The 60948-nt window shown below is 40.4% G+C and overlaps 1 long non-coding RNA gene across 1 annotated transcript; it reads left to right on the top strand.

Annotated features, from left to right (window-relative positions):
- The first annotated feature begins 994 nt into the window (after positions 1-994).
- On the top strand, positions 995-41467 carry LOC103880295. The gene is made up of 4 exons (XR_641252.4): positions 995-1325; positions 20857-20966; positions 24486-24623; positions 35939-41467. It is a non-coding gene; the product is annotated as an uncharacterized LOC103880295 (long non-coding RNA).
- Positions 41468-60948: the final 19481 nt, after the last annotated feature.

Here is a 60948-nt window from a genome sequence, read left to right as displayed (position 1 = left end):
TAGTGTTGTCATTATTATCATTATTTTGTAACCAAAGGATGCACAGGTTGCTACAAGGGTCATTGAGAGATTAACTCTGCTGTGATTGAGGCAGACATAGAAGGAAATATTGAAACCTAATTCATAGAAGGGATGATATTTGAGCTTCATTGTCTACTAGTGTGAATCACTCAACAAGGCGACAGAGGGTGACTCAGGCAGAGCCTGTGCTTGGCTAAAGCACTATGATTTGAAGGAGTCAGGTTTGTTTGGGGAACTGGGGAACCACAAGTAATGAGTCTATAGGGTTGTGTAAAACCAGGGTCCTGGTGTCTCGCAACCACAGTGGATGTTTGGAAGCATCTTGTAGATTTCAGTGATCCATCATATTCATTTACAGGAGGAAGTGAGATCAAATTTTCCTATCAAAAAATAAATCCAGCTGCTGTGGGGGATTGAATTAAGGTAGAAAGAGACTGAAGGCAGAGAGATCAATTAGAAGGAGGTCTTGCGCAAGATGACTGATTTGTTTTATGCGACCACCAGAGCAGGAGCCAGAGAAAAGGCAAGAAGGAAAGGTAAAAAGAAACTTTATTAACTAGCCAATATGGAGGAAGAAAAGGCGAGGTTCACCGGCCTCCGGTGGCGGGGGCCGGGGAAGTCGCCCCGGCGTTCTCGTGGGAGGTTCCTAGGTCCGCATATGAGGAGGGGCCGAGGGGCCGGGCGCGGTGGCTCACGCCTGTAATCCCAGCTCTTTGGGAGGCCGAGGCGGGCGGATCACAAGGTCAGGAGACCGAGACCACGGTGAAACCCCATCTCTAAAAAAAATACAAAAAATTAGCCGGGCGCGGTGGCGGGCGCCTGTAGTCCCAGCTACTCGGGAGGCTGAGGCAGGAGAATGGTATAAACCCGGGAGGCGGAGCTTGCAGTGAGCCGAGATCGCGCCACTGCACTCCAGCCTGGGCGACAGAGCAAGACTCCCTCTCAAAAAAAAAAAAAAAAAAAAGGAGGGGCCAAGGAAGTTCGCGCCCTGCGACGGCCCGGAGTGGCTTTTGTGTCTAGGGCCTGGGAGTGGGCGGGCAGTAGGCGGGACATGGGCGGGTCGGGGGCGTGCGGTAGGCGCGGCCAGGTAGGTTTCTGTTTCCTCGGTCGGACGTCATGTTGCGCCTGCGCAGTTGACCTGTGCTTTTTCCCGGGCGCGGGAAAGTTGGTGATGAAGAACCCGGAAATATGCCATCTTAGTCATCTTTGTTCTTTGTTCCGCCCCGCCTCCGTCCAGACAATGACAAGACATTTAATAAGGTCAGCAGCCATGGTGATGGGGAAGGCGTTTATTTGAGAGGCAGGTAAGAGGAAAAATTGACAGAGATTTTACAGAAAGAGAAGTTGAGACTTTATACTCAAAAGCTAGATTTAGGTCAATAAAAACAACAATGGTGATAATATTGATTCATACATTTATCATGCTTTTCAGTTTATCTGAAGGAGTGTTTATCTCCTTCAACCTTCCCGGTAACCCAATGGGTACATCAAAGATTAAAATTGTTAATGTGTATGATGTGCTTAGTCCTGGCTGTGTATGCTACTGAGTACTCAGTCAGTGACGGTCATAGTTGAGGTTATTGTTGACCTTAATCAAGATTCTCGTTGTTGACAATGTTCTTTTGTTAAGAAAAGTGGATTTTATCCACTTGAAGAGGTTCAGTCCAGAGAGAAGCCTCGAGAGACCTTAGCACAAAAGAAAAGAATGAGGTACTAGAAAACCCTCAGAGACAGCCTCTCGTCTCCGGGGTGAGATACTAATAGAAACAACGGCTATCGGGTGCTTCCCAGGGCTCCCCCACCTGACAGAGACTCTGGTGTCCATTCATGAAAAATCTCTGATTATGAAACTGATCATCCGCTTTGCCCCGTGTGTGCTTTCTTTCCAGGTTGTTGACTGTGTCTTTACTTGGACTTATCCTTCATGTACACAGTGTAGTGAAAGGAACTCTGGCTACAGATTAAGCAGCAGTGGACTTGCATATTATTTCAAGTACTTCTTTTTTATTGGTACAAATTTCAGGGGTACAGTGCAGTTTTGTTACATGGATGTGTTGTGTAGTGGTAAACTCTGGGTATTTATTTATTTTATTATTATTATTATTATTGAGACAGTCTTACTCTATTGCCCAGGCTGGAGTACAGTGGTGCAATCTCAGTTCACTGCAACCTCTGCCTTCTGGGTTCAAGTGATTCTTCTGCCTCAGCCTCCCAAGTAACTGGGACTATAGGCATGCACCACCATGCTTGGGTAATTTTTGTATTCTTAGTAGAGTTGGGGTTTTACCATGTTGCCCAGGCTGGTCTTGAACTCCTGACCTCAAGTGATCCTCCCACCTCGACTTCCCAAAGTGTTGGGATTACAGGTGTGAGCCACCGTGCCTGGCCAACTCTGGGCTTTTAGTGTAACCATCACCCAAATAGTGTACATTGTACTCATTAAGTCATTCCTCACCTCATTTCTTTTTTTAAAAAAAAAAAAATGTTTTTGGCTTACTGTTTAATTCAGAAAGTGGGTAAAAAGTAACAAAACTTTCTGGTTTCTCCTTGTTTCTCACCTGTCAAAATCAGGATAGTATCTACCTCATAGCATTTGTTTCATGCTGGTGGTATCCTCAAATATTTTCTATGCAGGGGGGAGTTGAAAGATGTAGATTTATCTTTTTTCTGCCTTTTTTTTCTAGTATTTCTGTGGCTTGTGTGACCTTAAGACTTTGACCAGTAAATCTGAGAGGAATCTGGAGAATTCCAAATGGCAATAATCAAATTTAAACCAGCTTTCAGGGCAGCTTGCCTTAAAATCTTATTAGCCAGGGATGGCTAAAAAGAGGCTTGACAAACACTTCTAGCCTCAGAGCTGAAATGTGTTTCTCAGGATCAGTCCGTGGGTGCTGACTCTTTGCACCCATTTCTCTAGGATGGGCAACGCTGACTCCTGTTTCCTCTGATGTTGTTCACTGTTCTGGACCAGAATAAATTCAACCATCACACCAGCACTGGCAAATATGCTGTAGTGGGCAGTTGGTGCCAATGTTGGTAATTTTTTTTTTTTTTTTCCAGATTTCAGAAGCTTTAGATTTAAAGGTGACGAGGTCTCAATAGCAGGAAGGGGCTTGCAACACAGTCTTAAAATCTTTGGTTTCTCTTGGGACAGGTTTCTCTCCTTTCTCACCATGATAGCACCTAGCCATATATCATCTCTTCTGTTCTGATAACTCATTTATCAGGCAACATAAGAATGTGAATTGCTGTATGACAATTTAATTTCTAAATAACTTAAGTTTGAGCTCTTTATATACTCAAGTGATTTGTTCTTACTTTACCTTTTATTTTTCACAGAAGCATTTTAAATAAACATCTCACTTTCCCTTCTGCTCTCTAAAGAAAAATTTATCCAACACAATATACCTTTTCTCTGAGGATTCAAGGTCAAATGTCAAACAGGTTCTTTGGGTGAGGGTAACATAAAAAGAGGATGCTCTGGGGTTGACTCAGGTGGGAAGGCAGGTTTGTCTTAGCACTAAATGCCCCCAGAAATCCTCAGCTTTTGAAACTACTCTGTCTGCTTTTTGTGTGATTTTTAAGACTTGCTCTTTTTCCTCACTGTAAGTCTGGCATCCGATTTTACTTCTAATTATCATCAACTTCCAGAAAACTCCTTTTCTTCTCGCAATTTGTGGCTTTTAATCTGCTTCCCTCTGTGAAGCTAGATTATGAAAGTTTATTATACTGGTTACCCAGGCAAAAGAAAACAGGCTTGGAGAAAAAGTACTGGGGGGCAATCCCCTAGGTCAAAGTGCTTGAATTCGAGAGGCTCTATTTTGTGAAATATTCTCCAGCCACCCAGAAACCTGACTGCGTCTTGTTCATTGTTGCTCTGGTTTCAGTGATGGTTCCTCTTTCAAATTCATGTTGAAACATATTCACTAATGCAGTAGTATTATGAGATGTTGCTTGTGGGAGGTGTTAAGTCATGTGAGTTCTGCCCTCATAAATAAGATGAGCACTCTTATAAAAGGGCTCAAGACTGAGAGGAGCAGACTCTTGCCCTTCTGCCTTTCACCATGTGAGAACACAGAAGCAAGGCAGTATCTTGGAAGCAGAGAGCAGCTCTCCACAGACACCAATGCCAATGCCTTGATCTTGGACTTCCCAGTTCCCAGCACTGTAAGAAATTAATTTTTGTTCTTTATAAGTTACCCAGTCCAAGATATTTTGTTATAGCAGCACACACAGAACAGGCCAGTTGTGAAGACTGATAACTGGTGATTCATTGTTGAGAGTGGCCAAAAATGGGCAGATAAAAAAGCATCACCAGCATTTTGATATGTGTAGCATTTGTTTGCTTTGTTTTGTTTATTTATATTTATTCTGATATCAAGACTCTGACTCATAAAGCATAAGAGAGGTAGGAGAGGAAATTCTATCTCAGTGGAGAAATATACATGAAGGCATATGATACAGAGACTGTGTTATCTACTGGAAGAATAAAATTAGTTAAGGTAGGATTTCGTAGATAGTGCAAAAGCCATCTTCACACTGTTTTGAAAGGCATTGGAATGGGCTTCCTGCCAATAATCTCCCTGATACCCAGGTAAAAATGGATCTGAAATCTCATTAAAGATGTATCTTCTCCCAAGGGCTCTTACCAGGAGGGTAAACTCTTCAAACTCACATTGGGACTCTTGCTTTACCTTTTTTTCTATTTTATAAGGATTCAGAATCATCAGAGTCATCATAATTTCTTCTATCATTCTTTATTGAAGTGAGTACTACTAATGCACATGGAGGAGTCAATGGTGGTCATAACTACTTTTTAACAGCAAGAAGCAATAGTTGAGTGGTTAGGCAAATATCAGAAGAAGTGGGAAAGGTCTAGAAAAAATAAACCAAGGAGAATAAAAAACAATTGTGCTATTTTTTGCAATTTTGGACAAAAGTAGACTCACAGAAGTCGTTTTACAAACATCTTCTTTGCCATTTCCTAGAATACTGGCCAGATTTAGGACCCCATGGAGGGAAAGTTACTGTGTCAAACCCTGTGTAAATCAACAAAAAAGGATTTACCTGTGGCTTGTCTAGGTTGCCTCTTGAATGAAGCCCTTGAAATTAACGTAGAAAAAGCTACTGCGTCCCATAATCACTATCTTTTCCTAGTTAATAAGTATTATTACCCTATCACTTATCCTTATAGAGCTATTCCACAAAACCTCCTCCAGGAAAGAAACCTTATCTTCATTGTTTTCTGAATACTTTGCTGAAGATCTCCTGCTCTTTTCCCAAATTGTCGTCCAAAACTCCTGATTCACCTGGCTCTTGAGTCTGCAGATCTTGTCTTCATGAAATTTTTATTATATCCAACGTCTGCCCAATCTCAGGATTCTCAATAGATCATCTTTGCCTTTTTATTTATTTTTTTCATGTTTTGTTTTGTTTCTCCATTTCTTTTCTTTCTTTCTTTTAATTTCATAGGTTTTTGGAGGACAGGTGGTATTTGGTTACACAGTAAGTTCTTTAGTGGTGATATGTGAGATTTTGGTGCACCCATTATGTTGGATCATACGTAAGAGTAGGCCAAAAACTTTTGAAAATCTCAGTGCTAAAAGTTTGAAAATAAAGTTGCATGGAAGTTGATGTGATCTCAGTTGGGAAAGGATATAAGGGGTCGTGAGTTGTGTTGGGTTAGAAGTTGGGAAGTCCACTAATATGGCGCTATTTTCAAGTAGTCTTGGGCCTATGGTTTCCACTAAAGTGAAGGAATACTCTTACCGTTGATCATCTTGGAAAGCAATTATTCCTGGGACAGGGAATGAGAAGGATTAAGTGTAGGTGACAGTTTGGCATAAGTAAAATCTTTCCCCTCCATTTGGGACAGAATCAATGGTAAAGAGGCACCCAGTATGTTTCAGTGTAGAGAGTGGTAAGCTGCCGAATAAAGAAGTCTCAGAGGCACAGCTTTGTACAGCACCAAAGGAGGGTTTCTGTCATTGTAAGATTTATTTGCAATATATTTGCTGTCTTAATCCCCAGCCTTCCATATATTTTCAAAGCTGCAGCCCAGACTCAGGTGTGCTTGAGGAATTAGGCAAGGGCCCTGTCCTCACTTGGGAGGTGGCCCGGTGTGGTAGCAACAATGAACTCTGAGAGCAGAGCCACGTGCAGTGACAATCTCAGGAGGTCAGCAGCAGTGTTGGCAGCAGTGTGGTGGCAGAGCAAGGAGGCCAGAACAGAGGAAACGCAAGCACCTGTTCCTCAGCACACTTGAGCTTGCATTCTGCAAAAGCCTTAGGCAGCGGTGGAGCATGCATCAGGGCCAAATCCCAGCAGCCCCTGTGGATTGCTTTTCCTTCTTTTCTTCATCTTATTATCTCTTGCTTCATTTCTTCCTTTCTGTCTTTCTTCTTCCCCTTATTTCTTTTTGTTTTCCTTTCTTTCCATTTTTTTTCTTTGTTAGGGGTTAGAGTTCTCTTTCCTTACATTTTCCTTTCCTTCCTTGTTTTCTATCTACCTTCTTTCAACATTTCTTCCTTTCCTTTTATGACCTGACCATATTAGTCCTCTTTCCATTGCAAATGAAAACATCTAATAACGTAATACTGTATTGGCTTGTGGAAAAAAAAAATTGAGTTTAACCCAGCATTTGATTGGCTAACAAAACTGATGTCTGGAGGGCTCTACTGAGGCAGTGAGAGCTGCCATTCATTTCAACGATATCATCAGGGCTCCATTCCTCTCCACGTGTTTGCCTGCTTTCCTCTCTGCTGCCTGATCATAAGGCAGGACTTCTCCAGTAAGAGCATAGATGATGACCAGTAGCTACAAATTTATATTCTCCCGTTGCAAAGAGAGTGCATTATTCCTAGTGATGCAATGAGGAAAAAGATAGTTTTTGGCATTATTGCCAAAAGATGCAAAGCCTAAATTTAAAAACGGGGGGAATGGAGACTATTATTCTAAGTGAAGTAACCCAGGAATGGAAAACCAAACATCGTATGTTCTCACTCATAAGTGGGAGCTAAGCTACGAGGATGCAAAGGCATAAGAATGATACAATGGACTTTGATGACTCAAGGGGAAAGAGTGGGAAAGGGTTGAGGAATAAAAGACTACAAATTGGATTCAGTGTATACTGCTTAGGTGATGGGTGCACAAAAATCTCACAAACCACCGCTAAAGAACTTTCTCAGGTAACCAAATACCACCTGTTCCCCAAAAACCTATGGAAATAAAAAAATTTTTTAAATGAGGGGAAATCAGGCAAACCAACATTAAGGGACATTCCAGAGAACAACTTGCCTTCAGTTTTCACACAATTTCACTGCCATGAAAGACAAAGAAAGGCTGGGAAACTGTTTCCAATCATGAAACATGGCAGGTAGGCAATGTGTGACCTTGGCTTGGATCCTGGAATTTAAAATGTTGTAAGGGACATTGTTAACACACTTTACTAAATTTCAAAACATTAGATAATGATATTGTGTCCACATTAAAGTGCTTGAATTTGATTTTTTTGGTTTTTTGGTTTTTTTGGTTTTTTTGACAGAGTCTTACTCTGTCACCCAGGCTGGAGTGCAGTGGTGCAATCTTGACTCTGCAGCCTCCACTCCCAGGCTCAAGCAATCCTCCCACCTCAGCCCCCAAGTAGCTGGGACTACAGATGTGTTCTACCACACCCATTTAATTTTTGTGTTTTTATTACAGGCAGAGTTTTGCCATGTTGGACAGGCTGGTCTCAAACTCCTGACCTCAAGCGATTTACCTGCCTTGGCCACCCAAAGTGCTTGGATTACAAGCATGAGCCACCATGCGCCAGCCATGAATTTGATAATTATATTATGGTTACATAGGAGAATGTTCCTGTTCTTAGAATTTACCTGCTGAAATATTTTGTAATAAAGTATCATTGTAGCTGTGACTTGTTCTCAAGTGATGCAGAAAAAAAATATAGACTTTATACTCACAGATTCATATATATACGCACCCCCCCACACACTGAGAGAGTGAGAATGAGAAAGAGTCAGAACATATTGAAGTGTTAACGTATTTAAAAACTGTAAATCTATTTGAAGGATATCAAGATAATCGCATCTTTGCAATTTTCAACTTTTTAGAAAAGTTTTAAAGATGTTTTTAAATAGAAAGAAACAAAAGCAAAACAGTTTCTCTTTCACAGTGTTCACAGAAAGTATGAGAATTCAATGATTTTGGTTTGGCTATATTAATATCACAAGCTATAGCTGGACAACGGTTGTGGGTCCTCATGGATAGAGGAGCTCAGGTCATATGGGTGTTGGTTCAGTGCCACCTAAACAAAGAACGGGGGTAGGGGGAGCTCCCAAAGGAGAATTGAGGTCCTATCCCCAAATAAGGGGAAGCGGATGCTGATAGATAAAACAACAATTGTCTAGTTCACTCTTACCTCCCTTCACTGTAAGACAAAACTGCAAAATTCTGAAGCATTATCTTCAGTGTTTGCCTTAAACTACCATTAAAAGTTTGAGCAGCACTTAATGAGCTCAAAGCAACCTTCGCATCTGAGATTCTACAAAGCCATTCCAACTTCTTTTTCCTGTTTAGATGAAAGACAGTGAACTCATTGGCTGATCTTAACACACACATCAATTAATTTAATTGACTTAAAGGTTGTTCTTACATAAAATGCTACTCTTTGAATTGTTCTAAAAGACATCAATTTGTCATTAAAAAAATACCTAACGGAAGCTTTAATTTTTTCCTCCAATTCCTTTAATGTCTGTTTCGCTAAATGCTTAGCAACAAAAGGCTGGCTTGGGTTAGGGTTTCTTTGCCAAGATAAAAATAATCTAAAATTTAGATGTGTCTGCAGTGATCATGGCAGTGTAAATTAATTAGCCACGCTGAGCCTGAATCAGCAGTGTCTCTGAATTGATCTTGCTTTTATGCTGCTCTGTTTTCTAAAATGTGTTCACCCTTGAAAGTAGCCATTCTTGTGATTACTTCCCTTTCTCACTCAGAAACCACAGTTGGCAAAAAAGTTCTTTTTTTTTAGAGTCGAAGTTAATAATACATTAATAAATATTGGAATTTGAATTTTGTGCCAGCAGCCAAGCTAAAGGCTACATGCCAAGGATGAGGATATAAAAATAAATAAGAGATTATCCCTATCCTCGGGGAGTTTACATTCTTTTGGGGAGGTATTAAAATATGTATACCAAAAGTTAAATTATGCAATGTCAAACAACAAGCCATGTCATGAGGTAAGTTGGGTTTCGATGCCAAGAAATAACTGCAAATACAGTGATGTAGAGAAAGTAGTTTATGTTGGGTGACAGGACTAGTCCGAGAAGACTTTTTGAAAGAAGAGAGTTGGAATAACAGTGTTGAATGTGTCTAGATTCCATCCTAAAACTTTATATATCTTTTCAACAGCTTCAGTGAGGTGTTATTTATATAACTCAAAATTCGATTATTTTAAGTGTACAAGACAATGATTTTTAAGTGAATTTACAGAGTTGTGTAACCACCACCACGATACAATTTTATAACATTTCCATCACCCTAAAAAACTCTCTCAAGCCCATTTTCAGTCAATCATTGTTCCTATCTTCAGTCCCAGGGAGCCAGTAACTTGTTATACTTTGCCTTTTCTGGACTTAATGGGTAACCAGAATCACATAATATGTAGTGTTTTCTGTCACTTCATATAATGATTTTAAGGTTCATCTCTGTTGTAGTATGGATGAGTACTTTGTTCTTTTTGATTTCTAAATAATATTTCATTATATGGATAGATCACATCTGATTTATCCAGTCATTAGTTGACAGGTATCTGAGTTGCTTCCATTTTCTGACTATTATAAATAATGCCACTATTAACATGCACATAGCAAATTTGGGGGTGGATATATGTTTTCATTTCCTTAAATACTTAGGAATAGAATTGTTGGCCGGGCGTGGTGGCTCACACCTGTAATCCTAGCACTTTGGGAGGCTGAGGTGGGCAGATCACCTGAGGTCAGGAGTTTGAGACCAGCCTGGCCAACATGGTGAAACCCCATTTCTACTAAAAATACAAAAATTAGCGGTGGTGGCACATGCCTGTAATCCCAGCTACTTGGGAGGCTGAGGCAGAAGAATCACTTGAACCGGAGGCAGAGGTTGCAGTGAGCAGAATCAGCCATTGCACTCTCCAGCCTGGGCGACAAGAGCAAGACTCTGTCTCAAAAAAAAAGAGTGCTATCCGCGTGTGGCAAACTTAGCCTGCCTAACTTTAAAGGAAACTGTCTTCCAATGTGTGGCGTCTGCGCCCATGAAATCCCATCAGTAGTGTACAAGGTAGAGCTTTACCTATATTATTTCACTTAATTATCCATGAGCTCCTGTAAGGAGGAGAATTTGAGAATCAGAAATGTTGATTGTCTTACCCAGAGTTTATCTATCCCACCACCATTAGAGCTGAGTTCTGAGGTTTGACTGAATCAAAACATTTGGATTCAGATTTTAAACACACTTTGAAGAAGAGCTTTGTCAGTTCAAGGGTAATAAGGGTTGATTAATAATGTCTGCAGGACACAGGCTGGAGATCGCCAGCCACTCTGCCATGCCCACCAGCCCTGGACTGGTGCACAGGCCTCAGTATTCTGCAATAACGTACAATTCTTCTCTTGGCTCCTCACCGTGTTGTTGAAGCCAGGCTAAAAGGTGCTTTCAGAAAGAAGTCTCTTCTAAACTCCTCTAGCATGGAGACTATCCTCTTACTGCAAACTGATTACGTGTATTATAATATTCTGTTCAATACCTGTCTCTCCGCTGGAGAGCATCAGCAAGGAAAGATGGTGCTTCTGCTCAGTATCCTACCCAGTAAGAGTGCCTAAAGCTTAGAAATGAATTACTTTTAGGGCGGTAGCGGTGGCTCAAACCTGTAATCCCAGCACTTTGGGGGAGGCGAGGCAGGCCGGATCACGAAAGGATCAGAGATGAGACCATCCTAGCTAGCTGCAATTGAAACCCGTCTCTATTAAGAAATACAAAAACTAGCGAGGCGGTGAAGGAAGCCTGTAGTCCCAGCCAGCCTGGGAGGCTGAGGCTGGAAAGAATGGCGTGAACGGGAGGCCGGAGCTTACGAGTAGGCGAGATCGGCCACACCTCAACAGGTGACAGAAGTGAGACTCCGTCTCAAAAAAAAAAAAAAAAAAAAAAAAAAGAAATGGTGCCCAGGCGGGCGGTGGCTCAGCCCTGTAATCCCAGCACTTTGGGAGGCCGAGGCAGGTGAGATCTGAAAGGTCAGGAGTGAAGACCATCCTGGCTAAAGGTGAAACCTGTCTCTACTAAAAAATACAAAAAACAACCCGGAATGGCGGGCATCTGGTCCCAGCTACTCGAGGGCTGAGGCAAGGAGAATGGCGTGAACCGGGGCCGGAGCTTGCAGTGAGAGCTGAGATCGACCACTGCACTCCAGCCTGAAGCGACAGAGCCAGACTCAGTCTCAAAAAAAAAAAAAAAAAAAAAGAAATGGTGCCCAATGAGTGCCACTTTGATTGAATAAGTGGAAGAATAAAAGTGAGCATAAAATTAGATTTCTCCTTACTATTTTAAACATGGTGAAGCAAAGAGATGTGGACTTTGAATAATGTACCACATCTAGAGAACCAAAGAAAGACAGAGAGAGGAGCCTTGAGTCCCCAAATTTCTTAATCATTGAGCTTCAGCTCACTTCTCAAGAGAAATTGGCCTCTGTCTGTGACTGCAAAGCGATTGATGTGGCCCGTGAGATTGTGCTGATGCTGGAATGTATTGAGACGAAGGCTTCCAGGATACAAGGCTCTCCCTTGGTTTAAAGTGAACAAGCCATGGTCTGCCCAATGTGCAGAGAAGAAAACACAGAACCAAGGATTTCCCAGCAACATTTAAACAAAACTTTAAAAGATAATGTTTTGACCCAGTGCAGTTGGTCAGTGGGTGGCCTGTGAATGTTATGTAATTATATCATCAACAAAGAAGGATGCAAAATTCTTTAATTCAGAAGCATGGTGCTGGAGCCCACAGTCCTCCTTTTCTCCAATCTCTCTCTTTCTGTCAGCAGAAAGACAAAAGAGAATGTATTAACAGTATTCAGTATTAAAATGATGAAGTTGGGGTTTATTTTTTTTTTATAATTTTCAATGTTTTTATGCAAAAACATTAATTATAGCAAAATACATATTATTTTTAAGGCTTTGATACTCTTTTAAGCAGTGATTTTTCATTGGCATAAACATATCAAGAAACAAAGTCATATTAGATAACAAAAATGGTTTTATGCAAATGACACTCTCCATCTCTGTTGGAAAAGCGTTATGCCAAGCTCTCTAATTCCATGAGATCTTACTTAGCAGAGGTGAAGGTGAGCAGAAGGGAGTTGCAGGAAGAGTGGTCTATGAAGGGGCTGGTGGTAGAACTCAGCATAGTGAACTTGAGAGATTAAAGGCAGAACATCTTAGCTGAGTGTGGTGGCTCACGCCTGTAATCCCAGCACTTTGGGAGGCCAAGGTGGGTGGATCATCTGAGGTCAGGAGTTCGAGACCAGCCTGGCCAACGTGGCAAAACCCCATCTCTACTAAAAATACAAAAATTAGCCGGGCGTGGTGGCATGCACCTGTAATCCCAGCTACTGGGCAGGGAGCTGAGGCAAAAGAATTGCTTGAACCCAGGAGGCAGAGATTGCAGTGAGACGAGATTGCACCACTACACTCCAGCCTGGGCAACCAAGCAAGACTCCGTCAAAAAAAAAAAAAAAAAAAAAAAAGGCAGAACATCTGGATTTTAGAGCAAGGGATAACATAAAGGGGAGGTGTGCACCAACTCTTATAAGACCTCAAGTAGGGTATTCAGGATAGGATGCAACTTGGTAGTTTAATATTTATCAAACTTAAGGATGAGTTGTAAGAAGGTACAAGAATACTCTTTACTCAATTGTTTACAAAAGTATCTCCTTTTGAATCACTGACTTTTCGTTCTATATACCTTATATCTGTAAGTATGCACCAGTGCCTTTTCGGGTAACACACATATACATATATACAAATATATAATGTACACATACAAAGATTATAGGTAGATATAGACATATAGATATAGATATATTATAGATAGATAGATTATAGATTATAGATAGTAGATATTAGATAGAGAGATAGATTTAAATATAGATCTAATTTCCCTCATTTGGGGTAAATTGAATTATCATATCCCTTTATTCCTAAATTCTTCAATGTCTTTTTGAAAAGCAAGGATAGTCTCTTACATAAACACAATGCAATAATCAAAAACAGAAACTTCAACTTTGACACAATGCTATAATTTAATCCAGAGCCCATACTCAAATGTGACAATTATCCAAATATTGCCCACTATAGCTAATGCTTTCCTCTGTGTGCAATTCAGGATCATGCTTTAGATTCCTTTAGCCCACTTATGCCTACTGTTCCATTATTGGAACACTAAGCATGTGAGAGTTATATCCTACTGCTCAAGGTTATTATATACGTTTAACGTATATTTTTAAATAAATAATGTAAATGGATTATTTATAACTTGAAGGATAAATGCTTGAGGGGATGGGTACCCCATTCTCCGTGATATACTTATTTCCCATTGCATGTCTGTACCAAAATATTTCATGTACCTCATATGTGCACCTACTATGTACCTACAAAAATTTTTAAAAATTAAAAATTAAAAAAAAGTAAAAATAAATAAATAAGTGTGGCCACTTTGTTAAGCTGGCGTCTGCCAGGTTACCTCTTTGTAAAGTTACATTGTATGTTTTGTAAATAATAAGTGATTAGAGGAAAATTCATTTGACTATGTGAATATCCTGTTATCCATCAGTCTTTCACTCTTTAATTTTAGCATCCAATGGGGGTTTTCTAAGTCTGCCATTTATTCAATATTTGTTTTTTGGCAATATAAAATAAGAAAAAGCTTCCCTTCCTATTAGTTAATCTATAAATATCATCATGAATTCATAGACTCTTATTTTACTTAATAGGTAATAATGCATTTCTGTCATTGTTTATTTCAATGCTTACATTGTTCCAGATTCGGCCAGTGGGAGCCAGTGTAAAGAGTTCTGGCCTTAATCCCATGACCAATGGGAAACATATCGCAGGATTTTAGGCAGATGGGTGAAAATAATCATATTTGCTCTTTGACAAAGTACTCCAGCTAAATCATAAAACATGATTGGAGGATATTATTTATTATTATTTTATTGTGGTAAGAACACTTAACGGGAGATCTACCCACTTAGCGCATATATATGTAAGTATATATATGTATATATCAGTATATGTATATATGTATATATATGTGTGTATATGTGTGTGTATATATATGTATATATAATTTTTTTAATGTTTTTTGAGAAAGAGTCTTGCTCTGTCACCCAGGCTGGAGTGCAGTGGTGCAATCTCAGCTCACTGCAACCTCCGCCTCCCGAGTTCAAGTGATTCTCCTACCTCAGCCTCCCAAATAGCTGGGATTAGAGGCATGCACCACCATGCCAGGCTAATTTTTGTATTTTCAGTAGAGACGGGGTTTCACTATGTTGGCCAGACTGGTCTCAAATTCCTGACCTCAGGCGATCTACCTGCCTTGGTGTCCCAAAGTGCTGGGATTACAGGCGTGAGCCACGGTTGCCCAGCCAGCATATTTTTAAATATTCAATACAGTATTGTTACCTATAGGCATAATGTTGTACAGCAGACCTCTAGAGCTTCTTTATCTTGCATGAATGAAACTTTATGCCCATTGAATAACAGCTTCCTGTTTCTCCCTCAGCCCTACCCCTGGCAACCACCATTCTACTTTCTGCTTCTCTGTATTTGACTATTTTAGATACCTCATACAAGAGGAATTATGTGATATTTGTCCTAACTGACTAATTTCACTGACTGTTATTTCCTCGAGGTTCATCTATGTTGTAGCATATGTCAGAATTGCCTTTTAAAAGCTGGAAAATATTGGCCAGGCGCGGTGGCTCACGGCTGTAATCTCAGCACTTTGGGAGGCTGAGGCGGGTGGATCGGGTTTAGGAGTTTGAGACCAGCCTGGACAACATGGTGAAACTCTGTCTCTAATAAAAATACAAAAATTAGCCAGGCTCGGTGGTGCTCACCTGTAATCCCAGCTACCTGGGAGGCTGAGGCAAAAGAATCGCTTGAACCCACGAGATGGAGGTTTTCTGTGAGCCAAGATCGCGCCACTGCACTGCAGCCTGGGCGACTCTATCTCCAAAACAAGAATAAATTAAATGAAAGCTGGAAAATATTCCATTGTATGTATACACCACATTTTACGTATCCATTTAGCCATTGATGGACACTTGAATTGCTTTTATATTTTATCTCTTGTAAAGAATGCTGCTATAAACGGGGTATACAAACATCTATTCAAGATTCTGCTTTCAAATCTCTCAGCTAAATATCCGGAAGTCTGATGTCTAGATAAGATGACAGTACTATTTCTAATTTTTTGAGGAATCCTCATACTGTTTCCTATGGCAGATGCACCATTTTCATTCCCACCAACAATGTATAAGGGTTCCATTTTTTCATGTCCTCACCAACACATGTCTTCTTTTAAAAAATAATTCTAAGGTAATAGGTGTGAAGTGATATCTCCTTGTGGATTTGACTTGCATTTCCCTGATGAGTGCTGCTGAATATCTCCCCTTATACATGTTGGCCATATGCAGAAATGTCTATTCAAGTCCTTTACCCATTTTCAAATTGGGTTGTTAGGTTTTTTTGTTTTTTGCTATTGAGTTGTAGGAATTTCTTAAATATTTTAGTAATTAATCCCTTATCTGGTATGTGGCTTGCAAATATCTTCTTCCATTGCATAGGTTTCCTATCACTTCTTTGATTGTTTCTTTTGCTGTGCAGAAGCTTTGTAGTTTGGAAGTTGTCCCACTTGGTGATTTTGCCTTCATTACTTGTGCTTTGATACATTATCCATGAATTAATTGCCAAGACCAATGTCACAATGTCATGAAGTTTTCCTCCATGTTTTCTCCTAGGAGTTTTACAGTTTCAATTCTTCTGTTTAAGCCTTTAATGCATTTTTAGTTGAGCGCTGTGTATGGTATAAGCTATGGGTCCAAATTCATTCTTTTGCATATGGATACAAAGAGAGGGTGGTGCAAGAGCTGTGAAGAACATGGGAGGAACATACTGGAAGCTCTCTGTCTCTTTATCCTTCTTATCTATGTGTGTGTTTCTGCCGTATGTGTATGTGTGCATGTGCATGCGTGTGCATGTGTGTGTGTGTGTGTGTGTTTCTCTGTCTGTGCTGGTCTTACTGTCTCTCTTTTATGTAAGTACATAGTTTCTTTAACAGTGTGTACTTTTCCCCTAACAACTGTACCCTGATGCTTTTAGAAATTCTCTGAACTATTTTTCCTTTTACTATGGTAATAAGCCTTCAGAAACATAATTGAATTCAGATATTAAATACTGTAAGCACTATCATTTAGCTTCTGATGAAAATGTGCATTATTGTATTTGAAATGACAAAAAAAAGAGTGAATCAAAACAACATTTTTTTTCTTCCTCCTGTGAAGTCTTTGTGTGGAATAACTCAATCTCTTGTAGGCTGCATTCTCTGTGATGTGGGAAATAGAACCAGGGCTATTATGCAGTGATAAGATGTGGTTTCCAATTCTGCAGCACAGTGGGAATCTGCTCCATTGTAGGTTTTATCACCTTCCGATTTGCCAAGTATTTCTAGCAGGGAGAGCACAGCACTAATCATGGTGGAAGATGGATACAGGAAAAGAACATGAACTTTGGAGTTAGCCATTCACTTGCTCATTCATTCAATCAAACAATACTTATTGATCACAGATGCTGGACACTCAACTAGGTGCTTGGGGATACAATACCAGACAAGAGTGACAGGATCTGAATTCAATAGAGTTTGCTAGCACTGCTTTTGCTACATGGTGGGGGCTTTCATTTTGGTCATTATTTAACTTCGTTGACCCTACTTTTTGATTTGTGCAGCTCTGTCAACCCTATTAGGGTGATGCCAAACATAACTGGGGGCATAGCAAGAGTTTCTTGCTTAAGCAGTATGGGTCAAGGTGGTCACCACTTTCTATTTAAAGCATTTTGTTTTCAGATTATTACTTTTTTTGAGACAAGGTCTTGCTCTGTTGTACAGGCTGGAGTGCAGTGGTGCAATCATAGCCCACTGCAGCCTCAACCTCCTGGGCTCAAGCAATCCTCCCATCTCAGCCCTCCCAAGTAGCTGGGACTACAGACATGTGCCACAACTTCCAGCTGATTTTTTTTTCCTTATGTAGAGATGGGATCTCATTGTGTTGCCCAGGCTGGTCTTAAACTCCTGGGCTCAAAACAATTATCTCACCTCAGCCTCCCAAAGTGCTGGAACTATAGGCACCAGTCACCGTGCCCGGCCAGCATTTTCTTTTCTCTTCCACTGAACCCCCAAATGAGGCTTTTAAAATGCTTCTCACTTTTGCTCTTGGTTGATGCATGAGCTCTGTGCTATACGGGCAGCCAACTGGACCTTGCAGATTCATGCTCCAAGGAGGTTAGAAAATTCTCCATTTTTTAGGTTTTTATGCATAGAAAATTGGTCATAAGATGCTATAAATTTTCCTAAAAGAAAATAGGAGACATCAGAGGGAAAAGAGAAACATTTCTGAGGCAAACTATGGTATTTTCTTTCCCCTGATACTGTTCCCATCTGGTTCCTTTTTCATAGAATTTGGGCGTTCCTGTAGAGTTAGGAGAGGCACAGAATTAGGAAAAGTTTTGAAAGCTCTGCAGAATCATTCTCGTGACCTGTGTCAGTCTCGGTCAAAAATATATATGCCGAAACAGACAAGAGGAGTTTCATTAACTGTCCCACTTGTAATTCTTTCATGAAATGAAAATGCTAAAATATTGTACATTAATCTCAGGTAGCTTGGACTTTTCCTCCATTTCAGCCTCTGGGCCACTCATGGTCTAATGCTTTGAGACGGGATGCTGGATGCTGCCTGATATTCATTCTTGCCTTCGTTCTTCTTTCTTAGTCACAGAATTCTGATTTTCAGCTAGATACATGACTTCCCAGCCAGAAGTTTACTCTTTTTTTTAACCTCTCTCAAAGCTAGATGTGATGTGTAACGAAATTCTGGCCAAAGGTCTATAGGTAGAAGTGTCACAAGAGTCTTCTGGAGAGTCTCCTTGAAAAAGAAGAATATGTCCTTTCTCCTTCTTGTTGGCTGGAACCTCGTTGTGATGGCCGGAGCTAGGTCAACTCTCTGGTACCATGAAGTCAACATGCTGAGGATAGTGGAGCAATAAGATTAAAAGCCTAGGTCTCTGAAACCATAGAGCTACTCTACCGGTCTTGATTTACCTACACTGGGCTATTTTTATATGAAACAGAAATAAACTTATCTTCCTTCCTTCCTTCCTTCCTTCCTTCCTTCCTTCCTTCCTTCCTTCTCTTTTGTTATAGACAGCTGAACCCTTCAATACACTTTTATTTTAAACAAGAAGAAACAACCCAGACAGGGTATATGACTTACCTTGGATTCCAGTGGCAGGACTGTGATTACAGTACAGCTTTCCTGACTTGAAGTACAAATCTCTTCCAATAATCTCAAACTGCCTCTTGTTAATTTTGAGTCAGGTGTAAAAACAGGAAATACTGGACAAGTCAGATATATATCATTAAAATTGTTAGAGGATCACCAGTGAATGAGATAAAGGAACACCAAAGGCGTGCTTCTAGTATATCATGGATATTCTGGAACATGTGGATGTCCAAAAATGCATAGATTTCTTTCTCCTTTTTTTTTTTTTTTTTTAAGAATGAAGTAAGACAGCCGGGCGCGGTGGCTCACGCCTGTAATCCCAGCACTTTGGGAGGCCGAGGCGGGCGGATCACAAGGTCAGGAGATCGAGACCACGGTGAAACCCTGTCTCTACTAAAAATACAAAAAATTAGCCGGGCGCGGTGGTGGGCGCCTGTAGTCCCAGCTACTCAGGAGGCTGAGGCAGGAGAATGGCGTGAACCTGGGAGGCGGAGCTTGCAGTGAGCCGAGATCGCGCCACTGCACTCCAGCCTGGGCGACAGCGCGAGACTCCGTCTCAAAAAAAAAAAAAAAAAAAAAGAATGAAGTAAGACAAATTGAGAGGTTAGTCCATCAGCCAATACTGATTTCGTCGAAAATGGTTGGCGTGGAACAATTACACCTACTGACTAGTTGATATAACAAGTTGTGCGTTGAAATGAAGTGGAATAACTTGGTCTTGGTGGCGTCCCGGGGGGTGCATGTGTTTGTAAGTTGAGTTGAGTTCTTAATGGTACTTTTAGAGAAAATTCCTTTAGAAGCTTTGTTTAGAGAAAGCAGTGGCATAATAGCCCTCTTGGATATGTACACATAATTAAGTGGCTTTTACTGCTGAATCGGGCTTCTTTTCATGCTGTGGTTACATCTTATTCTTGTTTAAAGGTTTTGTTTTTAAAGTATGAAATGGTTTATATGTGGAATCTAAACAAGTAGATTCCATAGACACAGAGCGGAGAAAGGTGTTATCAGAGGCTGAGTGGAGAGGAGGAGGAATTGGGAAAAGGAAGATACTTCTCAAGGGGCACAAAGTTTCAGTTAGAAGGGATGTTTTAGAAAACTATCGTACTGCATAGTGACCATAGTTAATAATGATGTATTGTACAATTCAAAGTTGCTAATAGATTTTTAAAATTCTGACCACCAAAAAATGATAAGGTGGTGAGGTGACAGGTATGTTATTTAGCTTGATTGAATCTTTCTGCAGCGTACACACAGATCAAGACATCACACTGTAGTTCATAAATATACACACTTATTATTTGTCAATTAAAAGTGAACTAATTTTAAAAATCATGAAACAGCTTGTAAAATGGGAACCGTGTGATGTGGTAAAGATCAATACATTAAAATATTCAACTTAGTGTTTATTGGTGTAATGTGAAACAAGAAAATTTATTGTCTTCTGATAGCTAGTGCTGTTTTTTGTTTGTTTGTTTTTTGGCAGAGTCACTCTCTGTCGCTAGACTGGCGTTCAGTGGTGCGATCTCAGCTCACTGCAATCTCCACCTCCCGTGTTCGAACAATTCCCCTGCCTCAGCCTCCCGAGTAGCTGGGACTACAGGCTCCCGCCACCATATCCGGCTAATTTTTTGTATTTTTAGTAGAGACGGGGTTTCACCCTGTTGGCCAGGATGGTCTTGATCTCCTGACCTCGTGATCTGCCTGCCTCGGCCTCCCAAGGTGCTGGGATTACAGGCATGAGCCACCATGCCCGGCCAGCTGGTGCTTTTTCAGGGCCAGGGCACTGTTTGAACACTGTTTGCCTTCTGAGGAGGCAGGAGTCTGACTGACTTGGAATGTGGACTGGAAAACCACAATCTGAGTCTTTAAAAATCCATGAAATGTTGAAAGTGGTAAAAGTAAATGGAAACCCATTCTGTGAAGATGTCACCTCCTTCAGAAAGCCTGCCTTGATATTCAAGTCTTGTTTATCGGATCCTCCCACTGGCTCTCAAGCACCCTGGGGTTTAACTGTTAGAGCACATATTGCATTGTGTTACTGGAGCTTGTTATATGTGCACCGATAACAATACTTATCCAGCCCTTAGCATCATCTATTCAACCTTCATCAGGACCATCTTAGGTAATATTTGTATTGTTACTACTGTTTTTTATTATCATCATTTTGCAAAAGTTTGGAGTCTTTCAATGACTTGTTCAGGGTCAAACAGTGAGTAAATTAAAAAAGCAGAATTTAAATTTAGTTTTTTTTTTCTACCCAGCTAATAACAATGAACGATTATGGAAATAAGAGAAAATTCAGAGGACTGAAGATTGGCACATAGTAGACAATTTAGCAACGTGTCAAATGCTTCAAAGATGTGCATAACCTGTGAGTTATCCTTTTTATTTCTAGGAATCTATTCTACGGATTGAAAATGCCATATTAGTTTTGAAGGTTGAAAAGAAAGCAAGGGGCCGGGAGTGGTGGCTCATGCCTGTAATCCCAGCACTTTGGGAGGCCGAGGCAGGTGGGTTACCTGAGGTCAGGGGTTCGAGACCAGCCTGGCCAACATGGTGAAACCCTGTCTCCACTAAAACTACAAAACTACAAAAATTAGCTGGGCATGGTGGTGGACGCCTGTAGTCCCAGCTACTCGGGAGGCTGAGGCAGGAGAATCGCTTGAACCAGGGAGGCGAAGAGTGCAGTGAGCTGAGATCATGCCACTGTACTCCAGCCTGAGTGACAGAGCAAGACTCTGCCTCAAAAAAAAAAAAAAAAAAAAAAAAAAAAAAAAGAAAAGAAAGCAAGGGTGATATTTTATCTCCCCCAAAAGAAGTCTATTTGATGTCTAAAAAGCATAGGGTGTCTATTGTGCATTTGTTATAGTTGTTTTTAGTTCTAAAGAAAAGCTAATTTTACACTCTTCATTTCTAGAAGAAACAAAGTAATTTAAGGCTAAGCATGCCACTGAGTTCTGAGGTTTTCCTGCTGCAGAGGTTCTCTAAAAGTCTTAATTCCTGTAATGCAGTTTGGATATTAACTTTTGGCTGTTTTGCCCCCAAACCAATATGAACGTAGGAGGCTAACGGTACACTGACGTCCTCTTCCAGATTTCCAATACCCCCAAGACCTCGGGCAACAGCTTTTGGCCTTGCAGGGAGGTCTCAAACTACAACTGCAGTTTCTGACAAGTATTTCCTTCTCTCTCCACATTTTGCCTCCCCTCCAAGCCCAGTAATGAGGAATCCAGTATAGAATAATTAGACTTTCTGCGATTGAGGTGCCTGCCAATTATGCTGATGGAACTGAAGTCTTATTAGACTAATAAGGTTTTCTAAATTGGACTTGGGGTTCTTGGTGATGTGAGGATTCCTGAGAGAAGTTGCTCAAGTATTGAAAATGAGTTTACCTAAGGATAAATGTTCACCTTGGATGAACTGGAGTGAGAAGTGGGTTCACACTCGAATTCTGTCACTCATCCGCTATGGGACCTCGGGCAAGCATTTCAATTTGCAGGTGGGGAATCAGTCTCCCGCCCTATCAGTAAAATGGCAAAATTAATTCCCACACACCTGAAAAGATTATAAGGATAATGAGCTAAAAAACACAGCACAACATGGGATATTTTATATGAATTATCTTATCAAGCTTAACTTTAAGCCTGGTTACTTAATCATTCTACATAGTAAACAATAAAATACAGGTAATCATATTATTATTGTTACAAACGTAGCATAATCTTGAAGAGTTCTGCAGACAGGGAAACCTGCATTTGAATCTCATCCACAACACTGACAAAGACTGTTTCGCCACTCTCAACCTTGGTTTATCTCTCTCCTTAAATAAAGAATAAAAATAGTAACAAAAGTCGTTAGGTCATGTGACATTGTTACGAGGTTAAATCAACGAATACATGAAAAGTACCTTTACCACGCTGCCTGACTTAGGAAAGGAATTTCCTATGACTGACTGAACGGAAGTGTGATTGAGATAATTATTTTCAGTGGAACTTGAAATGTATTGCTGGTACAAGTTTTCCAATTCAAGGTTGTCCAAATGTACAAAACACATTTACATCAGGATTGTGGTGCTATTCGTGTTACGTGTAATTCTATGCATTAAGATTATTTTGGAAATAATTAGATCAAATCAACTAAAGAAAAAGTACTTTTTCATATAATGGTTAGTTAAGTCTGGAGTTTATGTTGGATTCAGAATCTTGAACCTCATTAGCAACAGTGTGTCTTTTTGTTCATCTCTTGCGTCTCTTCATCTTTAATCACCTATCTCCATGTGGATCTTAGCCCTCCACGTGGGAAGTATGGTTCGCTCTTCCAATGCTCAGATATTAATCATGGGGAAAGCTCTGAGACACTTTGCTTAGGTCTAATTTTAAAAAGTGCTATTGGGTCCACTGGAGTTGCTATCCCCATTTAAGCTGCTGAAAGCCTTTAGAGGCATCCTGGCCAGATTTCTCAAAGTCCTTACATAGCTTCTGACCCCTAACCTCTGTCTGTGCTAATCTTAGCAGCAACAGGGTCCCCTACTCTAATGACATCCAAACTCCTATTTTAGAAATGTCTCTAATTCCATATTTCCTGACAATAAGAGTTAAGCAGAGAAGGGCATGGAACTCTGGTAGCTAGTGAAGAATTTTTCCTTTCCTAGAAAGGACAGAGCAATGTTAGCATGACCTAGAGAACATCCACTTAGTCTGCAAACACACCTTAACCATGCTCTTAGAAGGCTCCTTAACACCAGGGTTTGAGATATGAAGATGTAACATTGGGTTGTTTGGAGCTCCCATGTTTAGAGGGACAAAATTTTCACAAATGACCAAAGTTAATATTGAGAATTTTTGTAATAATAATAATGACACTGAGTGAACAGGCCAATAAACCAGCTAGAGTTGGGTTTGCAGTGTCTAATAGGTCTCCTGGAGAAGGCACTCCCTCATTTGGATCCTACAGGATGGGCAGAAGTCATTTTGTCCTGAAATGGAGAGCAGAACCATTCTATATGATTGGTTGCCCTCCAACCTGCTGTCTTTGGGAAAAGCAGCCCGAAGAGCTGCGTCACAGGTGGTCTACACATCCCCTGACACAAGATAACATCATGCTTTACCGAGGTGGACCCATCTGGGTAAGACAAGAAGAAATATTTTAAAAAAGAAAAAAGAAAACAAATGAAACAGAAGAAAAAGAAGCAAAAAAAAAAAAAAAAAAATGTGTTTACCCAGTTCCTGTATCCCAATGAGAAGAGATTGAACTGCCAATAATTGAGCAAGGCTCTCTGATGATATAGATTAAACCAGAAGGGCCAACAGTAAACAAGAAGAACTTCAAACGAGCAGCGTTCTGGCTCTCTGGGGACCTCCATTAACGAGTCACCAGATAGGCAATTACTGTACAGTTCTTGCAATGACCGGGATCAAACACAAGCATTCTGCACAGTAGGCAGTCAGAAAGCAGGCAGACAAAAAACTGTGAGAATATGCCATTAAATCTTAATTATTCTTCAAAGGGAACAAGCACAACCAGGGGGCAGAGAAGGAAGGAATATTCGGAATCTCACCAATGCCTGGGGCTCGGGGCAGTAGCACAGCTACTGTTTCAACGCTTGTATTTACTTAAAACTGAACCTCTTCTTCTGACTTCTGCATTGGGCTGGAGAATTCGGTTTACATAAGCAGCCCAGTTTCTCTGACCCTCTGTATCTTCTTCTGGAGTATATGAAGGCTGTGGTACCCAGGCCAAATTTTGCACACAAGGTTTGAATTTGAATGATTGATATTTCTATGATGCCAAGAAATAGCACACCCTCCAGTGCTGACCACAGATGACACTTGAAATCAAACTAGTCTTTTAGCATCTTTGGAATGAATATTCTCTGTTCTGTAATTCACAGGCATCAAGTGTCATACTAGTCATGTGTCATTTCCCTGAGGCATGCAACTGAGGGGTCCTTGATTAGTGCATGGAAGCCCCTGCATCCTAAACTTAACACGTGATCCTGGTTAAATGGAAGGCTTAAAGATCTTGAAAGGTATTAATTTTGATTCCTGATTTTTAATACTGTATGTATCACTCTGGTGTATGTGTGTGTGTTTGTGTGTGTGTGTGTGTAAGAGAAATTGAGATTTTACAGAATATATGAATTTAGCTCCCATTTTTATCACTTAGCATTATGGTTTTAAATATTCTGTATCCGTAGTAGAAGCTAACCCAGCACTCACAGTGGAACATACAATGTGAAACGTGTGTAATTTTAAGTTCACCAGTAGCCACATTAAACAAAAAAGAAATAGCTAAAATTAATCCCAGTAATATATTTTATGGAACCCAATATATTCACAATATTATTCTAATATAAAAATTATTAATGAGATATTTTACATTCTATTTTTTTTTGGCACTGCCTGAAATCCAATCTGCATTTTACAATTCCTGCTTATCCCAGCTTGAACTAGCCACATTTCAAGTTCACTTGGGGCTGCTGGGTTTCATATTGGACAGCACAGGAGTAGACTGTCACCCCAGTTCCATTCTGGATCATTTCCACCTGTAAGTTGTCATCTAAGAAAGACATGGTATGCTGTACAGAAAGTTCTATGTGGCTGCTGCCAGCCTAGTAAAATAGATTCGACATCTTATAACCTAAGAGCTGCAAAACCAAAAATGAAGAGGCCTGTGATGGGGTCAATGTTGAAAACTTCACACCACGATAGCTGTGTTTGAGGTCACAATGAGGACTGCACCAGTGAAATCCTCTTCACTGGTAAATTTGAACTTGGAACAAAGGGAGACCACCTAAGTCTCTTTCCTTCACTCTCCATTCAGCCATTGGAAGCACTCTGTAGGATAAAGGGAGGAGGGCAAATCGGAGTTCCCAGGACATATTTGTGCATACAAATCACGACAATGCTTTTGAAAATGCAAATTCCCAGGCCTTACCACAAGACATTCTGAATGAGTTTGGAGGTATCTGTCCAACAAGTCACGTTTTCAATTTAAAAGAATTCATTATAGAAGCAGCCTGTTGGGCTTGGAGAGGAAACACAAAACCCCATTACCCTATTCTGTAACCCCCACCACGTATTGCTGTGATGGTTAATATTGAGCGTCAACTTGATTGGATTGAAGGATGCAAAGTGTTGTTCCTGGGTGTATCTGTGAGGATGTTGCCAAAGGAGATTAACATTGGAGTCAGTGGGCTGGGAGAGCCAGTCTCACCTTGAATCTGGCACCATTTAATCAGCTGCCAGCAAGGCTAGGATAAAAGCAGATAAAGGAACGGGAAAGGATTAGACTGGGCTGAGTCTTCCAGCCTTCATTTCTCTCTTGTGCTGGATGCCTCCTGCCATCAAACACTGGACTCCAAGTTCTTCAGCTTTTGGACTCTTGGGGTTGCACCAGTGGTTTGCCAGGAGCTCTCAGGCCTTTGGCCACAGAGTGAAGGCTGCACTGTCGGCTTCTCTACTTTTGAGGTTTTGGGTCTTGGACTGCCTTCCTTGCTCCTCAGCGTGCAGACAGCCTGTGTGGGACTTTACCTGGTGATTGTGTGAGTCAGTACTCCTTAATATACTCCCTTTCAGATATACATCTATCCTGTTTATCCTGTTCCTCTAGAGAACCCTGACTAATACAATGATGTTTGCCTCACAATCTTTCATGTTTGGGGGTAAAGAGGTGAGAAACTGGAAAACGAGAGTGACTTCTTAACCGCGCTCTGATTGGAGTGTTCTATTCCACGTCCCCTCCCCCCCACCACACACACACACACAAAATTGTTCCACCTTCCCTGCACTGTGTGGCCTTACTTATAATGTGGAAAATATGTAGACATGTTGGATTGTCCAGATTTTACCCCAAGTGTTTCCTTCCCATGTTCCTTACTTGTTCTCAGCCCAATTTACTATCCTTAGGTACTTGTAAAATCAAGAAACAAAATCCCTGCTCCAAAGACATATGCAGAAGATAAAACAGACCTTTCAGGAGAAGATGATGGCCTATGACAGGGGTTCCATAGCAAATGGTACATACAGGAGCCACTGAAGATGACATGTGGAAGTTGTCCGTTCTCACACTACAATGAAGAAATACCTGGGACTGGGTAATTTATAAAGGAAAGAGGTTTAATTGACTCACAGTTCCGCACGGTTGGGGAAGCCTCAGGAAACTTACAATCTTGGCAGAAGGCAAAGGAGAAGCAGGCACCTTCTTCACAGGGCAGCAGGACAGAGTGAGTGCAAGCAGGGGAAATGCCAGACGCTTGTAAACCCATCAGATCATGTGAGACTCCCTCACTATCACAAGAATAGCATGGGGGAAACCATACCCATGATCCACTTACCTCCACCTGGTCCCAAGTGGGGCTTACAGGAATTACAATTCTAGGTGAGTTTGGGTGGAGACATAGAGCCAAACCATGTCGGAAGTGTTGTTTACATCTCCTTAGCTCTTCAAAAGCTAATTGCTCCAATTTCAACCTGACTGTAAATGTGAAATCTTCATTCTTCCACCTGTTTGCATCACCTTTGATTGATTCCTCAACCTAACCAAAGAGTTCTCTAGTAAGAAAATTAAATACTCAAACCTTGCTGCTCTTATTGTTGTAATCAGTACTAGAGCCTTGACTTTCATAACACATCCTCACTTAGAAATGGTTCATAATCTCCTGACTTTGTATATGTGACTGTGTTTTGTGTGGACTTGAACCACAATGAAGCTTGATGTTCATAGTATTCCTTTTTTAGAGGATACTTTACTAATCAGAAAATATTTGCACCTACATTTTCTCTTCTGGCCCTTGAAACATTCCTTGTGTGGCTGAAGAAAGTCAATAGTGGAATCATTTAATAGATAAGGGCATTGAAGCTCAGGTATGTTAAATGCAAAATCACAGCATGGTGGGATGGCACAGCCAAGGAGAGGATGCTGGTCTGAGACCTCATATTTTGGTCCTCTTTCTACTTTACCTCTCACTGCCACTTTCTCAAAGAATATCAGATGCTCGCATATATCTGGCATGTGTGTTCTTTTACACATTTCTAAGCTTCATCTAAAATGATGCTTCTGTGCAGAAATTCAGCCCTGACCACAGGGCTCCTGGAAATGCCTATCATGAGCAACAGTGAGAACTGCCCCCGCGGTATTTGTGTTTCAAATCTATCTAGAGAAAAGATTGAGAACCAGAAGCCCTTTTCCTTTTTTGAATGCTAGCTGACTCACTGTTCAAGAAAGGAGAACACTTTCAATTATGCTGTTTGACTGCAGTGACAGGGATCCAAAGGAAATGGCTCTGTCCCTTCCCTTTCATCCCAACCTCAGTGACATCAAACTCTGATGTGACTGAGGGTTGGCTTGTGAAGGAGTCATTAGGAAATTCTGCCTAAGCCATGGTCCGATGAGGAGGATGTATCCTACGGTGGTGATTTTCCTGTGTCCCCCCACCCAGAGGAAAGTTGTCAGATGAGCAGGAGGAGTATATTCTATAACGAACAGCAAGCTAATAGGTTACACAGATAACTCGCTGACTTTGCCTTACAGAACCTGTGCTATAGACCTTAGGGCAAGGTTCATGCTCAGGGGGCCAACTCTATGGGTTAGGATTTGAGTTTCAGCAGCTTATTCTCATATTTCATGGCAAGCCCAAAGTCCTCTGCTCTCCAGTGAGTAGGTCAGTCTATGCTGGTTCCATAGTTAGTTAAATAAACAAAACTCAGGTGTCTGAAGCCTAGGGCCAAGCTGAGGACATGCTGGTTGCATTATCTCAGGGAAGCAAGAGTGAAGCATCCATATGAAATGCATCTCATGACCATCTTCGACTTTTCCACTTGGCAAATATGAGTACTTGAAACCTGAAAGGGACTGTGACTTTCTAAAATCATACAGGGAGGGGCCAGGCACAGTGGCTCACATCTATAATCTCAGCATTTTGGGAGGCCGAAGCGAGTGGATCACCTGAGGTCAGAAGTTCAAGACCTCCCCGACCAACGTGATGAAACCCTGTCTCTATTAAAAATACAAAAATTAGCCGGGCATGGTGGCACACACCTGTAATCCCAGCTACTTAGGAGACTGAGGCATGAGGATTGCTTGAACCTGGCAGGTGGAGGTTGCAGTGAGCTGAGATCACACCACTGCACTCCAGCCTGGAGACTCTGTCTCAAGAAAACAAACAAAAAACCTCAATGAAATAAAATCATAGAGGGAGGAAAGAGAAAGTGTTTCTCCTGTCTTCTGGTCACCTGTAATTCTTTTCTCCTAGACTAACTGTGCACCTGTCACCTTAATGTTTATGAGTCTATGTCTGGATACTTGGAAAACAAATCCAACTTCTTTTCTAGGTTTTCACAGCTTTGAAGAAGCTCCATCCTGTGTCCTGAGCCTCATTCCCTACATCTTCTAATCTCCTTCTCTTTGTTCACTTCCTTGAGCCATAGTAGCCTCGTTTTGTTTATTGAATGCAATATGTCAGCCCCAGAGCCTTTTCCCAACTGTTCTTGGTCTGCAGTTCTCTCCCTTTGATGCATCTGCAGATTTTTCCTTCCCATTCTTCAGATCCGGGCTTAGAAGTCACTTTCTCTGAGAGGCATTGCTGTGGGGCAATATTCAAAATTGTCCACCTTCTTCATCACATTACTTCACTTTCTTGTTCTCTTAATATCAACCTCCAAAATTATCTTTTGACATGTGTGTTTAATTCATTTTCACTTTTGTTCCTCTTGCTCCAGAGGGCAATCTCAGAGAGTACTTTGTTCATCACTCTATCCCCGGTACCTCCGACAATGCCTTTCAAATAGGAAATGCTCAAGTAATATATACACAATGAATTGATACATGAGATGCACCTTTATTTGCTTGTGGTTTCTTTTCCTTGAATTCAGAATCCACCGTGAGCCTGATATCTATATTTTCAATGGTAGTGCTGCTTTTTGCTGTATTTCTATAAATTCAAATACCTACATATCTATAGCAATGCCGATACACATATTGATATTTTATCTATTATTATATTAGGGGGTTTACCCTCTTAGAGCTAGCTTTTGGACTCTTCAATCACCTTCAACTTTTCAGGAGTTGACAGCCCAGTCTTGGTTGATACTACGACTCTCAACTCGACCACATGGCTGCAACATTGGTAAATTTTAATTTTCAAATACAAACAAATTGAATCGCTGCAACATTGGTAAATTTTAATTTTCAAATACAAACAAATTTAGTCCTTATTAATTTTCAGTTGGGAACTCTCGGGGGGTTGAGTAAAAATTATGGCAATAACTAGGGACGTCTTTTAATGTTATTAATTCAGACTTAGAACCACCAGCATAGGAAAAACTTCTGTTTCCTTGATTACGAAGTGCAAAAGCAAATGGTTTGGTCACTATTATTTCTGTAGAAAAAGTGATCTTATAGAATTAAAGATACTAGCTTCCTCAAGATTTCCTTCTCTCCCTCCTTTCCCTCTGTACATCCTTCTCCTCGTCCATTTTCCTTTCTCCTTTCCTTTCTCCTTTTTCTTCTCCTTTTTTTATTGTCTCTTTCTTCATGCCCTTTCTTTTTTACAAAAAGGGCTTTCTGAAGCAGTAAAACCACAGTCTAAAATGAATGCAAGCTCACATTCCTCAATGGGGAGGTGATTTTCAAAAAGCTCATCTTTTTAAAGGCAATTTTTAAAAGGAAATCCTCACTTTCTCCCTACAAAAATCACCCTCGTCAGATGGCCTTCCGAGATAAAGATGAAGTGATCATCGCGCCCCCAATTATACAAGACACTGTATTTTTACAAAGGAGTTTACCTTGAAGAATAAAATTATTTTTTTCCTGATTTAAAATTGTTCTTACAAAATTGCTATCTCCTATTCTCAAGGTACGTACAGTGCACCACGATAACCTCAGCAAATAAATGTAGTTCCAGCAGGAAAGGAGGCAAAAGCCTGTGTGGTATAACACTATCTGGCTGACAGATCAGCCCACACTGCAAAACACAAGGAGAGTAAAACAAATGACGAATAAATGAGAAAGCAAGCAGGATAGTGGTTGACTCCTACTCCACAAATGGAGGGGTGCTTGCACCCAGGGAGAAAATCCAATCGTGCATTATGATTGCAAGTACACTTTTATGGGTATTCTTGAGAAGGCAAAGAAGAACTTATTCCAGTCCTGCCTCCACGTGGACACGTTTTCCCTCTGCCTCCAAAACTGCAATTGTCTCCCTTGTGGTGTTTGGTAACGAATCCTCAGCTCTGTGACATAAAGGCCAAAGAGCTTTGTTCTGTATCCATGGAGTTTGCAAAGAGATTAGCAGGGTCTAAAGAAATGAAAAAAAATAAATAAAAACATCTGGAAACAGGGACTTTGCATTTTGCTTCAGGCGTGGGTGTGTTTGGAAGCTGAGAACTAGGGAGAGGACCACTGATTTTCCTTTTCTTTCTTTCTTTCTTTCTTTCTTTCTTTCTTTCTTTCTTTTTTTTTTTTTTTTAGAGATGGAGTCTTGCTTTCTTACCAAGGCTGGAGTGCAGTGGCATGGTATCGGCTCACTGCCACCTCCACCTCCTCCCAGGTTCAAGCAATTCTCTTGCCTCAACTTCCCAAATAGCTGGGGTTACAGGCACATGCCACCACACCCAGCTAATTTTTGTGGTTTTAATAGAGACAGGTTTTCACCATGCTGGCCAGGCTGGTCTCCAACTTCTGACCTCAGGTGATCCACCCACCTCAGCCTCCCAAAGTGCTAGGATTACAGGCATGAGCCACCACACCCAGCCTGAATTTCCTTTCATGTTGCCAAGCCTAGTACCCACTGTAATTCAAATAGGTAAATAGGACAGGATCAGTCAACTCTCCTGCTAGGAGCACTTGTAGCCAAAATGATGACTGCCATTGTAATTTCTGTTTCAGTTTTTTTCCAATCAGAGTAGTATCTTGAAGCACAAGTACACAGATAAAATTTTTGAGGCTTCTTTCTAATGCAGCAAAAATAGATTGAGCATTTGATGTATGTTCATCATTGTTCCAGGTGCTCTGGGAGTAAAATTAAATAAGCCTGTTCTTGCCCTTATGTAAGTTAGTGATATAGAGGGAGAGGCAGATATACACACAAGTACTTATAAGTAAAGGTCAAACTTTGTATTTTACTTATGTATTGTATTTGGCTATCTCTCCCATCAGAACGGAAATTCCTTGAGGGCAGGGATTTGAGAGAGAAGAGTTTAGTTTGTTAACTATTTTGTTCTATTCACTAGAAAATACTAAGCACCCAATAAATAATCACAAAATGAAGGAATTAGAAAAGTAGGTATAAAAGCCAACACAGAGGTTCCAGAGAATCAGAATTGTTCCGATAGATTTGCTCTAGATGAAATGGTGTTTGAGCGTGGATTTAAATGATAAGACACGGTATCCTTCCCAGCCTCTGGTAACCATCTGCCTCCTCTGTCTTTGTAAGTTCAATTGTTTAGATTTTTAGGTACCACAAGTAAGTTAGAACATGCAATGTTCACATTGCATGCCTTTATCAAAACATCTCATGTACCCCATAAATGTATACACCTACTGATATGGTTTGGCTGTGTCCCCACCCAAATCTCACCTTGAATTGTAGCTCCCATAATCCCCTCGTGTTATGGGAGAAACCTGGTGGGAGGTAACTGAATCATGGGGGCAAGTCTTTCCCGTTCTTTTCTGGTGATAGTGAGTAAGTCTCACGAGATCTGATGGTTTTATAAAGGGCAGTTCCCCTGCACAGGCTGTCTTGGCTGCTGCCATGTAAGACATGACTTTGCTCCTCCTTCACCTTCTGCCATGATTGTGAGGCCTCCCCAGCCGTGTGGGACTGTGAGTCCGTTAAACCTCTTTTTCTTTATTAATTACCCAGTCTCGCGTATTTCTTCATAGCAGTATGAAAATTGACAAATAAACCTACTTTGTACCCACAATATTTTTAGCTTTTTAAAAATGTAAAACTAAATAAATAAATATTGTGCACAAGGTGGATAGTGAAGCCAGGAAAAAAATGATGAAACAACTTTTAGTTCTTTAATTATAAAGTTGATATCATATCATATCATAATATAAATTAATTTGGGGAAAAATAAAGAGCAGTGAGCAACCCAGAGGCTCAATTACCTGAGAACCACACGTATTACAAAGGTGCATTCTTCCTTTTTTTTGTTTAATTTTCCTCAACATGTTTATCCCATGTAGCCGCAGAGCCTTCCCTGTACTCGTGATAAAAAACCTTACTTCTTTCAAGTAGCATGCATGTATCTATGTGTTGTTATGCAAGTCTTCATAGGTATTATTTTCAGGAAAGGAGTGAGATCCTCCACCAACTTAGCCAAAGCATAATTCACTCAAGTATTCAATGAGTTGGGTTGTAAAAGACAGGTCAGCAAAAAACCAGAAGCAGGCAAGGACAGGTGGTCCTAATGGAAAGTTGAGGTGTGCCATGATGGGTGTATAATGGCACAATATAGTATATGCTAATAATTATAACAATAATATAAATTATTTGTCAATTAATTAGCTAACCAATACGTTTTTAAAAATAGTAAAGAAACTTACTGGCATAGTTTATAACTGGATTTTGGTTTTATAAATTATTACACACATGGACAGTTCAGCAGCCAGTCAGCGACTATGAAATGAATTAATTCAAAGTGTCCTGCCTGAGAAAAATTCTTGGCAAATGTTTCCTTATATCTCATGATCTTCCATTCCAGGGGTAGCAGACAACAGCCTGCAGGCTAGCCACCTGTTTTTGTAAATAGAGTTATATTGGAACCCAGCCATGCCTGTTGGCTTATAGATTGTCTATGGCCACTTTAGTGCTTCAAGGGCAGAGCTGAATAGTGGCAGGGCAGACTGTGTCCCCCACTGTGCCTAAAATATTTACTATTTGACCGTTTAGGAAAAAAGCTTGCCAACCCCTGTCATATTTCATTACCATTGTTATTGTAAAAGTCCTGGATTCATCCAACCATATATTTTGTCAAGAAAAATTGTGGAAGACTCTGATTTGAACAAAGAAGATTACTGGGTATCCTGTGTCATGTACCCTCCTGGGTTATGTGTGCCTTTTCCTCTCTTTGACCTCTTTTACAATTCTATAAGTGGTAGAAAACTTGAGACGAATGCAGATGATCCTTATCCAAAGAAAAGCAAATGAATTGTGTCCTGTGAAATGCAATTGATTTATACCCTTTGGATATTGACCAGTTTCACTGCCATATTTGGGTCTATTTAAAATTCATTTCAATATCCTTGATTGCATATAAAAATATGGGATTTTTAAGCTTTCCTTTGAACTAATTGTAACATCTTACTGGCTCCCTTATGAATTGACAAAAATATAAAAATCTTTGTTAGCTATTCATTTTCTATTTGCATGTGAATCATGATTTTACCATTATAAAAATGTGTCTTTTAACAACTTCTATATTACACATATGCACACCTAAAGCCCTATGCTGAACAGGAAGCACAGAGTTAGGGTTAAAAGGGAATCCTTGAATTAGAGGACTTTGTCTCGTGACCACACTATTAATTAGTTGTTTGAAGTCGTGCAAATCACTTAACATCTCTGAACCTCAATTTTCTCCTCTGTAACATGGTTATCGGAATAATTCCTACCTCATATGGTGGTATGAGGATTAAATAACATAATCCATGCACAATTATCTAACATTCAGTAAACAACCTGGCAGTGTTAACTACGGCTGTAATTGTCATTGGAAATTGCATTCTCATTCATTAACTGAATGAAATTTTCAGCATCCACATCATCTTACCTTCTGCCAGTTGCCTGTATGCAACCCCACTGACCTGGTTTGGGTTCTTTTAAAAGCAGAGCCTGAGATAAGACTTGGAGCAGATTATTTTTTAGAAAATGTCCTTGGAGGCAAGAATGAAGAAGCAGCAAAAGTGAGAAATAGAGGGAAGAAAAGAGGAAAAGATTGTTTTTTTCCTCCACATGGGTACCACTGTAGGAGCAGGGGCTCAGTCTTGCTTGGAACTCTCCAAAAAAACTGTAAGATTTGCCTCAGAACTGTCTCTTCTAAAGACAGGAGGCCAAGACATTAGCCATCAACATCCATCACTCATTGATAGAAGATATTATCCAGGGACATCAACTCTCCCTCAATTCCTGGCTACTCAGATTGAGGGCTGAACAAACTCTGGTGGCATGGGAATGAACCTTGAGACAAAGTTAGGTGCTTGGGGAGGACTGCTGTTGGTGTGTTTGGGAACTGTTCATAACAATAGATGCATTGGATACCCAAAGACAGGCCTAACAGATATGACAGGAACACAAAATTCTTGCCTATACCCACCGTTGAAAGCAGAATCCTGTCCAATCTCTTCTCACAGCACTGCTGAACGTACTCTCTGTGTTCCCACACCTTTCTTAGAGGCAGAAAGCCTAAAGAGTATGAGCATAGCAGCCATGCCAGGACCACCAGATGCAACAGTGTGGGGAAGTCAGTTCTTGCCTTAGCGGTGAGGCAAGAAAGATTCCTCTCCATCCCTACTCCAGAGACTTATCCTGCTCCAGGACTGGGGTTTGCAGATACAGCAATTGGACCTTCTGATTTCTCCGCTATGGAATGCTTCCAGGAGGGCCTTAGAGAATGACACAAGCCTGGATGTACCTCCCCATTAGCCAAACACTCAGGAGGAGAGCTGACTGGACTTTCTGGATCTTTCGTTTGCTTGCATCTAGAGAAATCACAATTGGATAGCTTATAATATAGACATTCCTCCTCCTAGAACTTCTCAGGTTGTTGGTCAACGACCTGAAATTTGCATTTTAAATACGTGGCATTTGAAATTCGTATGTAACTATAATGCACTGATGCTACTGTAGTTCAGCCGTTTACTGAACAGTCAGTCTCTTCACCTGTATTATCTCAAAACTTTATAACAAAGGTAAACTACAGAGACAGTAAAAAGATCAGTGGTTTCCAGGGCTCTGGAAGTAGGAAAGGAAGGATAAATGGATGGACCATAGGGGATTTTTCGGGCAGTGCACCTATTCTGTATAATACGGTAATGGTCAATCCATGATGTTATAGATTTGTAACAATCTGTATAACTGTACAACATAAAAGTAAACCCTAATGCAAACTGTGGACTTTAGTTAATAATAAGATATCGATATTGTTTCCTCAATTGTATCAAATACACCACACAAACACAGGATGTTAGGAGAAACAGTGTTGTGGAGAGAGGAGTATAGGGGAATTTGGTATTTTCTGCTCCATTTTTTAATAAACTTAAATTGCTCTAAAAATAAAGTCCATTAATTAAGAAAAAAAAACTTTATAGCAAATCCTTATAATTGTATCCTTGTTACAGATGAGGAAAGCAAGGCTCTGACTGGCTAGAGAAGTTCCTGTGGGGGCCACGAGGCTGGTAACAGACCAGCAGAGATGGGAACCCTGGTTTATGAGGCTCTGACGCTCAGGTCCCTGCCATTCGGTCTCCTCACTTCCTTCTTCACTGGCCTCCTGCCTCCTGGTGTGGTGCTCTCTCTCCTCCGTGGCAAGCTGCCTTTGCTCTTCACCCTCCGTGGTGCTTTGACATGGTCTGTCCCATTGGGTCAGCCTGCCAGCACTCTGCAGTCACGCTGGGCGAGTGGCTCATCAACCTGAGGCTTCCTAATGAGTCTGTGAAGTGCCATCAATCCTCGGTCCCCATTTCACTGAGGCATCTCGGCGCTGTGATGTATGGATCAATCTAAGCGTTTCTGGTCTTTGAAAAGCCTAGTCCAGTGGCAGCCCTGGGAATCCGGCTCACTCGGTTACCCTTTTGCTAATTTATAATTTAGCTGACACAACTCCACGGCTGTTTTATTTGTCTCAAATGAATGTCAATTGGTACAGAGGACAAGGCGTTTGGGAGGTAAATTAACTAAATCATTGCATGAATTAGTTAGACTGCATTGAAATACAACACCCTTTCCTTCTCCCACTCTTTGTTTTTTCAACATTTCACAGAAAGCCTTCCCCTCCCCACACTGGCACCCTGACACATTCCTATATCCTCTCTCAATCCTACACCTCAAAATAATTTACTCTGGATGGAGTAGCACAGCTAGGAGTATAATGCTCCAAATACATAAATAATAATGAGAACCTTTAATAAAATCAGACATAAGTTATACAGCAGACATCAATTACAATGGATTTTAAAGGTTTTGATCTAGAACCCGGGTGGTGTTACATTTAGACTAATAACTGTAACCATGATTTATGTGTTTGCAACCAAAATGGTTTCAGTGCCTCGATATATGTCCAAAGTAAAATTTATAGTCTGCTACAGAATGTATAAATAATGAACAGCCATATGTCATCACATATTTAAAAATGTGACTCCTTATGCAGCAGCAATGGGATAAAATGAATTAAAATCTTAAGTTCATTGGGAATAAACGTATTTGGGAGCACTTTAAGAAATGTGCACAAATGCAAACATTGATTTAATATATTTTTTTCTCAAGTCAAAGAAAAATGGCTGTTGTAAAAATGACAAACCACTCTGGGGAAGCCTCAGGAGTCATCAAATTAAAGAGTAGCATGAAAGAGAAAAAGAACTGGTTCGAATACGGAAGAAATGATCCTGGGGAGGCTTTTCTCTGACTCTGCTGTGACCTCAAATTATTACAAAGAGCTTATAAATGATGAAAACCCATAAAAGAAGTTGATGATGGCATTCTACCTTACAGTTCCCCATAAAGTGTATATAAAGTGTTTGGAGGTTGGGGAGATGCTACTGATGAGGGCTGCAAGCCAGTTCACTTATTTCGAGTCTTCACGGAAGTTGTATACCAGTCTGAAACTCTGCTTTGTCATCTGAAAATAGGATGAATACGGTCCAGTAGATAGCATTGCTAGGATTTACTAAAGGGTGTCAAAGCAACTAGTATAGTGCCTGGCACAGGTAGTTGGAGCTCAATAAATGTTAGTCCTGGTCTCTCGTTTATCCCTCCCCCAGTGGAAGGTATGGTGTCGGAGGCATGAACCATGTCTTATTCATCTTTCTGTGGATGACATCTAGAAAAGGAATTCAGGGTGAGCAGATATCAATGCATCTTCCCTGAATGAATCAATGAATCAATGAATGTGTTTCCATGGCTCTAACAGCACTGGGAAATCCAGACATCAGAAAGAGTTATGAGGCAAGCATAGGTTGCCAATGTAAAACTGTTGGGGAATTGAAGTGGTCTTCATTAATACATTTACAGAAAATCAAAGCCTGCTCCTTAAACTCTGGGACAATGTCACAGTTTAATTTTTGACAATCAAAACCTTTTTTCAAAATAACGATTCCTTACCTCCGTGGGTGCTCTAATAATATGCTAATGAGAATGTAATCTTTCTTCCTAACTTCAAGCTGTCATGAATACATGATTCTTAAGTGATATAATTTAGTAATGTTTGTGGGGTGGAGCTTTGCGCTGGGTTTGGCAGTTTTCTCACCTCTCTTCCTGCTAAATGGTCTCCAACTGCTGTGTTTGGATTTCTTTTGATTTTAATGATCTTCGTTCCTTCCCTCGAATTTAACTTCCAGTTCCTACTGCTTTCAGGTCTTACCTCAATTAGTCTTCTTAACTGCTCTTACAGAGCTGGAAATTTGGTAGCCAAGTTTTTCAGGTATCTATTACTGCATAACAAAACTCAAATGCATTGGTTTGAAACAATTTTTTAATGTAGCTCACGGTTCTGTATGTTGTCTAGGTTAGAAGGCATTCCCTTAAACTGCCTCCCATGGTTCCAATCAGATGGCAGCTGGGGCTGGAGTTACCAGAAGGTTCAGCTGGACTAGACTTCCAGGGCTGCTCATCACACAGCTAACAGTGATGCTGGTTGTCAGTAGCAGGCTTAGCCGGGATTATGATGAACGCACCTATGCATGGATTTCTTGTGTCCTGAGTTTCTCACCGCTGGGTTCTGAGAAAGAGTAGTTCAATAGCGTGCATCGCAAAAGATCCAGCTGGTAGGAGTAAGCCTTCTTGTGGACTAGGCTGCATCACTTTCATCCTATTCTCTAGGTCAAAATATGGAAGAAGACAACTCAAGGGTGAAATACCAGGAGATGTGGCTCAATTGGGAACTGTCTTTGGACACTGGCTCCCACATCAGTTGTTGAAATTAGGTTTGCAACATTGCATAGGGGGTCATCAAGATCCTCCAGAAGAAAAGTTCCTGGATTTCAATGCATAGAATTATGTATTTTATTTTGACTTCTCAAACACTTTTTTTCTTCCACCACTTGCCTTCCGATTCTTTCCCTATCAAGGTTGCCATTTACACGATATTTAAGTGAGTGAGGCTTGGCAGTACTTAGAAGTCAATGAACTTTCAGGTAAGACTTATTAATGTATCTCATGAATTTGCCATTGCAAAGCACTTTTACTATACTAGAATTCCCATTGCAAAGCACTTTACTACACTAGCTTGGTTACTTAGCTCTGGTTGTTGATTACTTCTTTTTTTATGATGGAAATTAATTTTACTTAAAGCACATGGTTTTTTTCTATAAGCTAGAGTTTGGAATAGAGAATGTGTCTGTTTTGTGTATGAGCATTGCGGGTAGATAAGAGTCCTTATTTTAGGAGTTTTTCTAAGTGTTTATTCCCATGGGACCAAATACCAACTCGGTATAGTAAGAGGAAAAAGAAAATCATTCTTACAGGCTATTTGGTGTTCTGTAGATCACAAATGAATGAAAAAAATATTCAAGAGTCAGGTCATCTATGTCCCTTCAGTGGCTGTACTACAGTTCATTTAAATATCTCTCTATTTTTAAAGTATTTGCTTACTTCCTTCTCTTCTATAGATAAATCTTTGTGAGCACCCACTCTCTCCTCCTCAGCAAAGATTTCCCATGTTCATTTCTATCTTTGTGCCATCCATATAGCAGTCAACAACCACACCATTTGAAACTTCACCAAAGTATATAATTTGTATCTTACTTTTTAGAGTCCTGTAGCCTTGCACATACATTCTGAAACATCTCATTGGTTGATACAAGTCACTGAAGACAGGAGCGTCCCTAGGGCTCTAGTCTTCTCTCCTTGAGCATTGGTCTAAAATTGAAATCAGGTTAAAGTATTGGGCACTGGGTCCTCTTTAAAATTCAGCAAGCAGCTTGACGGACTGAGTGGTACAGGGAAGAAAACGCCTGCTTTGATGCGTTGGGCAAGATGCTTCCGTTCTCTAAGCCTTCATTTCTTTATCTGTGAAATGGGAAGAATGTATTTTCCCTCCAAATGTGATGAAGAGGCTGGGCATGGTGGCTCACGCCTGTAATCCCAGCAGTGTGAGAGGCTGAGGAGGGAGGATCAGTTGAGCCTAGGAGTTTGAGAGCAGCCAGGGCAACACAGTGAGACCTCATCTCCATATTTTTTGAAAAAGTAAAATAAAATTAAATAAAAATGTGATGAAGAAGCTTCCAACAAAAATTCACACCCAGTCTCTGGTTCAGTGAGCAGCACATCACAAGTTAATTACAAAGGTAAGTTCTCTCCTCATCCACTCCCCTAATAAACATATGTGTAGTGTGTGTGTGTGTGTGTGCCGGCGTGCACACACATGCGCATTCCATCACCTTATTATCTTGGAGGCTACAGGTTCTTCTAGTCTTGCTGTCCAGGTAAGCACCTCTATTAATCAAAGTCCTGGTAAGGGAGGGGTGCATACTCAGATTGAATGATTTGAGGAGAGTTTATAAAAGGGGCTAGTTTAAAAAGTCAGGGGGGTTAGGGAAAATTACAAAGGATAGTTCAGTATCCCTGAGGTAGGGGACTAGTAATAGTGGAAAGGAAGGGGATGCCTGCTAAGATTTATGGCCAAGTAATTGCATCCAGCCTTGGTGACCTGAAAGGAGGAACCTAGGAGATCAGGATCTCCCCCTGCATATTCTTCCTTCCCTCTAGGTCAGCTGGTGCTTCCCATGAGATGAACCATTACCAAGCTCAGGTCATACTGGAGTCTGAAGCTTGGGCTTATGAGAAGGGCTGTCTTTTTTATTATTTGTTCTCAAACTGAAGTTCACCATGCCTCTAGGGTCTGCAGATATATTGTTGAGATCTCAGGATTCTCCAACAAGTGTTTTATTTCTATCTAGGTGATAGCCTAATAAAATTAAAACATTTTGGGATTCACCTTATTACCAGATACTGCCACACAATTTCTGAGCCTGTTCTTTTGTGTGTGTGTTTCTACTTGAGTTTGGCCCAAAATTGCATTACCGTATATTGCAGAGATGAAGGTTTTGTGGTGAATAGAAAGAAGTATGTGTGCTCAAAGCAAAAAAATAGTATAGGAAGGCCAACCTGCAAATGTGTTGCACCAGAATTTTTAAGATCACAGTCTCTTGTGAGTGGATGTGTTTCATAGATATCATCTTTGTGTGCATGTGTTAACTTTGTAATGGTTCACAAGCAATAAGTTTAGAATAAGTTTTCTTTTTCTGACTCCAGTCAAACTATGATTATATGTCCATTTAATTCAGATTCCAAAAAGTGACAAAGGCTAACCTCATCTTTCAGTGAACTAGTTAACTTCATGGAAAATCAAGTGGCCTCCTCATCAGCTGACCTCACTCATTAGCAGAATTTTGGTTATGTATGGGAGCCTTATGACCTGATTATTCTAAACTAACAAGTAAAAACTCAGGATATATTAATGCCACTCAATGCAATATAATTATTGGGGAGTAGACATTTCTATATTACCGTCCCTGAAACAAAACACTAAAAGGGACTAAGTGTAAGCCTATACCTGAGATGAGTTTTCTACTATTGAACCCAATTATGCCATTTAAAAAAAAAAATCTTGGCCGGGCGCGGTGGCTCAAGCCTGTAATCCCAGCACTTTGGGAGGCCGAGACGGGCGGATCACGAGGTCAGGAGATCGAGACCATCCTGGCTAACACGGTGAAACCCCGTCTCTACTAAAAAATACAAAAAACTAGCCGGGCGAGGTGGCGGGCGCCTGTAGTCCCAGCTACTCGGGAGTCTGAGGCAGGAGAATGGCGTAAACGCGGGAGGCGGAGCTTGCAGTGAGCTGAGATCCGGCTACTGCACTCTAGCCTGGGCGACAGAGCAAGACTCCGTCTCAAAAAAAAAAAAAAAAAATCTTTCACTTTAAATTAAGGCAGCAAATTTGGATTTCGTTGGTATCAGAGCTTGTGTGCATTCAGTTTGTAAAATCGTTTTGGTTTTTGTAGTTGCATAAGAGCTACAAGCATGAGCGTTTATGTCTACCTCATTGGTCCTACATCTTTCACTGAAGATATTATAAAACTAATGAGTCAACACTGAAGGTCTTCATTCCTCTTCTTCACCGAAAGTTATCCGAGCAACAGTGAAGTATGAGAAAATGCTGTCAGATAATTCTTTCTCTTTGGGGCTGGTTTTGGCAATGGTCTTCAAAAGTATTACTGTGTTATCAGGTTCCTGCTGCTGGGAAGACAGGATCAGTCACTGTCAGAGACCCTAGAAACAGAAAAGAAAAAAGAAAAAGTACCCATAGCTCCACCACCTCCTGCTCTCAGCTCCAAAGTCCCCTTTATGGTGACGAAGGTTCACTTTTATCCTTTCGGAAAGTGACAGGCTGCACTGCTTCCCACCTAGGGAGATGTAGAAATAAAGAAAACTCAACTTGTTCTGGAGCAAAGCTGTCAGCCATAGGGACCCCTCTCCTTTAGCAAGCTGCCCAGCATTATTGGGAAGTTATCTAAAGTGTCAGAGAAAACACTATTGATTTTTTAGTCTGTTTTGTCAACTAGTCAATAAACCTTGCTTTTTCCAGGATATTTTTTCTAGCTCCCTGCCTCTCACCAATCTTCTTTCTCTTATCCTTGTTTCTCTTTCACTTTCTCTGTCTCTTACTTTTCCTCTTTTCCTTTTATTTCTTTCCTGCTTTCCTTACAGTGTCAGCAAGCAGGTACAATAACTTCTCATGAATTTAAACTTAGCTAATATCAGATTCATGATAATTTATCCATATAATTATTTTTTAAAAAATAAACGGAGGTTGATTTGTATTGAAGAACGCTAGCTTCGAAGCTGCTAGAGATGTTAAATATATTCATTGTTCATTCTGCCTGTTTGCTTCCTCATACAGCCAGACTTTGCAGTTCCTTGCAACTCTTCCTTGTTGTTTAAATGATTACATAAAGAAGCCATTGGCAGACTCCATCACCATATTTAAAGCTCCTTCGTAAAACCTGAAGGGTTTGTGAGATCACAGTTAAGTAGAACTCACTCTACGCCAGGCACTGTTCTCAGTGCTTTACATATGGTAACTCATTTAATTCCTGCAACAACTTTGTAAGGTAAATTCTATCGTTATCACCATTTTATACATGAGGAAACTGAGGGGCTAAGATGTTTCTTCCTATCCTCTACTTGCTGAGGAATGCCTATGCTAAGTCATCTAAGACCAATATTTGACAGCCAGGTATTTATTTTTCCCCAGAACTGATTCCACAGGGCAGAAATGATGATGACTGTCATGAATGTCTCATTGTTAGTCATGCAGGCCACATACCCAGTGTGTCTGGCCTGTGTCACACCAGTGTATACAGGGGTAACATAGCCCTTGGCTTCTCCCAGGGCCATGAATAACTAAATACACCCTCCCTCACTTCCCCAGCTCCTCTCTTTTCCTGGCTTTTTCCTTTAATCCTAGAAACACACTCAAGTCTGTCTGATTACTTACTCTCCCCTTTTTTCCCCACTCCCTCATTTCCAAGTGACAGCCTTGTGTTGGTAAGGATGGGTTAGGCTTTGCTGCAGAAACAACAAAGCAATCTTTGTGATTTAAAATAACAAAGGTTATTTCTTGCCCATGCCAAAGGTCCATTAGGGTCACCTGGGACTCTGCTTGATATGGTTTGGCCATGTCCCCACCCAAATTTCATCTTGAATTGTAACTCCCATAATTCCCACATGTTCTGGGAGGGACTTGGTTGGAGATCATTGAATCACGGGTGCAGTTTCCCCCATACTGTCTCGTGGTAGTGAATAAGTCTCCCAAGATCTGATGATTTTATAAGGGGTTTCTCCTTTCTCTTGGCTCTCATTCTTTCTTGACTGCGACCATGTAAGACGTGTCTTTTGCCTTCCACCATGGTGGTGAGGCCTCCCCAGCCACGTGAACTGTGAGTTTATTAAACCTTTTTTTCTTACACATTACCCAGTCCCAGGTATGTCTTTGTCAGCAGCATGAAAACAGACTAATACATTGCTCTTCCCAACGGGGAAGAGCCTTGAGCTAATGGAGACTCTATCTTGACAAATTCTTCAGGAATTACCGTGGTAAGGCAGGGATAAGGAGGTATGAGAGTAGCTAGCTCCTTTTTTTTTTTTTTTTTTTTTGCTATCTTAGCCATTTTTAAGTATACAGTTCATTCGTGTTAATTATATTCACATTGTTGTGTGTGTATCCATGTGATTCTTACAGACTAAAAATATTGATAGTACTTTCTCTTTCTCTCATGTTTCAAGTTGAAAGGAAAAAATTTGTAACTTTCACAAGCCAAGGATTCCACAAACGTCAAGGTCTTAGTAGCTCTGTGCCTTTCTTCTTTGATCATCTAATGGAGTTTCTATCAGTGATATGTGAACAAAGAAATACTAAGTGTGAGTCATCATATTCACATTTAGTTTAATACTACATATTTATGTTAATTGACAATATGTATGTAAGAAGAAAATTGTTATTTAGAGTTTCAACTGTCTTCTAAAGAAAGAAGATGTTGGAAAATGGCTCTGTATTTTTCAGGGTATTTTGATTCATTTTGGAATTAAGATTTGAAGCTAAGAGATGATATGTTGAATTTATCTCCTCCTTCTGTCGTTTCTCCATTCCTCCTCCCTCCCTCCCTCCCTGCCTCTCTCTTGATTTTCTTTTCCTTTCCTTCTTCCTTTTCTTTTATGCACAAATACATATGGAGCTTTCAGTATGTTAAAACATGAATTCTTGCCAGGCACGGTGGCTCACACCTGTAATCCCAGCACTTGGGGAGGCCAAGGCAGGAGGTTCACCTGAGGTCAGGAGTTCAAGACCAGCCTGGCCAAAATGACAAAACCTTGTCTCTACTAAAAATACAAAAATTAGCCAGGCGTGGTGGCGCTTACCTGTAGTCCCCATTACTCGGGAGGCTGAGGCACAAGAATTGCTTGAACCTGGAAGGCGGAGGTTGCAGTGAGCTGAGATCGCACTACAGCACTCCAGTCTGGGCAACAGAACAAGACTCTGTCCAAAAAAAAAAAAAAAAAAAGTTTTTAGATATGTTGGGAATAACACAGGAAACCAGGCAGATAAGGATCTCAGAAAGTCTACATTCCTAATGGGGGAAGAAAAGTAAATTCATAAGTTAAAAAGGCAAGAGACTGTCTGATAGAAATGAGACAATTAAATAGAACCATGTGGCAGAGCATGGCCAACTGCCCACAGGAGTCTGAGAGGCAAAGGAGAGCCTCTCCAAGAAACTATCCCTTGAGAAGAGACCTTAGAAAAAAGATAACCCAGCAAGAACCACATTTAAGCAATGACTGGCACAGAAACGATGGTTGGGATGAACATGATGCATTTACAAAACAGAAAAAAGGCCGGACTATCTGGAGAAAGGGAAGTGAGGAAGGATGTTGGCATACCAAAGACATTCGTGCTCTCATGTTTTGAAAATGATATTTAAGCAAAGTATTGAAGCTGAGCACAGCGATGGCCCTCCCTGAAATTCTCTGAAACCAACAAATCATCTTTGAAAAGAAGAAAATCATTAAGGCACTGGCTATTTTCTTTAGGTGGCCTTGCCCCAAACATTTTTTTTCCAACTATGAGATGACATTTGATTCACCCTTATGAAAGAGACATGAGATGGGTAAAACTGCAGCGGAGGTCTGAGAGGGGAGCTACCCTTCCTCTGAAATGATCATGAACATCATTTTGTGAGTCCAAAATAGCAGGCTTGATTCAGCAAGTGCAAGCTTATTCACTTAAAGCAACAGGGTACTGGAATATAGACCATTGAGCAGATCCAGTACAAATGGTCCTTGTATTTTAAAATGAACATTTGTTAAAATGTCTTTTCAAATTATGTTTTATTAAAGTATTTTCCTCTTATTACAAAGGAAACATGTTTATTGTAGCCTAAGGCGGAAACTAATGAGAAAAACGCAGACCATCCCATCCAGAGCTCACCAGTATCAACCTAAGTGTGCGTAGCTTCCTCAATCCATCCTAGATTATTTCTTCCTCAAAATTAGATTATGTTTTATTAACTCATCCTTGCATTCAATCAACAAGTATTTATTCAACCCCTATGGTGAGTCATATGCCTAGGATATAGGGTTGAACAAAATCGATATTACCATTGAGCTCATGGAGAAATTAGCAAGGAAGACAAGTTTTTTTTTAAAAACTCCAGACTTTCAGTTTTATAATAGTAAACATGTTTTACTTCATTCTTCCTTCAGCTATCATTTCAAAACAACAGAAAGAGAAATTTAAATGCATACTTCATTTTTGAAGACACTAAGAAAAACTTGTAGCTCAAAATACACACACACACACACACACACACACACACACATAACTTCCAAATGCGGTGAAATTCATCGGAAAAAGGAAGAGAACAATAGTTACTATGTGCAGAAAGTTTTCCAAAATCAGAGTTACAACCTGAAGAAAAGAATCATCTATTAATCTTTTTCAGTATCAGAAACAGTGTATAGAGAATAACTAGTGCCTCTTCTTTCTACTTAGCCTAATAGATAAGTGGTCAGCGGAGACCAAATAAAGCACACATGCATAAACCCACACACGCCTATGCACACACATGCATGCCATATTTGTAGGAAGCTATTTGTCAACAAGGCAAGGTGAAGAGAGCTCTGAAGCAGAAGTAATACTGTAGGTGCCGATCATGGTTGTCTGGCCTTAAAATATGTTAAATTACCAAAACTCATTCTGGGAGTGAAAGAAAATCTAAGTATATTAACTACTAATGAATGTTGTTCAATAATAACTGGAAAAAACCTCTTCAGAAAAGTGCTGGACTCAGATGTTTTTGAAAGGGAGTTTTACCAAAAGGTAAAGGATCAGACTACTCCTATACTATTTAACCTCTTCTAGAGCTTAGGGGAGAAACGTGAAACCTCCCAAATTCTTGTTGTGAACTGACCGTAACGTTGATAACAAGCGCTTCGAAAGATTGCAAAGATCAGTTTCATTTTAATCAAACATAATCCAGAAATAGATATGAAGTCTTCTGACTCCTTGAAGGAGTGTGTATGACCACCTATCTATGTGGTGTTTGACTGCTCCTATCAAAGCTTATAACTAATCCACATTTTCAGTGTTTTTTCTCCCTCTCTCCCTCACTGCTGTTCCTGTGGCCTCTGATTTTCTGGATTTCCTGGGTTTGGCAGAAGGCTTCAATTCATTTCTCATTAATACGCCTCTTTTTTGGTATCTAATTTTATCTTCTCCCTCTCACTCTGATAGGCAGGACTACTTTTCCATTCACTGTCTAACTTCAAGAAAATGTTAGGATCCTTCATTCATATAGGTCTCCTCCAATGCCTTTATTTCTACAGGTTTTTATTTACTTTATTGCCTCCATCTCACTTGAATGGCATTTCCAGAGGAAGAGCCAACACATACCTATGGCCCATACACCTGTTTAATCAGCAGCCCTTAGCATAGCGTTTTAAATAAAATCACTACAATATTATAATTGCACCTAGAAAGTAAACCACTACAATATTATAATTGCACCTAAAAAGTAACAGTAATTTCTTAATATCATCCAGTATCGAGTCAGTGTTGAAACTTACTCAATTGTCCCCGAATGTGTTTTAACACACTTTTTCTAGCATAGCTGTTTTAATCTGCTTTTCAGGATTAACAATCATTAACTTTTAACATCATTAATGCATTTCTATGTTAGTAATTATTCAGTAATCACCATCCTAATGAAGGACTAGTATTTAGCGTACAGATAAATCATAAGTGATGTCAATATTTGCCATTTTCGTTACTTCAAAGGAAACCCAACTAAACTGTTCAGTAGCTAAACATTTTTGCATGCTTAAGTCCTATTTCTGCAAGTATAAATGATACACAAAGAGTATGTTTCTCTTCTAAAATTTTTAAAATACACTTTCTCCTAGAGTTACTGTATATGTAAGTGCCTTGTTCTCAGACCCAGCTAGCACTACTATCAGTTTATCAGTTTTTTTTATATCTACATGAATCGTAGGAAGCTACATCTCATTTTTCTTTTAAAAAAAGTAATTTTTAATTATTATGGATATATGATAGTTGTAAATATTTATGGGCACATGTGAAATTTGGACATAAGCATACAATGTGTAATGATCAAATCAGGGTAATTGGGATATTCGTTGCCTCAAGCATTTATCATTTCTTTGTATTAGGAACATTAAAATTCCACTCTTTTAGTTACTTTGAAATATACAATAAATCATTGTTAACTATAGTCACCCTATTGTGCTACCAAATACTAGATCATATTCCATCTATCTAGCTGTATTTTCACATCCATTAACCATCCTCTGTTTATTTCCCCCTCCCTACTACCATTCTCAACTTCTGGTAACCATCCTTCTACTCTCTTATCTCTGTGAGTTCAATTTTTTTTTTTTTTTTAGCTCCCACATATGAGTGAGAACATGCAGTATTTGTCTTTCTGTGCCTGGTTTATTTCACTTTCACTTCCCATATTCCAGTTCCATCCATGTTGTTGTCAACGACAGGATTTAATTCTGTTATATGGCTGATTAATATTCTATTGTGTATGTACCAGCTTTTCTTTATCCAGTCATCTGTTGATGGACACTCAGGTGGCTTCCACATCTTGGCTCTTGTGAACAGTGCTGCAAAACACATGGGCGTGCAGACAGCTCTTCGATATACTGATTTCCTTTCTTTTGAGTATATGCCCAGTGGTAGGATTGCTGATTCATGTGGCAGTTCTATTTTTAGTTTTCTGAGGAACTCTGTGCTGATTTTTATAGAGGCGCTAATGATTTGCATTCCCACCAATAGCGTACAAGGCTTCCTCTTTCTCTGCATCCTCCTCAGCATCTGTTATTGCCCATGCACTTCATAAACACCATTTTAACTGGGGTGAGAGCATATCTCATTGTGGTTTTGATTTGCATTTTTCTGATGATTTGTGGTGTTGACAGTTTTTTCCTATACCTATTGGCCCTTTGTATGTCTTCTTTTGAGAGAGGTCTATTCAGACTTTTTGCTCCTTTTTAATCGTATTTGTTTAGTGTATATACCTTTCTTAGTGAGAGTGACCTCTTTGATATATGCTTATTAGCCATTTGGATTTCTTCATTTTATTTGCCCATTTACCCCTTCTAGGGTTTTATTCTTAGACTTAACCAATTTGGGTGTTACTTTGATTCTAAATACTCCACTTAGAAAATAAAACCAACATGGTCAAGTTATAGAAGGATATGCTAAGAGGAGCTAGGGCCCTTTGTAGATATGGTTGAGGTTTTTAGAGAAATGAGTTCTCTGCAAGAACAAGTATTCAAGGAAAAGTCTTAATGCTTTGGAAAAGCTGTCATTGGAGAGATTCGAGACTAAATGTGAAAATAAACCAGGCAGTTTTAAAATTTCTTGATATCTTGAGATCTTTCTGTCAAGGAAAGATGGCTGCTTAAAAAACAGGTATCCAAGTCCTCAAAACTCTGAAAATTATAGAACAACTTGTATTCTGCAAAGGATAACTTCTTATACTAGCTGGTCAAAATCTTGCCTTGTTTTCTTTTCTTTTCTTTCTTTCTTTCTTTCTTTTTTTTTTCCAAGTCTCACTCTGTCACTTAAGTCTGAGTGCAGTGGCGTTAGCTGAGCTCACCACAACCTCCATCTCCTGGGCTCAAGCAATTCTCCTGCCGCAGTCCCCCAAGTAACTGGTATTGCAGGCACCTGTCACCATGCCTGGCTAATTTCTGTATTTTTAGTAGAGACGGGGTTTCACTATGTTGGCCTGGCTGGTCTCGAACTCCTGAACCCAAGTGATCCACCCACCTCGGCCTCCCAAAGTGTTGGGATTACAAGTATGAGCCACCGCACCCGGCCTTTGCCTGGTTTTCAAACTAACAAGATTGTAAGAATCAAGCTCTTTCATATAAAAGCTTACTGTAATTTCACTGATCATGAAGATCATTTAATTTAGGAGACGAGAGAGAAAAATAAAGAACACAGAGAGATAGGGATTGGAAACACACAGATATAGAGATTGGAAAGGGAAAGAGAGAGAGAGAAACATAGAGAGAAAGAGAAGGAGGGAGGAAGGGAGAGAAGGCAGGAGGAGTAGAGAGGGGAAGACAGAGATCAAGAGAAAGAAAGAGAGGGAGATAGAAAGGGAAGAAACCCTTCATTAACTCATTTATTGGCCTAAGCCACTGGATATGATTTGTGTGATGTTGAATTTAGTATTTTTGTTTAAACATCCCCCTGTCCTCCTTTTTTCAGTGGTGGATTTCTTTAGCCTCTAAAAATATTTACAAAATATCCGTATCAGGTTTTTTTTCATGTTAGCTGAGTGCCATTGTTGAATTCCAAGATACAAAACCAAACAAGGAGAGCGTGATAGCCTTGAATTAAAGCCCTGTCAAGGGTGACTTTCCGGAACACTACTCAGAATATCAGCAAGAAAACTGCAGATGTGCAGCCTCTGTGCACAAACCGCCCTCCCTGGTTTTCAGAATGTATTACCCTTCCTGTTAGCACTTCCTATAGGCAGTGTGGATTCCAACGTTTATTGACAATGTCCCTGAATTTGCGGTTAATGCTGTTTCTTTTCAGTGCTTGAGTGAAAATAAGAAAAATACTGAACAAGCCTTGAGCAGGTAAGATGAATTAGGCGTTGCATTAAATTGTTTCTCCACAAGAAATAGAATGTTTTTATTCTGTAATCTCAATTTCCAGTACTTGCATCCCCAAACTTTAATCTCACTTTGTAGAAGGCCCAAGTCTCCGTGACCCGTCAAGAGTATCACTTAGAGTCTGCAACTCTAACTTCCTTGAACTCTGAATTCTATGAAACTAATAATGATTGCCCATATTCCTTCTGAAGAAGAACAACCAAACATAAAAGTCTAGTCAGTTAGCTTGATTATAGAATGGTTTCAGAAAGAGAAACATGTTCCATTCAGGGGTTAACCCCTGGATTCTGTTTTAGGACAAAGTAGATGAAAAATACTTTTTACAGCTCTTTGGGAATTGCCACGCTTCTTTCCACAATTATTGAACAAATTTACACCCCCACCAACAGTGTCTCAGCGTTTCTTTTTCTTTCCAATCTTGCCAGCCATCTGTTATTTCTTGACTTTTTAGTAATAGCCGTTCTGACTGGTGTGAGATGGTATCTCACTCTGTGTGTGTGTGTGTGTGTGTGTGTGTGTCTGTGTGTGTGTGTGTCTGTGTGTGTCTGTTTTGAGACAGAGTCTTGCTCTGTTGCCCAGGCTGGAGTGCAGTGGTGCAGTGGTGCGATCTTGTCTCACTGCAACCTCTGCCTCCTGGGTTCAAGCAACTCTCCTGCCTCAGCCTGCGAAGTAGCTGGCATTACAGGCACTGCCACTATGCTCTGCTACTTTTCATATTTTTAGCCTAAACTAGACTAGTTTAGGCTAGTCTCAAACTCCTGACCTCAGCCTCCCAAAGTGCTGGGATTACAGGCGTGAGCCACCGTGCCCAACCTCATTGTGGTTTTTATTTACATTTTCTTGTGATCCACCTATCATGAGCTTCTTTTTTTTTTCATATGTTTGTTGGCTGCATACATACCTTCTTTTGAAAAGTGTCTGTTCATGCCCTTTGCAGTAGACTGAATAAAGAAAATTGGTACATATACACCGTGGAATAGTATGCAGCCATCAAAAAAGAACAAACTACATCCTGTCCTTTGCCAGGACATGGATAGAGCTGGAAGCCATTATCCTTAGCAAACTAACACAGAAACAGAAAAAGAAATACCGCATGGTCACACCTAAAAGTGGGAGCTAAATGATCAGAACACATGAACACATAGAAGGGAACAACACACTCTGGGGCCTATCGGAGCATGGAGGGTGGAAGGAAGGAGATGAGCAGGAAAAATAACTAATGAGTACTCAGCTTAGTACCTGGGTGATGAAATAATCTATACAACAAACCCCCAATTCACAGATTTACCTATACAATAAACCTGCACATGTATCCCTGAACCTAAAATAAAAGTTAAAGCGAACATAAAATAAAAACATACTTTTATAGATTGTCCATGGCCCATATGGCTTCTAAAGAAAATCATGGGCCAGGCACGGTAGCTGACTCCTATAATCCCAGCAATTTGGGAGGCCAAGGCTGGTGGGTCACGAGGTTAGAAGATCAAAATCATCCTGGCTAACACAGTGAAATCTCAACTCTATTAAAAATACAAAAAATTAGCTGGGCATGGTGGCGGGTGCCTGTAGTCCCAGCTGCTCAGGAGGCTGAGGCAGGAGAATGGCTTGAACCTGGGAGGTGGAGGTTGCAATGAGCAGAGATCATGCCACTGCACTCCAGCCTGGGCGACAGAGCAAGACTCCATATCAAGAAAGGAAGGAAGGAAGGAAGGAAGGAAGGAAGGAAGGAAGGGAGGGAGGGAGGGAGGGAGGGAGGGAGGGAGGAAGGAGAGGAGAAGTAATAAATTTTCACCTTCAAATGCACCGAAAGAACCAAAAGCCTTCTTTTGAAGGTCAAGGGCAATGTCAAAGAGCAAGTATTCCAGGAAGGGGAGGATCTTTTGAATTACATACAGAGAATGGGATAGAGAGTTGACAAAGGCACCAAGAGACCTCTGCACAGCTTAGGAGGCCTAGTTTATGTTGATGCCTTCATTTGAGCCCCCATCTGATGCCATACCTGCATTTAATTAGCCCCGGAAACACAACGATGCATAAACATGGTCCCTGACCTCAAAGAGTTTAAAGTCTATGATACCTGCAGGGTGGAAAGCAGACATCTGTGTATACTTTTAACTTCTGTTGAGGAGGAATAGGCAATGGCTATTGTGATAAGTCCTGGGGGATACAGGAGTAGAAGGGGAGATATTCAATCCAGATCAGAAGGCTTCATACAGCAGGTGATACTTGAGCTGAAAATAACAGTTAAAGAGGGGTAGTGGGGAAGAGTACACAAACGGAGAGAGTACAGGATTGAAATCTCAGAGGCAAGAGAATGCATGACTTTTTGAGGGTGGGGTAGTGTTTCACTATGGCTAAAATGTTGTCCTTCTGTTTTTCAAATGAAGCAACTGGAGCTCAGAAATTCAAGTGATTTACCCAAAGTCACAGAGTTAATAATGCGTAGAACCCAAGCCTTAGAACTGACAGCCCAGTGTTCTTCCACTAAACCTCACCCCTGCTTCCCTACTGAGTCACCTTAAGATAAGGACCCACATCACTGACTCCTGTTCAGCTCTTCTTCCTGTTTCCTTCCAAAGATGAGCAAGAAGATGGAAGCAAAGAGAAATGAAACCTCCCAACTTGGGGCAAAGGTGCCATATGTCTTCTAACTCCTGGGCACCACAGGGAGTCTCTTTAATGACCTTCCTAATTCTACCCACCCTCCTGCTCTTGCATCGCAATGTTGGCTGCACATATGGTGCCTCTCCCTTCCCGAGGAATTGCTTTTACTGATATCGTTTCCTGTCACAACCTTAATATTCTTTTAATGTACTGCCATTGCTTGCTGCAGAGCTAATCTGTTATCCCTTGTTATGGAGACCTCATTCCAAATGCCAGAGCAGAGAATCATGTCTCTGAACTAGAAGCAACACTTTGTGTGTTAGTATTAAACTTTGACTTTCAAACGATGGACATTATATTCTGGGTTGTGAAATCTTGCGTTTGCACAAGACATGACTATAGTACTTTAGATTGCTTTCCATTGTCACAGTTGTTATAACAGCAACTGCAACTGCAATAGCAAAAAAAAAAAAAAAAAAAGTTATACTGTTTTAAAAGCATAATTCTACAGAACTGAAAAGTCCAACCATAAAGTGGAATACAAGTAAGGCTATATCAAGCAGATCACCAGTATCACCAAGGATCAAGGGATTTTTTAAATCTCTTCACTCTACCTTCCTTGGTCTTGGTTCCTTTCTTACCTAGGGTACACTGTTAATTCCAAAACGATTGACAGCAATAACCGGGTTATGAGTTTCCCAGTTTATAATAAGCAAGAGAGGAAACATCTCCACCTGAAGTCTCCAGTAAATGCCTTAGTCTCATTGCCCTGAAATGCACCATGTACCCACCTGTCACATGACCAGGGATAGGTGATGTGCTGATTGGCTTAAGGCCAACCAAACTAAACCTCAGGTCCAGATCTTTAGGAAGCATGGTAGCGGACTGGGTGCGGTGGTTCACGCCTGTAATCCCAGCACTTTGGAAGGCCAAGGCGGGTGGAACACTTGAGGTCAGGAGTTCAAGACCAGCCTGACCAACATGGTGAAACTCCATCTCTATGGAGTCTCTCTAAAATACAAAATTAGCCAGGCATGATAGCAGGCACCTGTAACCCCAGCTACTCGGGAGGCTGAGGCAGGAGAATTGCTTGAATCTAGGAGGCGAGGTTGCAGTGAGCTGAGCTGGTGCCATTGCACTCCAGCCTGGGCAACAAGAGCAAAACTGTCTGCGGCAGTGGGGCAGGGTGGGGAAGAAAACAAAAGCAACTACAAGGAAGCATGGTAGCAATGTGGGAAAGGGTACTGAAATGGCCACCAATGAGTCAGAATGTGCTTTAGGGGGTCATTATGGAGATAAGGGTTTAGGTTCCAATTGTTTCCATATAAATACTAGCCCCATCCCTCCCTGAGTGATTTTGGGAATCACTCAGTTACTTAATGTCTCCGAGCTTCATTTTCCACATTTGTAAAATGGGATTTGTGTAAGAACAAGCTAGTAAACTAATTTTAAAAACGTAAACTCTGTGTGTGGCATTTAAAGACCTTCCAAAAGCTGTAATAAAGACTAAGATGACGAAGATTCATTTCATTGAGGGTGACTATCCTCTCCAAACTTTACAGTTGTATGAAGTACCACGTTTAGTTAAACTCTTCCATTTTCCCCCAGTGCCTTCAGCCATACAATAACGACATGAGGCAGGGAAAGAAGGGGCTCTTGTACCCACCTTACACAAGAGAAAACCAAGGCCCAGAGGCCTTCAATGACTTGTCTGAGTTGAACACACAGATCAATCGACAAAATTATTCTTTGGGGTTCAGAGCCCTTTTCAATATGAAAAGCAGGCATTGGAGTCCTTGACTTATTTTTCAAGGTTCTAAATCTGCACTGTCATATACAGTGTACACAAGTCACAAGAGACTGTCTAAATTTACATGAATTAAAATGTAAAATGAAAACTTCAGTGTCTCAATCATACTGCCACGTTTCAGGGGCTCAAAAGCCACATGTAGTTAGGGAACACCATATTGGTCAATGCCAATATAAAAACATTTCCACCATCACTGAAAGTTTTATTGAGCAGTACTGGTCTAAACCAACAAACACATTAAATATCGAATATTATGTTACTTTTTCACAGAGCTGAGACAGTAAGTGATGGGGTTAAAATACTTGGCCAACATTCCTTCATTGTCTTGGTTAGATTACAATGCAGGTAGATTAAAGTAGTGGTAAGATTTATTTAAACTGACTGGTTAGGATTGTCTTGGCTATATGGGCTTTTTTTGTTCCATGTGAAATTTAAAGTACATTTTTTCTAATTCTGTGAAGAATGTCAATGGTAGTTTGATGGGAATAGCATTGAACCAATAAATTACTTTGGGCAGTATAACTATTTTCATAATACTGATTCTTCCTATCCATGAGGATGGATTGTTTTTCCATTTGTTTGTGTCCTTGAGTAGTGGTTCATAGTTCTCCTTGAAGAGGCCCTTCACATCCCTTGTGAGCTGTATTCCTAGGCATTTTATTCTCTTTGTACCAATCGTGAATGGGAGTTCACTCATGATTTGGCTCTCTGCTTACCTATTGTTGGTGTATAGGAATGCTTGTGATTTTTGCACACTGATATTGTATCCTAAGACTGCTGAAGTTGCTTATCAGCTTAAGGAGTTTTAGGGCTGAGATGATAGGGTTTTCTGAATATAGAATCATGCCATCTGCAAACAGAGGCAATTTGACTCCCTCTCTTCCAGTTTGCATACGCTTTATTTCTTTCTCTTGCCTGATTGCCCTGACCAAAACTTCCAATACTATGTTGAATAGGAGTGGTGAGAGACTCGTGCTGGTTTTCAAAGGAAATGCTTCCAGATTTTGCCCATTCAGTATGATATTGGCTATAGTTTTGTCATAAATAGCTCTTATTATTCTGATATATGTTCCATCAGTATCTAGTTTATTGAGAATTTTTAACAAGAAGGGATGCTGAATTTTATTGAAGGCCATTTCTGCCATCTATTGAGATAATCATGGAGGCATCACACTACCTGACTTCAAACTATGCTTCAAGGCTACAGTAACCAAAACAGCTTGGTACTGGTACCAGACATATAAACCAATGGAACAGAACAGAGACCTCAGAAATAACACCACACATCTACGACCATCTGATCTTCGACAAACCTGACAAAAACAAGCAACGGGGAAATTGTTCCCTACTTAATAAATGGTGCTGGGAAAACTGGCTAGCCATATGCAGAAAACTGAAACTGGACCCCTTTCTTACACCTTATACAAAAATTAACTCAAGATGGATTAAAAACTTAAATGTAAAACCCAAAACAATAAAAACCCTAGAAGAAAACCTAGACAATACCATTCAGGACATAGGCATGGGGAAAGATTTTATGGCAAAAATGTCAAAAGTAATTCCAACAAAAGCAAAAATTGACAAATGGGATCTAACTAAAGAGCTTCTGCACAGCAAAAGAAACTATCATCAGAGCAAACAGGCAACCTACAGAATGAAAGAAAATTTTTGCAGTCTACCCATCTGACAAAGGTCTAATATCCAGAATCTACAAGGAACTTAAACAAATTTACAAGAAAGAAACAAACAACCCCATCATAAATGGGCAAAGGATGTGAACAGACACTTCTCAAAAGAAGACATTTATGCTTCCATCCAACAGATGAAAAAAAGTTCAACATTACTGATCATTAGAGAAATGCAGATCAAAACCACAATGAGATACCATCTCATGCCAGTCCGAATGGCAATTATTAAAAAGTCAAGAAACAATAGATGCTGGTGAGGCTGTGGAGAAATAGGAATGCTTTTACACTGTTGGTGGGAATGTAAACTAGTTCAACCGCTGAAGATTCCTTGAAAATCTAGAACCAGAAATACTATCTGACCCAGCAATCCCATTACTGGGTATATACCCAAAGGAGTATAAATAATCTACTATAAAGACACATGCACACGTATGTTTATGTATGCCTACTGCAGCACTATTTACAGTAGCAAAAACATAGAACCAACCCAAATGCCCATCAGTGATAGACTGGATAGAGAAAATGTGGTACATATACACAATGGAATACTATGCAGCCATAAAAAGGAAGGAGATCATGTCCTTTGCTGGGACATGGATGAAGCTGGAAGCCATCATCCTTAGCAAACTAACACAGGAACAGCAAAACCAAATATGGCATGTTCTCACTCATAAATGGGAATTGAACAATGAGAACACATGGACACAGGGAGGGGAACAACACATACCAGGGCCTGTTGAGGGGTGGGGAGTGAGGGGAGGGAACCTAGATGATGGATTAATAGGTACAGCAAATCACCATGGCACACGTATATCTGTGTAACAAACCTGCACCTTCTGCATATGTATCCCAGAACTTAAAGTAAATAAATAAAACTGACCGGGCACGTGACTCACACCTGTAAATCCCAGCACTTTGGGAGGCTGAGGTGGGCAGACCACTTGAGGCCAGGAGTTCAAGGCCAGCCTAGCCAACATGGCAAAACCCCATCTCTACTGAAAATACAAAAATTAACTGGATGTGGTGGTTCATGCCTGTAATCCCAGCTACTCAGGAGACTGAAGCAGGAGAATTGCTTGAACCTGGGAGGTGGAGATTGCAGTGAGCTGAGATCATGCCACTGCACTACAGCCTGGGTGACAGAGCAAGACTCTGTCTCAAAAAGAAAAAAACAACAAAAGATTTATTAAAACTGAGAGAAGAGATAACCTCCGGAATGGGACAGTTTCTGTGCAAAACATACATCTAATAGAGGGGTAATATCCAAAATATACACATAATTCAAACAACTCCATCGTAAAACAGACAGCCTGATTTAAAAATGGGCAAAGGACCTAAACAGATATTTATCAAAAAAAAAGACATACAAATGGCCAACATATATATTTTAAAATGCTGAACATCACTAATTATCAGGGAAATGCAACTCGAAACTGCAATGAGATATCACCTCACACCTGTTAGAATGGCTATTATAAAAACGACAAAAGACAACAAGCAGTTGGTGAGGGCACGGAGAAAAAAGAACCCCTGCATCCTGTTAATGAAAATCTAAATTAACCCTGCCACAGTGGAAAATAGTATGGAGGTTCCCCAACACATTAAAAATGAAACTACCATATAAGCCAGCAATCCTGTGATTCAGTATATATCTAAAGGAAATGGAATCAGCCTGTTGAAGGGATATCTGCCCTCCCGTGTTCATTGCAGCACTATTCACAATAGCCAAGGTATGGAATCAACCTAAGTGTCCATCAATGCATGAATGGATAGAGAAAATGTGTCATATATACTCATAGAATATTATTCAGCCTTGAAAAAGAAAGAAATCCTGTTATGTGTGACAACACAGACACATGTAGAAGACATTATGCTAAGGGAAATAAGCCAGGCACAGAAAGAAAAACACTACGTGATCTCACTTACATGGAGAACCTTAAAAAGTCAAACTCCCAGAAGCAGAAAATAGAATGGTGGCTGCTAGAAGCTGGGAGCAGAGGTGGGGGTGTGTTTACAGAGTCGTTGGTCAGAGAACACAAAATTGCAGTTTAACAAGTTCAGGAGAGCTATCGTATCATGGTGACTATAGTTCATAATGTATTGTATACTTAAAAGTTGCTAAGAAAGTAGATTTTAAGGGGTCTCATCACACACAAAAAATGGAGAAGTATGTGAAATCATGCACTGAGTTAAGTAGCTTGAGTCAGCCATTTCGCAATATATACATCGATCAAACCATCCTGCTGGATGCTGCAAATATGTACAATCTTACATGTCCATTTAAAATGATAAATAAATAAATAAATAAAATCACAAGTGGCACCCACATTTTGGTAGGCCAGGTGTAATTGTAAATAACAGCATGAAGAGGGTGAGAACACATTTTTTAAAAAGCCCTGCAGATTATGGCAACCAAATAAATTTTTTTGACAGAATCAATAAAAGAGAGAGATTGCTGTTGGTCACCCAGAATCCTTTCTGTCTACATATATAGGTGCTATTTTTTAGGATATTAAAATAAAATAAGACAAAGAAAGAAAGAAATCTGTCTGACTCCGTTTAAAGCAAATTCTACCTTAGAGGAGTTTTAAACTTTCTTTCTCCCCTCTCCCCACCCCATCTTTTATTTCTGCTCTCCAAAAATCACTCTTCTCTGCAGCAAGGAACATCCAGAGTACAGAAACAGTGAGCGGAAGGGCTTTGGCAATTTTAATATACACATTGAAAGCTACAAGGAACCTGGCATCCTACTTTGGAATGGTTTGGAACCATCTCCTCATTTTCATGCCAGACAATGTTTTTATAATTAGCTTCTCTAAAAGGGACTCATTCCTCAATGCATGTTGTGATTTGTGGACATGCTGCAAACAAAGAGGTTCCGTGGCAAAGGGAATGTAATGGGGCCTCTTCTGTTTACTCTCCCTCATTTTTCTCCATGGCTTATCTTCCTCACAAGGCCTCAGATGTGCCGTGTGTGTGTGTGTGTGTGTGTGTGCACGCGTGCGCGCGTGAGTGTGTGTGTGTATGTGTGTGTGTGTGCAAGTTGAAAGTGGCAAATAATATGGGTAAGTGGAAATATCATTGAATGAAAAAAAATTATTTCTTCTTGCTCATCTGTTACCTGGCCAGCCAAGACCATCACTGGATGGCAAGCACTCGGCCTCTGTTTCCCCAAAGCAGCATCCGGCTTTCTGGCTGACCCTCGCATGCACATGTGCAGAAACGCAGCTTGTTTCTCTGAATAATGACAAGCTCCGAGCTGCTTCCTCTCTCTAGAGCCATTTTCTTTGGCTCCCCTTTGACCTAGTCATTGCAAGGTTTTCTCCCCATTTGGAAACTTTTTCCTGCATTCATTTTTCATGAAGACTTTATGTGTCTCTGATCACCCTTTTAAGAAAGGGATGAGACAAATGAATTCTTCATATGCCTCTCCTATACCTGTGTGTCATATATTTTAGAGCCTCTGGTGGACTAAGCAGGACTTTAATGCCCTTCTATGTCAGGGAAAAATGATATGTTGATCTGAAAGAAATGTCATGTCAGCGGTGACATGTATGTTCTCTTGCGTATTTTCGAAGAGTATTGCTCTTAAAATCACGCTAGTTAAAACTGTGAAGTCTTTAAAGAGAACAACAAAAAAAAGGCAAAATAAACCAAACAACAGCAAAAAATAAGGTTTGAGAAGTGTATGCATGAGATGGCTTTATCTGCAACTTAAAGTTGGCTTTTATCTGCAACTTTCGTTCTACAGATTTTAAAGAGAAGGATCTCAAATCTAAAGGTGAGGTTACCTATCCCCACCCCATTACTTTAAATGGGGTCAGGGAGAAAGAACTAGGAACCCCATGCTAACAGGTCCCCACAGCAGCTTTGCCTCTGCTCCCACTTCCTCTCACTCCCTGTTTTTCCCTGCTCAGAAGGAGGCTACACTGTTTTTCATGCACCATCATCAACCTATTTCTCAAGGAAACATTCTAGAATTCACCTTTGATTCTTTCCCAGCTTTTAAATGTTTGGCACCAAATACCTTAGCAAGCTCTGGACGTTCTATGTATAAAATATCTCATAGAATCTAGCAACTTACCGGAACCACACTCTCAACACCCTACTCCAAGCAACAAACGATCTCTCATTTGGATGATTTGCAGTTGCATCCTGACTTGCCTTCCTGCTACCATTCTCCTTTTCGGGACTCTTATCTCCACCAGCAAGCGCTTCCTTGGTGAAATGTGAATCAGGTGATACCGTTCCACTCTTGAATACCCTCACCTCTTGCGCTTAGATAAAGCCCTTGTGTTTTCTTGGTTTGTAAGACCCT

The sequence above is a fragment of the Papio anubis genome, chromosome 18 (genome assembly GCF_008728515.1).
Source record: "Papio anubis isolate 15944 chromosome 18, Panubis1.0, whole genome shotgun sequence".
In the NCBI taxonomy this organism is placed as follows: domain Eukaryota; kingdom Metazoa; phylum Chordata; class Mammalia; order Primates; family Cercopithecidae; genus Papio; species Papio anubis.
This window is presented reverse-complemented; position numbering and strand designations above follow the sequence as displayed.